Source organism: Varroa destructor, unplaced genomic scaffold (genome assembly GCF_002443255.2).
Source record: "Varroa destructor unplaced genomic scaffold, Vdes_3.0 BEIS01000002.1, whole genome shotgun sequence".
NCBI classification, from domain to species: Eukaryota; Metazoa; Arthropoda; class Arachnida; order Mesostigmata; family Varroidae; genus Varroa; species Varroa destructor.
Window position 1 is genome coordinate 33,505,496 of NW_019211455.1, and position 72,089 is coordinate 33,577,584.

At 39.5% G+C, this 72,089-nt stretch overlaps 3 protein-coding genes and 2 long non-coding RNA genes across 22 annotated transcripts in view; 2 read left to right on the forward strand and 3 right to left on the reverse strand.

The window, feature by feature from the left end:
- The first annotated feature begins 3,781 nt into the window (after positions 1 to 3,781).
- LOC111245612 (uncharacterized) lies at positions 3,782 to 43,683 on the forward strand. Its single transcript, XM_022794204.2, has 16 exons — positions 3,782 to 4,308; positions 17,864 to 17,934; positions 22,183 to 22,321; positions 22,480 to 22,566; positions 22,759 to 22,820; positions 27,133 to 27,274; positions 27,945 to 28,066; positions 28,449 to 28,706; positions 29,389 to 29,573; positions 30,028 to 30,167; positions 30,271 to 30,425; positions 32,994 to 33,131; positions 37,325 to 37,538; positions 37,711 to 37,940; positions 38,073 to 38,278; positions 41,951 to 43,683. The coding sequence occupies exons 1-16, from the start codon at positions 4,295 to 4,297 to the stop codon at positions 42,038 to 42,040; spliced, it is 2,253 nt and encodes a 750-aa protein (XP_022649939.1). The 5' UTR covers positions 3,782 to 4,294; the 3' UTR covers positions 42,041 to 43,683.
- LOC147757695 (uncharacterized) lies at positions 6,037 to 19,306 on the reverse strand. 2 transcript variants are annotated; one of them, XR_015320951.1, is made up of 3 exons: positions 18,934 to 19,306; positions 14,936 to 17,710; positions 6,037 to 14,161 (listed from the first exon to the last, which is right to left on the reverse strand). It is a non-coding gene; the product is annotated as an uncharacterized LOC147757695 (long non-coding RNA). The 2 variants fall into 2 exon arrangements; XR_015320950.1 differs by having other exon boundaries at positions 14,936 to 18,557.
- LOC147757696 (uncharacterized) lies at positions 37,567 to 54,209 on the reverse strand. Of its 6 annotated transcripts, XR_015320947.1 has the most exons (4): positions 54,099 to 54,158; positions 53,790 to 53,968; positions 41,413 to 41,539; positions 37,567 to 40,898 (listed from the first exon to the last, which is right to left on the reverse strand). It is a non-coding gene; the product is annotated as an uncharacterized LOC147757696 (long non-coding RNA). The 6 variants fall into 6 exon arrangements; XR_015320948.1 differs by having other exon boundaries at positions 37,567 to 41,539; positions 53,790 to 53,841; positions 54,099 to 54,209; XR_015320946.1 differs by lacking the exon at positions 53,790 to 53,968 and having other exon boundaries at positions 54,099 to 54,162.
- Positions 54,210 to 63,760: 9,551 nt separating this feature from the next.
- The window catches only part of Ercc1 (DNA excision repair protein Ercc1), a 13,096-nt gene continuing 4,767 nt past the window's right edge, over positions 63,761 to 72,089 (reverse strand). Inside the window, exons 2-6 of one of the 9 annotated variants that reach the window (XM_022791972.2) lie at positions 71,325 to 71,544; positions 67,019 to 67,148; positions 66,138 to 66,314; positions 65,058 to 65,214; positions 63,761 to 64,236 (exon numbers count right to left, since the gene is read on the reverse strand). In XM_022791972.2, the coding sequence (XP_022647707.1) occupies positions 64,025 to 64,236; positions 65,058 to 65,214; positions 66,138 to 66,314; positions 67,019 to 67,141 (669 nt within the window). In that variant the 5' untranslated portion in view covers positions 67,142 to 67,148; positions 71,325 to 71,544 and the 3' untranslated portion in view covers positions 63,761 to 64,024. The other 8 variants (XM_022791969.2, XM_022791975.2, XM_086978627.1 and 5 more) reach the window with 8 other exon arrangements.
- LOC111244661 (uncharacterized) overlaps positions 68,659 to 72,089 on the forward strand; it is a 4,864-nt gene continuing 1,433 nt past the window's right edge. The window contains exons 1-4 of one of the 4 annotated variants that reach the window (XM_086978625.1): positions 68,659 to 69,092; positions 70,934 to 71,177; positions 71,795 to 71,836; positions 72,059 to 72,089. The exon at positions 72,059 to 72,089 is cut by the window's right edge and continues 215 nt beyond it. In XM_086978625.1, the coding sequence (XP_086834751.1) occupies positions 69,000 to 69,092; positions 70,934 to 71,177; positions 71,795 to 71,836; positions 72,059 to 72,089 (410 nt within the window). In that variant the 5' untranslated portion in view covers positions 68,659 to 68,999. Of the gene's footprint in view, positions 69,093 to 69,667; positions 69,824 to 70,933; positions 71,178 to 71,794; positions 71,837 to 72,058 lie in introns of those variants that run through there. The other 3 variants (XM_022791965.2, XM_022791967.2, XM_022791966.2) reach the window with 3 other exon arrangements.

A 72,089-nucleotide genomic window follows, 5' to 3' on the forward strand; every position in this document is an offset into this window, starting at 1 on the left:
AGCACTCCATAGACATAGTAATACACAGCATAGTGCAATAGCCTTTTTGTTCGAGGACCGCGACTGATAGTCGTTTATTATTATATATAGGTATTGTATTCCCAGTACACGTTCACAGACTAAAGTAATCATTTTGGTAGCCGATATAATAATGATAGCGTCGAAGTTGCCATAGATGATTGTTCAGAGATGCGGAGAATAACTCGTTTTATGTTTTTCTATTTATTTTAGATGTATATACACGGGTGACGATGCTTGAGGTCGAGTTGCTATTTAACGCAAAGTTGTCCTTATTGACGCAGGACGTGAGTATGAATTTCGAACTGTTTTCACAGCATGGCACGTTTCCATAGGTGAAAAGACGTATGATTGGAATCGATGTTGCTCGTAGATGTCCAGCTGCAAAATAGGCTATAGTTGCTAAGGGAATTACCCGCACGGCGTGGTAGACTTTATTATAACAGCACAGGGGCGAGCCAAATAAAACCATGAAACGCAGAGGCCCTCGATTGCTTAAAAGACGAGAAGGCGCTATCCAATCAGAACAAAAAACTTTGAAAATCCAAGAATGTGTTTTCTATTTGGAGCAATCAACCGTACGGCCGACTTCGGCACCTACATAATACATTTTCAAAAAGTCCTATAGGGGAGCGATTCCGACCGCTTGCTTTCTACCGCCAGCAGTTCAAACGAAATTTTGCAAGAACTGCGAATTAGCTTTATGATTTAGTCGACGCAAACAATTACTCCTGACGCCACGCTCATGGCCCTATCATCATGGCTTTGGCTTACCAATTGCTGAAGCCTAAAACAATAGAGGAACTAGCTGGGCCATTACGGGGTTACACATAGACGGCAGCAGAGCCGGGTTAGACTAGATCAGATCGAGCGTATATTAGACTGGTACGTAAGTGATGTCAACTTTTCCTGCTTAACAAAAACAAAGCGTTTCAATGATAGCAACAAAGTAATTTACGAAGTATTAGCCGTCATTTTCCACGACCTTTTTTCAAACCTCGTCAATATAGTTATTCGTTTTCGCCAGAGATTTTGGTGATCATGGAAAACTTATCCAGCCAGTTGTTGGACTCCTCCCTGTGCGTTCTTCGCTATCAAGCGTGCCTTTACGGAATTTATTTGCCAGTGATCAGAAGTTCGTTGGCGTGCAGGACACGTTAAATGCAAAACCTGGCGTAGCACAACGTGTCCTGGTACTGTTTTGCATCTCTTTGCTCGCTTTATTTGGCCTTTTCGTTTGAATAGGTTCCTCCAGTTGACATAATCGTAGTTGAGCTTTGCACAGATCCTTGTTGCTCGCCTTGCACTTGTCAAGCATTTTTTAGTGTTTAGGACTCTTTTCCGTCCCATTAAACGCAAATTATGTTTTTTGAGATGGAAATCTAGCTTAAATCGAAGCTTTTACTAAACTTCCAAAACTATCCATTGCTTTTCCTCCTTCATATTGACCTGGAGATGCTTCTTGTCAGCCATAACGATTGTGCGTAAGAACCTACCTATTTTTGTAGTTATGCGTTGCCTAGTGCGAGGCCAGACCTTAGCTGTTAATGAGAAACTGTACCTCCTTGCACGACTCACAAACTCTATGCTGTACCTAGGCTTCTAATAAAATTCCGTAGAGGAACTGTTGGCTTCCGTGTGGCATGTTTGGCGACAGTCTTACGTTTGCAGCTTGTCTGCTAGGCCAGTTACCGAGTTGCTTGCTACCGAAGCTCCCCATCGACTTTGAATGGCCGACCGGAAAGGGTACACTACACCCTTCAGATCCGACGTTCCAGCTTTAAACTTAGCAGACCTTTTCGAGCAATGTCCTTAGGGGGGTCAGCACCCGTTATAGATGTCAGCTAATCGTGAGCGCGAGGTCTACGGCCGTATATCCTCTAATAAATACAATATGTACTCTCCTTTCTGCTGCGGCACCTGTGTGACGTTGAAGTGCCTTGACCTGCTGCCTTCCCTTCTAGTCGAGCCTATGTCTTCATATATAACTAACAATACTAATGCCACCCACTATGTACTGCTACAGGTTTACGCTGTAAATATGACGTACTACACATAAAAAGCCTAATATGAAAACATTTCTACTTCATCTATTGTAGATTAACGCACGCTGCCAATGTTATACATCTAATTTTATGGTGATTAGCAAATTTGCGCCAAGCAAACTTCGGTTATCTTGGACTAACCTAAGGGAATCTGTTGGTTGGCAACTGACGACAAGGCAGGAACGTTATAGCCGTTCAGCGAATCATGCACCCGCCCGTGAACATATTGCGCAGGTAAATAGGTGAGAGATTAGTTGGATAGAGTACTCCTGCTGTGCCGGTAGTTGTCGACGACCGACCGACCGACCGATCGACCGACCGACCGATCGACCCTTTTAGGGTTACCCAAAATAACCGAACCTCTATAAAACGCTAATTTCCATAGGTGTCACAAAACGGATTGTATTACTAATTGAGTGGAATCAAATAGAAGAGACAGGGGAAAAAAACGTCCGACAAAAACCCTATCCAGCCGCTACACAGATAGTCGTGGCACGAGAGTAGAGGTTACATACACAGTTGTATATTAACTTCCGTGAAAATAACCAACTGACAGCTGAGCGCTGGAACTCAGAACGTAATGTTCGACTGTCACCCCCGTGGCAACGCTTAATAGAGATAACGGCACAAGCGATCAAAATAGACATTTGTAGTCGGTGTCAGGATATTCTAAAATTTTACCTAGCCCACCATGATAATAGAAGTAGATGTTCTAGAGTAGAAGTAGGGTGCACTGCCCTCCCGCTCAGACTTCTTCAAGGCCTGAGGTTAAGAGAGGTGAGACGCACAGATGAATCCTACGGGCAGATCATTATTTTCAGGTGCGTAAAAACAGTATGCGGAGTGAGCTTATAATATCAGTGGCGAAATGGTTTTCGGCAACCGGATCGCAAAAAGGCAACCGGATCGAGTGCTGCAAGCCTACTTGATTTGAACATGACTCATAATAACAATGATAATTGAACACTTATGTGTATAGAACTTTGTTCAGAAATGCATGATTTATCTTGACAGCGAGGCCGGGCGTCACACACAAGTGAAATTTCAGAGCAGTCTAGTGGAATTTCAAATAGATTAACTCCGTGTATGAAGCCTTCTGACTTTTTCAAATAGAACAAGGAGCATTCATTAGGCTTTTTATGTAAGAAATAAAATCAACTGTATGGACATCTGCGGATGTTACTCGACAGCTGCGGAAATCAGGTACTGAGTGAAATCTTGGCAAATATGTGATTCAAACCTCCCGAAGAGGTACAAAAGTCTGTCAAAAACGATCGTCAAGGCTTTCTTCGAGCGTCGGATAACGAGCTTTTGCTATCTGGCTCCATCTTCTGCCCAGACATGGAATCAGACTATTACACACAAATCACTTTGCTACATAAGTAAAAAGTGCCGATGCAATTGACCTCTCATTTAGAGCATCGGCAGTTTGTTTTAGATGAGCGTGTATGAATGTTAGCAGTATCGAGTGTTTTTCCTGAAAACCATAAGGATCATAGGTCTATTTGCCTTCCGGTAAATATTGCCATCGTCTTCATTCGTATAGCCAACTACCTTCATTGTCACTTTTTGAATGTGTCAATAGGTGGCGCTACAGTAAATAGTGGTAACAACAAGGTTCCGCCAACGCTACTAGTTCGTGGATAGCAATGACAGGGTTCCGTTGAGGGCTGGATAAATGGGGAGCTGTCATGGTCAGTCGGCCAGCGCGCGCTAGCCTGCCTTCTTGCTCCTGTATCGTAGCAAGTAGAGAGGGAACTAACGGATTAAACGGCAGCGGCGACAGCAGCAGCAGCAGCTTTTACGGAGAGATGTGGTGGGATCGCTGTCAAGAGATCGGTGCCAGGGCCGCCGCAGAAACTTCGTAGCTGGCGAGGGGGCAGCACGCTACTACGCGAAGCAAAAACAGTTGCACGTGTTTTACAAAACGAATGATATTGTTATAAATTAAATATGTGATATGTGTTGAACATTAGATTATAAAAAATAGAAATAATCTGTGCTTTTTGGTGTGATCTAGTGAGAGTGGATTGTATCTGCAAACGTGTTGGAATGAGCGTGTGAGAACCTAACAGTGTTTTGGAGTTAGTGCTTGACTTGTGTAAATAGTTTATATTAGTGGGACATCGTCGTATGTGAAATCTCAAGTATACAAACACACGAGGATATAATCAAATAAGTTCATAGTGATATATCGATGAACTGGATGGAGTATTAACGTGAGCGCAACGATGGGACTATTAAGGTGAGTAAACATAAAAATTTTCCTGCAAAAATACGTATACTATAATTACATACAATTGTATGTATCACTTACGCTAGATATGTTATGTGCTATTTAGAGGGCGAGCAAGATCGTGCGATTTTCATACACAGGTAGGGGGAGTGCAATAATTTCTTCCCTTTCCATAACAGACGAATCTGATCTTCAATTATCTGACCACTGATTTCCAATTTTTATGGGAGGTCCCATTGCGCCGGGAAGAAAGGCACGACGAACGAGTCGGGATACCGATATACATTAGTTAGAAAAAAAATAACATTATCTGAGACAAGACGAGTCCCTAATTCCGCTTCGGAAATTGACTGACTTAAGAAGCGACTGCCCATTTGAATGGCGCTAAAATCGTTTTCGAAGAAAAAATATAGAAATAGCGAATATCCCTAACGGCGATACCGGATGGTATCGGTGGTTATTATCGGAGTCCCCACAATAAAGTTTTGTAAAAATGAAGGCGATTGCAATGTCTTCGACTAGGCAAACCGGAGGCAGGGTATATGGGTGGTCGAATCTGGATATAAATACACGTTGGTACTTCAGAAAATATTCAAACAACAAAATGATTCTCGGCTGCTCCCGATTTTTCCTAGTGAGTCTGACAGTGTCCCTAGAACGAAGCTAAAGAGCGGTACCCAGGCCTGTCACAGAAGGGACAGCTAAGGATCAGCTAGGAAAGAAACCACCGATACGGGTAATTATGTCAATCAATAATACCGTAAACATCTGACCTGAGTACATTTTACTTTATCCTCTAATGGAAGAGGCGCTACCCAGTACATGACGTCCGGTATTAAGTGACACATATGTAGACAATGGCAAAGTTTGCTTAACATTCCACTAGCCCTTGAATATTTTAGTTAAGGCAAGGAATAGCTTATCTTTTTCTATTTTTATTTTATTTTATATGTATTTTTCACATATATATTTGGAGAAAAAATGTTACTTTGAAAAATTCGGTTAGTTTCGTATCGCCTACCTCTGTGATACTGTCTGTAATGGTAACCCGTTGGTCTAACAATCTAAGGCGGTCTAGGTTCGAAGTTAGGCGTAAACACATGCTTAGCAACGGCAGTACCACACGAGAAACCTTCAACAATGAATGTCGTACAGCACCAATTTAGATTTCCACAACGAAGTAACTCGAAAAAAAAATGGCCGCTGAGCAATGTTCTTGAGACGCATTAGAAAAACTGGTGGCACAGTTCTGCAAAGCCAATCTATATATATGCGCTTATTATCTTGGACTTACTACAAATGCCGCGCCCCGAATTATAATTGAATCTAGCATGAACGCAATAAATCAGCGCTGCTATACTTGGTCTCCTAACCATTTACGCCTCGAGGATTGAACGCTGTCATACAATTTTAACAGTAAAATCAACCTATGCTGATTTAAGCATCTATATTGTCGCGTTATATAGGGTAGTCGGTGAATACGAAACACCTTTTTTCTGTTCGAACAAAAACGCAAACAATAGGTACATGTCATCATTCACACAAACGAGTCTAAATAAGACACCCAGTGTTTATCTATATGCTGAAACTGAATGCAATCACCGCCGAAAGCTCTAAACATTCAAAGAAAACAAAAAAAAAGACATGACAACGAAAAACACTGTTTTAGTGCTTTTTTAGTCCAGTTTAAAAAGGCTATGACATGAAAATATTTATTCTTTGTTAGTATATATTGGTTCTATGCATAGAAACCGCATGGTCCCTATGCTAAGCCGGCACTATTGTTAGTGCAATAAAACAACATGTCATGTCTTCAGCTGTGTAGGCTGATGAGCGATAGACCTGTGCCAGCAGGCCAAGGTATTCGTCAAGCGCGCTTATCGCTACCATTTTCCAAAGGTTTCGTGGCAACTCATTCACAAATCAATTAACAATAACGCAATTGACATGATGGCTCTCTATTATTGATTATTAATTAACTTCTCATCATCATAATCATAGCATTTCTTCCTTGATTGACGACTCGTTTACCATATAAATCGTTCATACGTTTAGGGCATCCATCAAGCGTGAACAGCTCCGCGTTGAGATTTACTGGACCGTGTGATAGAGTTCGTTTTCAAGGGGAAAGAACCACTTGTGTATTTCTTCATTAACTAGTCCCCTTTTTTCTGCCGGCTGTAGTTTTAATATCGTGCGGGGAGCAAGCGAACAAAATGCATCGTGTACGAAGATTTGTTGTAGAAGCGTGGCGATAAGCCGCTCTAAATACTTATCAGACAGCAGCTATATACAGCTTCATATACCATTGCAAGGCACATTGGGATTTCAAGTTTTCCTCGGCCTATTTCGAACATTCCGGTGGTAACCTTTGTATATAGAATCTCAGGACCCTAGAGCTACTGCTGCAATATACCTATGCCTGCGGCTATTAGAAAGCCTACAAATCTTTTCACGAAATCACTTTTGAGGGCAGCTTCGATTTAAAGGCGCCGACGGTGATAGTAGTTGACTGGATGTAGATTTGTTCAATTGAAGCGTCAAACAGAATGAAAATTCATATTGCAAGAAAGTTTGTTTGAGAAAAAAACAACTAGACGTCTGGAATTTTATTTAATTCTGATTATATTCTTTAGGGAGCTGCAATTTACAGCACAAATGGTTTGTTTTAGCCGCACAGATAATGTAGCATGTGTCGTGGGCCAGGCTGGAGCCAGCATCCTTTGGTCTCTCTCAGTTCGAAAATTGGCCGTCTAAATGTAAATTTTAGATGTACTAAAAGTGTTTTATTATATTATTGAAATTTTATGATATTATACTGTAACATAAACAAATGGTATCGGAATTCCTCTCAAATCTAACATAGTAAATTTTGATAGATAGATAGATAGATAGAAGAACACACTCAGGATTCCATACCATACAAGTCGATTTGGTATTAGTGATGGTCAGCTACGTTACTGTTGTCAGGTGTTTGAAGTTTGAGCTGCCCGAATTACATGGTCCGATAGGTATACTTCACATCTATCGGATTCTAAAGGGACTTATAATTTTGATTAATAGACGCAATATATATCAAAATGAAAGCCAAATTTTCCTTACGTATGTATATGCATCTTCCAACCTTGTTGGCCCTGTGTGTTGTGTTTCCTTTTGTTACAGCTGTTCAATAATGATTGAAGGTAAGAGAAAGAGGTGTCGTATAAGTTGTACGTTGATCTTACGCTGTACGAAGGGGTACTCCTAAGCTATATGATGTTCTCACTTGAAATAACTTCGACTAACGAGGTATTAGCCATTTCATGTCAGTGTTAGATAAATCCTAAATGAACATGGATTCCTTTGATGATTCCTGGAAATGATAGCGAAGCCGCATTTTATGCTACTGCACACTGCGTTTCTCTCGTAAGCAAGGAGAAAGTACGAAAAAGAAGCAGGTCCATACTGTATCAATGTTGTTTAGCGTAGCATGTGTGTCTTGCTTATATCTAGCAATCTGATAAGCCGATAATTCGCTAGGGATCCATTAGCAATTAACAACACTTCGGCTCTATTTAACATCAACCCTGCACGCGCTAGAGGAAGCTTGTAGATTATATGAATTTGTTGGCACACAACAACGATCTCGCCATTTTCTGAAAAAAAAAACCATGGATTAGTACCTTGTATATATAAACAGTTATCGCGATAAGCTGCTATTCAACGGCCCTTTCAACGGGCAGGTACTGCACTCCCCATTCGGTTTGCCTGCTCAAGCAGGCCATCAAGCGGACGACCGGCCGCACCTTGATACCAGTATCGCCAGCCGTAACGCTGCATTCGACGTCCGTTTTATCGCGATCATCGCTGAAGGATCTGAGATGTCATAGAATAATTGTGACCCAAGTGAAAGATGACAAACGCGGAAGAATGAGCACAAAAGTTCTTAAAGCAAAAAAATAGTTTTCGCTACGATCTAGATAGCTTGAAGTGAAATTGTAAGCAGTTTTAAAAGTGACTTTAATTTTTTTCATACTTTTCTAAGAGAGTAAAGTATTTTAGAAAATACATCATTCAACTGGCCATTGTTTCTGCTTCACCGCATAAACACGAGTGTCACCCATGCGCCTACTACTCGTCATAACAACCCTGATCGTCGTAACGGTCGACTTGAGCGTATGTATACTGACGATCTATCCAACTTTCTGCGTAAGTTCAAACTTAATGATCAATACGTTTAGATTTTTACGGTGTTCACGTAAGCAAATGCATGCCAAAAGTTATGGTGCGAGTCTGAACTATCATACAGGTACAATATCGTTGCCATATCTCTAAGGGACTATTACTAAAGTATGCAGTGCTAAAAGCAGTGCAAAAGACTTTGATAACGTTGCGCCTCTAATACATCATGGACTAAATCTATCTCTACCGATTTTTAGATTACTAATTTAAAACCTATTTGAAAAGCTACTAGACCAAATATGTGTCAATCATGTTCGTTCTAACATCTGGCTATGCCATACAAAGGAAGCCTATCTGATCTAGTAACAAAGGATGACTTGTAGCCTTAGATCTCGTAATAGTATGTTTTTAACACACTTTTTCCAATCTACATTTACAAGCATCGCTGAGTAATTGAAGATCAAACGCTTATTAGCTCTCTGATATAAATGTTCGTATTTATTTATACTTTGAGGGCCGTGAACGCGCGTGTGATGACTGCTCCTAGCTTCTATCTTCCCCAAAGCCGCCACGATCACTCAAATCGTTACCGCGTTCAAACGAACAGGAACTGCGTTAAATTACTAGCGAGCACGTGTACTGCTCATTCATATGTTAAGGTTTGCGTCGTCCGTTGTGTTACGGTTAATCGTACGTTTACATATACTAAATCCTAAAATAAACAATAGATGACGTAATAGATGCTGGTGGTTGTCAGCGCGGATCGATACTTGTTTGCCTACGATGTAGAAGAGCGTCAGCTTCAAAAGAAGCCTAGTTCAGCGGTTAGAATTCAAGGAACGAAAAAAAGACTACGGCTCTACATTTGCTTTTCGTAAACTTCTAAACCTATGCCGGGAAAAACAAACCCGCTGAACGTATAGTAAAGTTCAGCTAAATAACAACGATAATAACAAATGTACATATGGACAATGACATATTCGTACGACTGCGCTGATTCTAATTACAGATCGATGATGAGTTGACTGCAAAGCGTAGTGACCGCTGCGAGACAGTAAACGCGTAGCAATAGACATATATGGCTCATGGCTTTTAGCAATAATGACAAGACCGTGTCATGTACCGTATGTCGCTAACGGTCTTAATAACCACTAGGTTCAAGCCAATGGTGGCCACTTTTCAGCCATGTTGCAACTATAGCTAATCACTATAATAACCTTATTATAATTGATCGATATTTAGTCTTTCATTGAATTAGCTCTTTACCAGCTTCGTTGATAGTGTTATTACTGCCTTGCACAATTGGCCGTTCGTTGAAATAAGGAACGCTGCCGTTTGCTCTATCACCGTCATTATTACTGATTTTCACCCCTCACCGTTAGGAACCTAATCATCGTGGGGGTGAACCAATCCGATAGCTGTATAGCTCGTAGGGTATCCTACGGTACCCGGCAATAATGACAACAAGAACAAATGACATATACATATATATGTGTGCGTGGATATGCATTGACGTCGTTTGTCGTTAAGCTACAATCAGATAAAATCATACGTTAAAACAAAATCGTCTACATGTGCCTACACCGCGAACGTACCGTACCCATTTCGTCTAAGGACATCACGTACTGATAAATGAACGACCGTCTATAGCCGTGTCCAATTCACCACGTGTGATATACATACACATTTTGGCTTTGCAGACGCCAAAATTCAGCATTTTGAAAATCAAATATCTAAGTGTCAGATGTATGTGTGTGTGGGTGGGTAAGCTGTCGTTAGTTTTGAATGAGATATAAGAAAAATGAGCTTACTTTTGCTCTGTGTTATATAATGTTGAGTAAAAGCTACTCATGTCTGTTGGTTATCGAAGGTCGACGTCGTGGAAAAAAGCCACCGGTGAAGATTCGCTTTAAAAACTGCTAACATTACTTTGTCCGTCGAACAAACGGTTTTGAGGAACTTACTGCTATTCCCGATCACATCCATCTTATAAGAGATCGCTCGTCGTTTAAAAACCAACCTAAATTTATAGATGCTTGATAAATTAGACTGATTTGAGAAAAAAAAAACGATCTCGTAAGGAAATACGGCTTCTACAAATGGGCACTTTATTAATTTCATCAATTCAATTGAAGTTCTCATTAAACAAGTAAACAGGAAAATGATCAGAATAAAACTGTTGGAGGCATTAAATAGTATTATAATGTTACGGGTAAAAAACAGTCGAACCTCGCTTTACCAGACTATTACATTGCGTGTTGTGTTATTATGGGTTACTGGCATACGTTAGTTAAAATTGAAAAGGATAAAGTAAATAAAAATCAGTTACAATAACATTTTGTCTTCTTTCATAATATATATATATAGAATTATTTACATAATGGGTTATCCGATAGTGCGGACCGGATTTTGCCACCGTGGCCGTTTCTACCTATATGACGTTCGCTATGGCTCATGGAAAAGACTATATTTGTCTTTGTTATTTGTGTCCCTGTCAGCCTGATCGTAATAGTGACAATGGTAATGAATAAGGAAAACTAATTTGAAAGGTTCATTAAAGGCTTGCTGTCGCCGTTTGGAAAAATAGAAATATTAATAGTATGATTATAAATTGACGAAACTGCGACAGCTGCAGGTGATGCAACTTGCAGTTATTGCATCGAAGTTCGTGGTACAGTGGCAACAGTGATAACTCAGAGCGCTCAACAGGGGGTAGAAAATCCCGTTGACTTAATCGCAGTAATAGCAGAAGAAGTAGCGTTGATAGTGACAGTGAAAAAAGGATAAATAAGGGCAGACGATTGCGTGAGGGTAATGGTAATGTCCTTTTTCGCTGATACTCATACTGACATAACGTAAGGAACGATAGGTGATGGACGTATGCAGGCCACTTCTAACAGCAGTAGTAGCTTCATCAAAAGAAGAATCATTGCGGTCACTCTAACAGAGAAGAGTCAGACGTTCTTATTACAATAATAAGCTTAAGCATAAATAATGATAATGAATATTGCTTATAGTTGTAACACAGGTTGGGTTGGGTATCGCAGAGTGCAGAGGGCAACCGAGGTTTAGCTGAAGAGACAGGTAGCTGAGTCTCCATATCAATAAGTCGTTAGGGACATCCAATATAACGTATAAAGTAGCTGAACCATAAAAATGATACAACAGAATGTTGTCTGCTTAATACTGATAATAAAGGATATAGCGCGTGAAAAATTCCCATAAGGTAAATATGGGTCACGTCTTCTTTTTCAATTTCGCTAGTGGACACGAAAATCGGATATTTCTCAGATACCAGCCTCGCAGGAGGAAGGAGCTCACGACTTCTAAATGACGACATGGGCCTGACCAGGATCAGAATGGCCACGATCGATTTCTTACAGGAGAAATAAACGAAGGTAGGACCCGGAAGACTAACCATAGGAGATGGTTTAAGTAGGTCTAAGAGCGTAATGATTGATCGTCGACTTTGGCTAGGATCAACTTGGAAGCTGACGTAAAGGCCGACCCAGATGCTGTCTAGTCATCGGCAGTTTCGATTGTATATAGTGGGGGGTCGATGAGACAGGTGAATGCTTGCGTTAGTTGCAACTTCGTTGAGGAACACAGCGTAGAGCGGACCCTTGCTATTGTCCCTCCAAGCTGTGAGGCACTAAGCGAGGTTAGGGGAGGAATTCAGCCAACGTAGACTAGAGGAGAAATAGTAAGGTAGGCAATAAAGGATACAGACATTTGGAATAGGACGACCACACAGTGGAACAAGGTGACGAGAATTAGGAACGGAAAGAAAAAGTTAGAAGGATAGATATGAGACAAATGGCTTAAGACAAACGGTTTGTGGTGATGAACATCTAGGCAAGGTGTCAAAAACAAAAAAGGGGATAGTAGGTAAGGAAGCAGACACAAAGAGGGGCTAGGCTAGCTGTGTTTCGACGCGCCCCTCTAAATAGAATAGAACAAGTCCGATTGCGCGCTTATGAGAAGATGGAAAAATAAGAAGCGCGCAGAAAGGAGAAAGTGTAAAAGTAAATCATTAGGTAGGTCAACAGGCGACTCGTTTCTTAGTACGCTGAAATGAAGCCCTGACCCTCAGGGGTTATCACGGCCTAATGAGTGTCCGAGTTTTACACAAGGCATTATGAGCCGCTCGCGATGTGTACACAGCACCCGTTTCTGAGACCCTATAAAATACTAGGCACTTTCATCACTTGCGTAGCAGTTATTTCGGTAATATTGAAAATGTTTGACTGATGTATAATTTGATTCGATACAAAGAAACAGAAAGTTAGAGTTTACAACTTAGATATGGTTCATACATTTAAACATTGTCGTTTATTTTCGCTGATGCTAGTTGATTATGGCGAAGACTGATGAGGACTTTTACAAGTTGTTTTCTCTCTCTCTACTGGCGGTGGCACCGACCGTTTGGCTTTTTCGAAAACGGTAGATAGTCGCCGATGAGCTGTATATCGGTTGAGCAGGGCAAGACTAGCCTCCAGGACATGACACTTGTCCGATGTTCAATTCATGGCTATACGGAAAGCTGAAGCCTATAAGGTGTCCTGAAAGCTTTTCATTGGCTACATGCTAAAGAATACCGCGACAATTTAGGTATTTTGTTCTTGGCAAAAGCGAGATGACCTATAACGAAGAAAGCAAACAATAGTCACAACAAGAGCGTCAATAGGCGAGTTGACAGCTTATAAATAATGCTGGGAACTCTATAACTGACCATAGAAGAGACTAATCAGTGCAGAGTAATTTGGATAACTATCGATTTCTGGCCGTTGTACTGACTTTTTTGCATTACATTCCCCAAAGAATCGATACATCACACATTAATCCGTTCTCTGATGATCCGTTAAAGTCTGTTTTAACCGGATTTTTATTGAGCAGAGTGAGGGTAGTAATATTGTGTAGGCCGAATGGAACTCTTGTCGCTCATCCGTTTCGATATCCTCGCTGATTTCAGAAAGCAAACTCATATTTCTAATATATATATATATATATATATATATATATATTTGACAAGTAGTTTCATCGTCATAACCACACGTATCCCGGCAATAAAACGCTTTTCTATGGTAAACATTGATATTATATGCTTCAGTTTCTTCTGATTATTTCTCATAAGGAAGTATACTGTTACACATGTTTCATACATTAAGAGCTATTAGGTTCTTCTCAACATTACATAACAATTAATCACTTAATAATCGTGACTGTGGACATTGGAAACTGTAAACATAGAGAAAACTATTCTGAAAGAGCAGGAAACAGATTCATCTATTTAGACAACTATTCAGAAAGAGCTGAAAAGGCTAACGGTCGCTACTGAAACAAGACAGAGGTGTAAATGATCTTCGTATAAGTATCCCGTGTCTTTTTCATACGTTCAATTTTTCAGTAACTCGTTTAAGATCGAATCCGCACCTACTTTCAACGTGGCAGACCAGCACGGCTACGCTTGTCTCAATCAAAACCGATAATCAATAACATTATTATTAACCAGACAGTAAAGTATAATGATAGGGGTTTTTGGTACCCCACACGTTCGTCTTCCTTTGTTACACGTCCAGTACGTCTTTTGTTCACCTCGTTGATCGAGCAACTTCCCGTTAGTCCATGCTTCATATTCTATTCCTCTGTCGAGACGTCTGTCACACACAAAAGGTTCTTCTTGCTTATGCGCATCTCAAATCTGCGACACGCAAGCGGTCGTAGAGTTTGCATGAATCAGAATGAAAAAATGAAAAGGTCCACTGTTAGGATTATGTAATCCTAGGAAGTATTTTTATTATTTTGTTCACGTCGAACGAAATCCGAAGGCGAAAGATTCGCTCGTAGGAAGTTACAAAGAAAACAGAAAATCGTCATCACATTATAAACAGAAACAGAGTCGTTTGTGTGACGCAGGCCATCCATTTTCAAAATTATTAAATATTCTATACTGTTTAACAACAGCACTTCGCAAGTGATCTGAATTTGAAAAGTTTGAGGTATTGTATCATTTATACTCGAAACTTGTTGATAAAGGCTCATTTGAGGGCAGTTTACTTTTTGTTGACACAGATCACGTGTCTGATAGACGAATTCAGGTTCAGTGTCAAAGCAATTACTTGCTAAATGTTTGAAAGCAAGTTACCACATCTGTCTGTCACAACCGTTGCATATGAGAACACGCTCATATATCTCGCTAAATAATAAATGGCAATCGAAGAACGGGATGTTCCGCAGCGTGCCTTTAAACCTGAACTCATTTACTACTTGAAAGATATAGTTGGCGCTTCACATGTGCTGAGCAGGGCGCCCACGCGTGCAACCCGTGAACATTACGACGCCGAACCGTCTATACGGCACGCAAAGGGCTTTAACCACTAAAGGCCTTTTGACGTCCAAATCTTATGACTTGATTTGGCTGAATTTACGAGCCGACACGGAAGTATCGAAATATCCAAGACGCTACTGTCCTTACCGTTTTTCTAAATATGCGAGAATAACATCGCACTTTGCAGTTAGCCAAGGTCGATCGAGCCTAGAACCTGTGCGGCATTACAACCCCAAATCGGCAATATCGCACCCAGTTGTACGGGCAGTATTTTGTGGCTTCCATATGCGAAGGACAACGATGTCTTCATCTGTCGCATGGCTCATCGTACTTGAAAGTTGCTAGCATTTTCTGCGCACGCATAGAACATCGACACCTTAAACGTTTCGTGACATGAATGTTAATAATCGACACTTTGTTCTGCGGGAGCGTTAACCTTGCGGTTGTCAAGAACAATGGCTATTAATTGACTTTTTCTGACTGAATCCTCAAAGAAGGGCGTTCTCTTCACTTACAGTTACAGTTTCCACTTCTGAAGTGTTTTTTTGAACATCAGAATTTTGGATGAAATAGCTGACGTCATCTCTCTAAATGCATAAAATGCACCAAAGTTGTGTAGTACGAATACAAATCAATTTGGCATGCATGAATAACTTAAGCGTATCTGTGAAACCATCTTTTCGACAGAAGAAACGTAGAAGCTCAGCTGGGTGAGGGATCAAGCCTTCACTGACGGGTCGTTGCGGACTCGCTCCTAGAAAAACGCTGCAAAGTCAAAATAGTTTTTTTATGTAATGACAGCCGTTTTGCGAGACACGTGTGCGGCTGAGCTTGCGCACTAATTTTTGCGTTTTTTGCTTAATAATTTGTTACTTAAAGGCTTTATAAAAAAAATTTGCTTAATCAAATAACGTCTACACTGTCCCCTTTTCAGACAGCGAGGTGCAAATACGTTTTTCTTTTAATAAATCGATAGTTTGAGTGCGCCAAAATCACCGACATACGCGGACCTGGAAACCAGTATAGTTACACATTCTAACTAAATGGAAGACGTCATTTCCACTGACCGGAATAACGGATACCGACGACATATCCTGTTTGGACCAAAATCGACACTTTTTGGCTTATGCAGATACGTTTCATACGGAAAATAAACGAAGACGGCAATCCCCTTCTATAACTAAAGCAAGCGGTAAAATTGCGATAATTAAGGAGGTTCATTAGATGGCCAGGATGCATCTTTCAGGACTCTTCCTAGAGAAGTAGTCTGTTGAAGATGAGCTCTGCTGGGCCAGTGAAGAATTTAGTTATCATATACAGTTCATTAAGATAAAAATATAGAAAGTACATAACCATATACATGCTGTTCAATCCAATTCTTACGGCGTCAAGTCGAACGTTGTCACTCTGTTCATTAAGTTTGGCTTCTCTTCAATCGTTGACAATTGTATACTGTAACCGTAATCACCCATCAAGCTGTATGAGGACAATGTCTACCTTAGTCCACCAAACTGGACAACAGATTCTTGCAGCTGTACATTTGTTTAAGGGTGACCTTTCATCGGTTCAGTTACCTAGTAATAGTGATTTTCCCCTGGTTACTATTAAGGATCAATTGCTGTACCCGACTAATTTGAGCGGGGCAAACAGGTATGGTATTACGGCTAGCCTGCTAAAAGCCCTAACGATGATATCTCAGTCAACGGGCTCAGCTTTCAGCAAGAGTACAAATGCATCTCGAGTCTTGCGAAATGTCGCATCGTTATAAAAATTGCGTTTCTTTCAAATACAAGATTCATATCGTGCTTTATACTAAACTCTCTAATAAATCCGGCTCCTCCAATTCAGTTGGAGGAAGTTCTATTGTTGTTCCTACCTCATCTAAATGGCATTCAGACGTCAAATATCACAAAAACATATGTGCAACGTAACAACACAAAAAAAAAACAAAATCAACGATTATGTCTCTACTACTTTTGCAGCCCATTACTACCATAACAAAGTATAAATAAAAACAATAACAGCTTTGTCTCTTACGTATATATATAGATATGTATACGTAAAAATATAACTCGTGATATTATATATGGTATACATATATATATATATATATATATATGTATGGTAAGTACGTAGGAACTGCAAGGTTAAGTTTAGGTTAATGAGACAGAGGCAAAGCGTAAGTTCATTAGCATTACATTGCGTGTGTTTATATACACCATATAACTTGTTCTGTAGTTTTTTATCGATAAGAAAGGTAAAGCAAAGTATCTATTGAGCTTTCGACAATAAGCTCAGGAAACCGAAACAAGGTCGCGTGGTGATAGTCCACAACACACGTATTGTTCAATGCTACGTACGGCGTCGCATATTTACGCCACATATGGTCGTGCTTGTTGTGGATACATTTATCAGGTTATTAAATACGAGAATCATTGGTTCCCTTATCCGTAAAATGTTTGCCTTTGGTTAAAACATAAAATTAGTCTAAGTGTATTCCCTATTGTTAGTAATAGAGCGAACGGTCACACTTCAATCTCAAGGCTTACATATAAACGTAGAAAAACCTAGACACAAAGTAGACCTAGGCACGCTTCCCGTTGATTTGAGTAAATACGTTTTCCGTTAGTTCTTAGAATACCATAGAATTTAGTTTCACACGTTTGTTACGCAAATGTAGATATGACGACACGCTCTGCTCTTCGTTGTACCCACTTTACCGTCTGTGAACTGTTAGAGCTCAATGTTGGTTGCGATACGCGACCCACGCGCGTTTTCTTTTTGCTTAGTCCAAAAGGCCCAATCGGCCGGACCACCTGATCATTGACACCCGCTGATAGTGGAACTGGCTGTTGGTATAATGACGACGGCCTGAAGAAGCGGGCGGTAGCATTTACGCACACGGTCCGCCTGTGCGTTTACCTATTTCAGAGTTTGCAATCGGGATACATTAGGTGCCTATCTGTCACGTATAGATATTTTCTGTGTTATACGGACATTAGTAGTGTGTAGTGCAATAGCCGCATATACGATGTTTAAGCTAAATTTATAAGTAGACGTGATCTTGTGTTTCAGGAAACTAAAACTACGGGGGTTTTCTTCTTTAGGAGCATCTCTTCTTTGTCGGCTGGTTGCCTTCGCCGTAGGTGAGTCTTTTGCCATTGCCATTTAAATGCATGAAGCCGATTATCGATTGTCTCGAACAACAGCTGCACATTTGAACACGATTATCATTATCTAATGAAAACATTGCTAAAGGTCTTTTTCTTTTTAGCTATTGTTCCCTCTTCCACCCGCTTGTACGTCAGTGTTAGAGTGAACATGCTGACGAGCGATGGATGAGTTTGTACAGAGAACACTTCCAAGATGTCGAAACGAAGAAGAAACGCCTTTGAGACAATGTGCTTGTCTGACTTTTGTTGAGATTTGCCTCAAATAGTCCTGCACGACAGAGTCATTGATTTTCTCCGATTACTTTGGCTACGCAAGGGATTGTTTTGAAAAAACGTCCTGGTAATTAGATAACTTGCGTTGCGCGCTTAAAGATGTGCGGCCTTTAACCAAGAATTTGAGCTGCTGCCAAGCTGTCACCCTTCGCGGCTGTCTTGAGCATAGATATACTTTTGAATATGTGTTATTTAATTTGCTGTTCACTAAAAAATCCACTTGCTGGAATCGTGTGATTTTCGGAGGGTGCATCGCGGGAATTCGTCGTTACAGGCAGCGGACAATAGTAACTTGTGCCGGTAACTTCTATAGATAAAGTTCACTACAACAGAAACGAATGATGTATAATTAGTCACTGAGGAGCCGGCCATCCGCCTCTGATCATAAGTTGCTGTTTGGCTTTTTGGCCAATTATAACTCACCTTCTAACTGAACCTTAGACATTGCCACAATGGCGTGCCTATGTTCGGCTGCGTTCACTTTGTCAAGAAACAAGCTAGTTACCTCTACTACAACAACGGAATAAAGATGAGATAAAGAAGAGAAACACGATGATAATAAACGAAAAAAAAAAAAAAACGTATAACGAAAAAACAGCGGAAACGCTAATCAGCGCTGTAGTATCTACTCGTTATCTTTGCGCGCGCAACGATGCAGATATTTCTTTCATCATATGGGTGTACTTCGCGTTCCCTTACCAGTTGCAGTGCTCCCTCCTGTCTAATGTTACTTCTTCCAGTTTTCGGTAGTGTACCAGCATAATTAGTATGGAGTCCCATTGGCTCTTTCTTCTATTTCTCGTTATAGCTATCGTTGTTACCTTGGCCACAAACCATTAATCCGCCTGTAGTGGCCACAAAATGGTTCCGCCCACCATCGAAGTTCACTATTTGTACCTTGCGGTTAGCCGACAGAGCACAACAAGCAGATCTCACTCATCTAGTCGTTCATCTACCGTCCATCTTGCGCTGTTCAGCCAGCGCCAGGGGCTATGTGGTGTTTCTATAACAGTTTAGCTGGCTGACTGTTTATAAAGCCAATGTCCAGCTTCAGTCGTACCGCCGTTGCCAACAACGGCGTCGGCTACAGTGGTTCTCTGAGACGTTGTCATGTTGAATACGGCGGCAGCGCTCGCTCCGACAAAGGCAAGCGCTGAATTAGCAATCTAGACACGCAGTAACAAGACCTCGCTAGGAGGTCACAAGTAACGCGGCAATAGAAACGCTTGACAATTGGAGCCAACGCAATTAGTATCAGTAGTAGTAGTAGTAGTAGAAAAAGTAAAAGAAGACTGACCAGAAATGGAGTGTTTTTTCTCAGTAGTAGCTACGTTTCGAAGAGATGGCCTGTTCGCGCCTACAAAACGCGTCACTTGAACGGGTTTGGCTAAAGCGCATTGACAGGTTGGAGGCACTATATTTTATTGGTTCGTTCATAACTAATACGGCGAATTTCTAATCGAAAAAAAAACATATTTACTTCCGGTGAATATCTCGTACAACCTACATCTCTACAAGAGGTAACAGCTACATGTTGTTTAGAATTAGTATGGACGACACGCCGTAGTAGTAAACGTAATCTAAACGATTTATTAGAGTTTTTACTCGCCAAAACTACGAGACGCATACAGCTCGTTTAGAAGCCGGCTAACTATTCTTTCGGAATGTTCAGCTGATACAGAGCTTCCTATGTTATCAGGCCTAATAGATTCAATTAACGGTTACATGCCAAAACAAAGAAGCTCTACACTAACTTCGGATGACTTCGGTGGGGCTCGTTTTTCCGTTTGAAATTTCAACGGGCTTTTCAGCCCTCTTCAACGGCTTTTTTTTTTTAACAAGAAACGAATCTCTGCTAATGGCCAACAGTAAACATGGGGCTATTTGACCTTAGGAAACTGTTTCTTCTCATGTAAAGGTATCTTTTTATCTAACTAGATAGGTTTAGGCCTGACTAGGACCCTCATCTAATATATCTATATATATGCAACCAGTATAATTGTACGACTAAGACAAAGTTATCTACAAGTTGTCTACGATCACGGCGTATTTTACTGCATTACTTCAGCGCCTGAGATATTCACTTTAGATAGGCAAACCTTTAGATATGTTATCAGTCGCGTTGATATTTGTCCACTATTGCAAAGACTTAAGGAACTAAGACGAAAAGTAATTTTCCTAACCCTAATAACAGAATAATAACGTGATTTTTTTTGGCTGCATCCATTGCTTCCGTTTATTTCTACTGTCTTGGGAAGATAAATACTCATTATTTCAGCATGCGGTCACGTGCGTCCTACAACACCAATAGCTAGATAGCAACTTTCGCAATACAGTATGGTTCCCTTTGAACTTTGTATACAAAACACCCGAACATTTGGTGCTAACAACAAAGAATAGTTTCATCGCATTATAGCTTTTATGATTTTTATACAATCGATTAAGTAGCAATTACCAACAAATTATAACTACCTTATCAATCACTTGTTCTTTATCTATTATCTTTTTTATAGTAAAGCATTTTTAATCTATATATATATATATATATAATGCTTTCCTATAAATAATGATTGATAATGTTCACTAGGAAGCGGATCTCAGTACTATTATTTCGCTCATCATGGAAAGCATCTCGATGCAGGACAATGTATGGACTGTATGTCCCTATATTAAATCCTCGGTATAACACAACGGCTGTTTCCGATCGTTGTTGCTCCTGCGTCCGAGGAAATTAGTTTGCATTTTTATAATAATAATAATAAGTACCACTATATGGTACATTGAAATGGTACTTGATGAAGATATCTGCATAGCGAGACACTCATTAACAGACATCATACTAGGAACCGTAAAGATGCTGCTGATAATCAAATAAGTTTACTTTGTAATGCACCAGACTTGCCCTAGAGAAAATTGATAATTCTCCTTTTGATGATGCACAGTCACTGCTTTATTCCTTTGGTAGCGGACAGTGAGGTCAAAGTAAATACTTTTTAAATTCCCAGAAACCGCTGAACGTCGCTTCTGTAAGGACTGCCGAAACCAATCGAATTTCTGATGAGTGGCGTACCTTAATTCATTTAGCTAGGATTATGGAAGACCTGGATTACCCGTCTAGCTTATCCTTACGCGAAAACGGCCTCCAGAGGGAGTCAGAGGACGCACGTCCTGAAGTAGCACACTCATTTATGATAATCTTTTGCACTGCCATGATTTAGACGTATTTATTACTCCATTGTTTAAGCTAACCAATAGATTTACTCGGAAAAATCGTACTATAGATCGAGGTTTAAACATGATTGAAGAATTTTTCCACCTTGTCCAGAGTCTTGCTACTTTGCTCGTTATTTTTTATCCACATAAATGTGAAAGCAATTGCTGTATAGGTTAGGGTACACAGTATCGCAATGACAAAAGTTCTCGTCTATACAATTCTAAGACTTCTCCTCTAAAGAAATTAGGTAAATGAATTTGAATGGACGTTCGAGTTTTACCTTGCGTCTGTCGAAAAGCTCCGGATGAAGTGTCGCATATACATAGATAAACATGAAGCGCAATGTTCCCTTTGTCCCCCACCCGCTTTGACTTCACTTTCCCCTATGCTGTGAATTGCAAATTTTTACAACTATTATTACTCTGGTATCAAAGTAGTGCTGTTATGTAATATTCGTTTGGGTCCTAGATAAGAGAAAAAAATATTTATATTAAAAAGATGATTGTAGAGTTTATTTGGTAGTCTGTTCCTGATGATCTTGAATGGGCTTGAAAAGTACGGGTTTAGCTATAACAGAACGGTACGAAATCTTAGCAAACAAGAAGAGAATATGATGAGTATCAAAGTAAAAGGAAAACTTCACATATATATATATATATATGTATATGTATATATATATATATATATATATATATATATATAAAATCCCAAATTCTATTGGTTGATTGTTACAGCTCAAACGAATTGTCCGGAGGACTCAACAACGACCTTCGAAAAAATCGTCGGCTATAAGCCATCGCACTCCAGATTGGCGCCAATGTACGGTCTTTCAGAGGACAACAACTCTGGAACAACCGCCGATTGCATCAAAAGGTTGCTTAGTGGCATATCGTGCCTGTGCTCAATTCCACCTAGATTTTAAAGAGCTAGTGAATAGGCCCTCCAATACCTCTATGGTAAATAATTAGTTAGCTATTAAATTTAGTTAATAATACTGATCGATACACCTATCATGATCATATCTTTTTCAGGTGTCAGCAATCAAACGAATGTATGGGAGTTATGGTAAACTACGATCGAAACATCTGTTTTGCGGCCAGCTTTGTATCCGCTAACAGGTAAACGCATCGGCAATCACCCTACAACGTAATGCTATTTGAAATAGTTCTGAGGGTAGATCGGAGGTGAGGCCGTGCATACCTACTGCAGCGGACCTTTCGTGAGTTACCGGATAACGATGCCTCTGCTCGCAAGACATAAATGAACAAAGATCAGCAACAGGCAATTATCTTTACTCAAATCTCTTTCAGGCGTGAGAAGCTGCTCCCTGCTTCAGATCGAGCAAACTACTTTGAGAAAATGTGTGTACGAGGTACGTGCTTGCATAAATGTTGTTACAGACTCTGAGAACACGAAAGGATATTTATGTTTTCCATTCTAAACTACTTTATTTAAAATAACAATATGCATTGTAGTTAATCATGAGGTAGTCTAAGCTTGATGCCGGCAGCGAAGATAATTCCAGCCAGCCAGCCAGCCAGCCAGCCACCCACCCATTAGATAGGGTATATGATGACAAGCTCCTTATTTCTCACTAGAGATGCATATGCAACGAATCTTCATACATAAATATGTGGAAATATCTGTATGTACTTGTTCTAGTGATTAAAGACTTTGACAACGATGTCATTTACTATAGTTCACGGGTGTTCAAAGCTAATCACTTATCAGGTTTAGTTTCTCATATACCAGAAAGGGTTCGGGCTTTTATTATCGCATGAAGACAGTGTACGTAGTGAGCAGCCTATATGTAAATATTAAGCTCACAGAAACTCTATGGAGATAGTGAGCGGCACGAGTACACGAATGTGTGGAGACGAATCAGCATGAATTCAATCAGAAAACTTGTTCATTATTGTTAGGCATCATTTTAAATACTTAACTTGAAACCACTTACTAAAAAAAGAAACTTATAAGACAACTTAAAACCAAAAGGAATAAAGTATTCTAGTCGTATATCCCGGTAACGGACGCGATCTTCAGTTCTGTTTGACTCTACATATCTCTAAGCGTTGTGTGTAAGCGTCTGAAAGCTGATCTGCTAAATCAAGATAGCTAGCTCCATTTGGCATCGTACCATCCTTTCACATAGTAATGTAACAACTAATAACTAACCAATGAGGTTCCGGGGTGATTTGTAATAAAGAATAGAAAAGTTATGAATGGTAATCTCGGCGAAAAAGTCGGGTCGCTGGGATCGAATCCCACACTCAACCCATACAAGAATATTTGTCCGCTGGTGGCTTCCAATGCTCAACAGTTTTCTACTCTGTTACAGTATAGTTTGGCTGTACGCCTGTTTCAGAAACGCACACCGAGGTGACACTATACGTATCAAATCTCTAATTTTCAGCTGATTGATTACGTTCATATGCCACAAAGCATAAAACTCGGTGAAGTTCAAAGTCGGTATGGCAACTTCAGCGGGACGCATGTTAGTCTTTAAGACAAGATTACATTGAAGAAACTCACTTCTGCATTATGCACAATGAAACGCTTTAAAGAAAAATTGTTTACAGGCCAAAGTCCATACGAAGCTTATTCTTTTAGAGTGCTGTGCATAAAATAATAGCTTTTCGAATTGGGTAGGTCGTTATGTATCGTTAGCGGGCCTGAAACTAACGGGTCCCTAGTGTGGTTCAACGAGAGGTTTAATCGTTCAAAGCGCCTACTGCTATATGCCAGCTTAGATTACTGGAGCACAGTTCTTCAATTTTGTTCACTGAAAAGTTTTCCGGCTGGCTATTTTGAAAACAAAATGTCATCAAATTAAGAAACAATTTAATTCGAAGAACAACAGTGAATGCGAACAGGGTCGCGCATGTGCGCAAGAAATAAATTCCATCGGTGCACAGCTAGGGCACGAGGTACTCTACTATGTACGATGATCCGTGTGATATCAGGGAACGTTCAGAACGACCTTCGAAGGAGCACTGATATGAGTTATAGCGAAATGTTCGAAAGTCGGAGTGACACTTCTAATAGCATAAAGGATTTCCATAGACTAATATTATACATTTATGTGTCATACAAATTTACCCATCTTTAGCCTTCACAACTCTTTTGAGCCGTCTCGAAATTGCGTACACTTCAGACATCTCAAGGAATCTTTCCTGCGCAACTTGAAGCTATCCATATAGCCATCTAGAAGCCGGCGTCACAGCCCAAATCGGACAGAACGCAAATGTTGTCCAATATTGTGAAACGTAACGGAGGTCCATCAACATTGGTTTGCCTGCTTGCTAATGTCATCTAACGCTGTAAAAGCTATAGCGGAAGATGCGCTTTTATATACACGCTCCCCACCCCTTTCCAGTCGGTCTGTCTCATCCAGTAAAATTTGCCGAGAAGCTTAACAATTAGCGTATAGAGACACGTATTAGAAAAACTTGCGTTTTCCCAAAATATATATGCATATATATGTATATACATTCTAATAGAGCAACTATACTAGCATATGTTCCTCTAATAGATCGAGTACAACTTAAATCTGTATCCCACGTCGGTTGCTGACAATGACAGGAAGTCAAATTAAGCTGTTTTATTCCTTCTGGTTATTAAGACAGCGTTGCCTTCAAGTCGATACGCGCCACAACTACCGACCAATTGGCAAATTTAAGTTGACAAAATAGAAAATACTTTATAAAATATATATATATATATATATATATATATATATATATATATATATATACTAGTTTTTGTGAGAGATGAAGTCATTCGGAACATTGAGAAGTCGGCTTTTGTTAACTTCCATGGTAGAAATACGCCATATATTGGCTTCAGCGCAATTTTGATTGATCTTAAGTTATTTGGATTACTTTATGAATTTTCGTGATGCCCTTGACACTCTGAGAGGTTCGCAGTAAGCACTCCAAAAAAGGGGAGGATAGGGTTTTTCGTGTTAGGCATAGGTTTTTTTTCAACGTTTTGTTTTCTGAAATCTCTAGATCCTCGACACGGTGACAACATATCAAAGAGAATTTGCAACATAAGAACGGCCTAAACTGACTCGGAACATAACAAATATTGGCCAGTTGAAGGCTCTCCGTGCAAAAAAACCTCACTATACTTTAGCACGCGATGATGCCGCAGGAAGTACAAAAGCGAGATTTGCCGACCAGCCTAAGATGCAGTTGATGTTCAAGTAGCTTTAGCACAAATATAGCTAATTATCTTAATTACTTTTTCCTCACATATAAAAAGGCTGGCTTTCTCAAATTCAATCGCTATGAACTTAGGCCTATTTGGCCTGAACTCCTTCGTACGTTGCTACTAATTGGTTCCTAGTAGGCGTGATTATCGGGCAGCTACCAGCACTTTTATTGGATGTATATATAAACATACATATTATAGTTATGTGATTAGTATATATGTACGTGTGTATGTTACGTCGGTCAGTGCGCATATTGAAAATGGTGCTACTTTTTAACGGAACGACAATTCCCGATACTTTTCTTTACTTTTGAGATGCATTTACTCAGGTATTGCCAGCCATTCAGAGTTTCTGCAGGCAAATTTCAGTGAGCTATAAAAGGTCAGAGATATCAAGTAATTTGCGAATCGGGGGACTGCCCTGAACTATGGTGCCGAAATAGCTTGCCGCATAAACCTTCTATGAATAATGATTCTATGAGTAGAAACACCGTCAATCGTTAATTCAAACATTTTAGATTGGGAACTGAGTCTCGCAAAAGATCCCTTGCGAACGTAAATTACGAAAGAGTTGAAATCTGCTATTAAAGCTGATCCATTTTACAAGTTTACTGTATTTAAAAGCGCCATGCCGGTTTACGTCAGTCAAACTAATATACTAAACAAAATGGAAAAATAGGTGCCGCCTGAGTTAAGCGAGTAGTAAAATAACAAAAAAGTGAAAATCTTCTTTCTTCTGTTTACAATAAACATATTGCAGCAATAATCCAGCCTTATATCGGGCTGTGATTTGTGCTAAAAATTAATTTTTCACGGTAATCACAGTGTGTCGCATTTTTGAACGGATGCAGAGCATCACCATCTGTTTGGTTTCGTAATACATGTTATCCACCGTAGCTTCAGAAGTTCTGGTTATGGCTAGACTGGCGGCGAAAGTTATGAACAAACTATAGAGTTCTACCTAGAGACAACGTTAGATTTCACACCGCAACGGTTGCCGTGGTAAAAAGTACAGGAGTGATTATTTGGAGCTTTCTGTTATCCACTAGACAATATTCTCGTTTCGACAACAGTTTGATAGAGAAATTGCTGAAATCTCGACAAGTTAACCTAGGAGATTTTCGAGACTTTTTACCTGCGACTCCTGCAGCAGCCGGGTAAATAAATTACCGTCCACATGGCACGAACACATTGACAGTGGGAATGGTGCACAATTCGATTGAAAATAAGATAGTAATATTTGCGAAAAGAGTTCTTAAATTAAACTGATTATGAAATAACTTAAGCTAGCTTTGTATATAAATGTATCCACGAACTGTGTGGATATTAAACAGTACATGTGATCAACAACGTTGTAGGTCACCATTGAGCAGCAATCTCTAGGCCAAGGTTGGTACAAAGGTACGATATTTTACATAACGACTCATTGCAAGGGCCGTTGTTATCACGGTCCACCATTTTAACCACAGGTCCAGTGTGTGAGCGGGCTTTCGTCATGGAACGGGTAGTGGGCAAGGAGCTATCTGGCTTTGACAACCGCGTCCTCGGGGGTGTTCAGTATCGAAAGCACTGTGAAGAACTGTGCCTTCACGAACAGGCTTTTCCGTGCAGGTGAGAACTGTTTCAGTACCTTTATATCTGCTAGTTTAAATAGCTGACTCTTGCGATCCACGACAATTTTCGAACTAACGAACAGCGAATGTCTTCTCCTAATTTACTTACGGTCAGAAAAGCTATTGTCAAGGTCAAGTTACGTTAAAACATTTTTGGATGGCTGCTGTAGTTGGCATTACGGTAAACAAAAGAAAAACAGCTCTTTAGATATATTTACGTCAAAGTCTGCCCTCGCAATCGACCTGCTTTGTGCCACCTCAAACACAAACGAAGCTCGTATAGCGTACGAAGGCTACTGAACTTATGATTTAAGGCTAAACTTTTTCAGTGGTAATTTACCGATGGGTGTCTACCGTAACTTAGAAGTTTTCAAAGTAACGTTACATAACAGAACATATATGCTAACGAGGTCGTTGTCAGTAGGCTTTAATGGGTATAAAAAATTTGATGACAAATCCCTAACGCCTAGGTTGCTCGAGAATCCCAAAAAGGATATTTATGTAATAGGAAAGATACCGCAAGCTCTGCCTCAACATGCCTGAAACTCTATTCGTTATCTGTGTGTATCGTGCTTGTCTGGGCAATATGTTACATTTAAGCCAAAGATGAGCGCTGCGAAAAGATAAAACGAATTTCGCGTACAATTGAACCCTTCTACTTCTTAAAGGTCGGGTGAATACGACGCGTCAATTCAAGAATGTCGTTTGTCAACCGAAGACCGAAGATCACAGCCGAGTTCCTTCAGGCCAGCCGGAAATGTTGAATATTTTGAAAATCAATGTGTTTCTCGTGAGTATGAAAGATTCAAACTGCAGCATAAACCTGAACATACAGACGAAGTGTTTCCTTTGTCTATTTATTATATGCTTAGATCCACCGAAGAGGAAAATCAAATAGAACAAAATATACTGCTCCACAGAGGTTGGGCTCGACTATATCACTACTATTAAAATTTTACGTACCATACTTGTTAGTGCAATATATCGTCTACTGATGAATGATCTTATAAACCTCATCCAATCGGGCTCTGGACTGTTCGACAACCGCATGCTACAGATGACTAGGACTACATAGAAGAGTTAAGAGAAATCTTACATAGTTGATTCATAGAATGATCCGTCGCTGCCCTGTCATGGGCATTGAGCACTTAACACCTTCTTTTCCTATACAGACGGCCCTAATGGATGTGACTACGAACAACGTAAGGATGTAGATATCTTTAGGGCAGACCAAGTTCGGGCTGCCTTCTCGAGTGAGCAGTGCCGATCGCTCTGTGACGATTGTAAAGAGTTTTTGTGTCGAAGTTTTTCGTTCTTCCCGCCAGCAGCGCTATGTGCCCTGTCTTCGGACGATACCTTATCCGTGGGCGGTAGCGCTCTGCGAGCACGTCAGGGTGTGACCTTTCACCAAAAGGCCAATTGTCTAGATCGTAAGTCTAACTACTAGGCCAATGTGGTTCTTATGTGTCAATCCGCATATATAATATCACACCGATCTGCTAAGATAAACACATGTTTGTTAAATAACAAGCTAGTGTGTGTATATTGATTTACTACATACATGAATCGCATCTATTATATTATACTATAGAGCAAGCTTGCACAGACAAACCGCTAACTAATTATAGGTTTCAGGTAAATAGCTTTAGCTAGATTGAAATAACGTGATTATTTTGCTCTATTTTACACAAAGAGGTACATCATTAGGCCTTTTGTTACAATCTAAATCATTGTCCTTTCAGTCTTGTATTATAGAATTCATTATAACCGATACAATTATTAGCCTCATATTTTATCACGTAAATCGCCTATCGTGCGAAATAGCTCTGAGCCTGAGGCTAGAATGGGCTAGATGCCATAGGTGTTACGACATGGAATAGCACTTAGTAATAGAGATAATGTAGCAAAGGGTTTGAACATCTATTTCCGATAGGCTATAGGGCCGGATTCAACTTTTTGCTAAAAAAACGTCATAGTTCAAAAAGCGGTCTCATTTACTGGCAGAGTGTGGGCCCCATTCGTGTAAATAAAAAAGATTTCACCAATTGCTAATCAACAACACAGATCTATAACGAATTTACGGGTGACACTTTCGCTCTAACTCGTTTCTAGTGCGACTGCACTGTGACGAAGAGGCCATGGTGCTAACGCTTAATACTCTGGAACCCTTCGAGGGACGGATCTACTCAAAGGTGGACAATCCCCCCCCAGGAGATTGCGAGGTCGCTGGCAGAGGGGATCGATCTACCACTCTCGCTATGAGCTTGCGAAGCAGACGGTGTGGAGTCGACACGGAGGTATGGCCGCGTTCACAGTTATCAAAATTGTTAAGGATAAAGGAGTCGCACTATCTTACAGTGTTTATTTAATGTGCGACAAGAGACAGTTTAAGCGTTCTATTATATTCAGTTTTATATGAAAGCACCAACAGGTAAAAAAGGAACCCAAACTCCATCTCCCGTTAGTTACGTCACCAGTTTTACTCTACTCGTCAAGTACGTTCCTAGATACAAATTCTGCAACCTAGGGCTTGCAACTATTACGCTTCTGCTAACTAGGATTCCTACGATTCAGCTCGAAACGTTTTAGTTAGATGCAAACTAATCGGAATACCTCAGACAGATGTGTTTCTTCCTAGTCCTGCTGATTAGGGCATGGCTGTACGTGTCTATTTTATATAATAAGTAATTATTAGCTTTATTAATCTTCGGTCTTCGAATCGTTTTCCTCGTGGCCTCATCGTCGTGGTAGGAGGACGGCGTATTTACTTCGACCATAGTGATTCAGCATCATCCACTTATCCAGCAAAAAGGCGATCGCGTCATTAAGCTATTCTGTAGTTTCGATGCAGTGAACAAAACGGTCACCAACACCTATAAAGTCTTGATGGGGTAAGAGTCGCATCATAACATACACCGATAACTTTTATAGATTTTACCATTTTGAACAAGTGTTAATGTTAGACACGTCGTTCTGTGCTGTGTACACGCATAGGGCACAGAGTGTACAGGCCGGCACAGTAAATGCCACTGCTCCATCGCCGAACATACGTTTGCGTATCACGGACCGCAACGGGGCAGATATTATTGGAGCGAAACTGGGCGATGAACTTTACCTACGCATCGAGATTGATGACGATTCCGTTTTCGGTACGTACATTCTCAGTTACGTCTATTTGACTGTGGGTACTTTTAGTAATCTGTTATTACCCTATAAGACGACAGTTGCGTCTTGCGGAAGAGCTTCGATAAGAAATCTTACGACAAACTATCATTTTATATTATTAAACTAAATATGCGCCGGTATGACGTTTTGCTTTTTTCTAATGGTGATTCCATAATCCCGTTGCTTCTGCGGTTTTTAGGCAAGAAATTGTCATAAGTGATTTTTGCATTTCTCCATTGCAACCAAGTGAATACCATTAGGGGAGCTCTGCGAAGGCTAAAACGAGACAATACAAAAGCTGGGCTATACGGCTGATGTACTGAAATCTCCTATTAAAGCTCTCCCGTCTAATTGACGCCCGGTAGCTACACGTGTATGTGGTTTGGCATTGTAGTAGCGAACGACGACGCCCTTTTCGCCACAAATCCGACCGATTTTTTCGGTATCTCGCCGTAATTTTGTGAACGATTGACAGTAGAGGCTTTAATCAATCGTTTTGCCAGGCGACAGTAACTTACATTGCTTCGATAAAACATATAGCTCTCATCATTAGCCTTAGAGTGTAGAACACATTTTTTTTATTTGCGTCACCTGTGATCTCGCACTTTTCATCGCTCACCAACTTTCTACGGATCGATATGCCAAACATCGACCTTTTTCTTTTGTAACCATTTTGCCCACAATAACTGCATGGCGGACGCTAGGTTTCTTGGCGATGTCATAGCTACTTTTCGTAACTGCTCGTTCACTACCGCTTGAAGCCATGCATCTGGCTCTTTTTATGGGCCCGGCCAGCATTTGCTTCTTTATAATGAAAAAAATTATACAATTTTGCAGAACCTACATACAATTTTAAATCTGAATGTTGACATGCTAGCAAGTTTAACGCACCTAAGTGACCGTTCACTCGATGCGACTCATATTATTTGAGATATGCGATAATCTGATTCTTCAACATTTTCTTCTCAATGGACAAATATGGTACTACAGATGTATGCATATTAACAAAACGAAGAAAATAGCTTCAGTGTATGCCTAAAGCGATATATCGAGTCGAGTAGATAAAGCTGCTTCTTCCACATATACTGAATAATGCGTCCTCAAAAACATAAGGGCTGTAACAAATTTCATGTACAATGCTTGTGGGGGTAGACGGTAGTAATTGCTTCTCTCACAGGGGGTCGTATAGTATCGTATGACATATGCATATGCTTGTACTAGGAACGAACGCTTACAGATCTACAATAATAAGGAACCGTTTTTTGCGCTACCTAACTAGTTGCACTTCATTCAATGCAGTATTTGCCAATTGTTGGGAAAGGTCATGTACGTAGATGGATTAACAGAAGATATATTTCGGACACACGCAGGTTCACGTTCCCGTTCAGGACAGCACTGGACGTATTACCACAGTCTGCTTATCCTGCACACGACGCCTGTATATATATACATATATATATATATATTTACTACTTTCTCCCCGGCTGCATCGCCCATCACGCTGTTGATTTTGTTTTTGGTTCTGTTATAGCACCTTTTTCTAGGTGTTTCCTGTGACAAGTATTACTTAGCATCTCATGAGTTTCTCACAGGTTAACTAGCGATTTCTGGCTCAGGGCCAATCACATTTAGTATGTAGACGGTTTATTTCTATATCTCTGCTTGGGAAAAAGTTTTACCGGTCTGCCTTCAACGTAACGTATTCTGGCACATCCATGTTTGTTCATCTATTTGTAGCTGTTTTATTCTAAGTTGTCTAAAGTCTGAACGTAGCACAGTTTAGAAGCTTCACGCTGAAAGTACGGGCTAATAGTTCACTTTTAACGCAAAGTGGTGCCTTTTAACCAATGTGTGAAGTCCAAATGAATGTACGAAAACGATAACTTCGCTAATCTATAGGTAGATACTATGCCCTTTCATCTTAGATCGATCCCTCCCAGTACCAGTTTTGTATATATTTAAGTAAACCATAGAGTCCTGAAGTGGGTATATGAAGCGCTATTGTAATCTATAAGACTAAACAACAATGATCTAACATTTTCTGAGATACATAATTGGATTGACTAGGTTGACAATAAATCACTGCTTCATTCTTCTTCTTTGATGCCAATCATCACACGATCGGTGTTCGCAGACGCTCCAATCATTAGTCTAAGAACACTAGTTTTTTTTACAACGCTCACCTTGTTTGAATCGCAATAATTACTTGTATTATAGCTAAATAAGTTGCAACACTGCCATTCTAAATGTGTTAATACTGCCATTAAGTAAATCATAATTTAAACACTAATGCTTAGCAACGACCTATTTGCTATTGCATCACTGCCTAATAGATGGGAAGTTCCAAACGATGGCGCAATGTTAAAGCCGACCGCTTGTATTTAGTGCGAGGGTCCTCAATCTTTTGTTCAATTCGGATCAGTGGTCTCACAGTATCGCCAACGAACAGTCTACTCTTAAGCCTGTCTAAGTAGCTGGATACATATACGTTTATCAACTAGCTATACGTTAAAGTGACATATACGAAAGTCAGTTTTGTTTCAATTCCACAGGTATCTACGCTCGTGACCTGGTTGCGACGTCTGGTAGAAATGACGACTCGATCACGCTGCTCGACAACTCCGGATGCCCAATCGATCATTCAATATTTCCGTCACTTAAAAGGATCGCTCGTGGCAAGGCGCTTATAGGTAAGTTGGCATTATTTCACGGATTGTGCTGGTGCCACTTGTGCTGCAGTTACCCTTCGGTTCTTGGTCAACGCGCAGAGTGCACTTGATCAGCAAGGCGTTTAACAACGGCCGTAGCAGTGGCTATTCGTTGGCGCCTTTCGATCCCAAAACGACAATCGCGTGCATCACATTAGAGCTCCCCCCGTCACTCTACTTGCTTCCAAAAGCCGAACTGCTGTACAAAAAGCGTCGGATTTATTTAAACTATAACAGATATCGTGTCGGTAATATTGTAGTATTGTCTAAGCCGTAGCTAACAAGTATCAGGCTCAGGAATAAGTTGCAGAGAAAGGTGTACCTGATCAGAATGATAGTACTGCGTGAAACCAGTGCTGCATAAGAGCCGACGAACGCGTACAAGACGAGCTTGTGCACATTCTAGTTCTATAACGGCAAACAATTTTTTTGTTCGTACATCAGCTTACGATGGAATATTGGTGGTGACAAATCACTTTGCAATACCCAACTGCTGATACCACCACTGGAATAGTTTGACCCATGGGAAGAGATGACGCCCGCAAAATTTCCATTTTCTAAACGCTGGCTTCCGAATGCAGCGCTGCCTGTCTAAGCCTTCATGAAGCTGAACTGCTGGGACGGCGTTGTCAAGCTTCAATCGCCGGCCTACCGGCTATAACTGACAATTTTTGGATGGTATATATATATATATATATATATAGTCGTTATTTACATGGGCCTATTATACTTTGAGCCTTCAACGAATCAGTACGCAACGTTTTCTTCGAAATAAGCAAGTACGTCTTTGCCATCCCACTTTATGGAATATCAAAAGTCTGTGTCACTATAGTTAGTCACTTGCGCAGACCACAAATTCGATTACAAGCCTAAAAACTAAAAAGAACGTTAGTACTACTTGGCTGACCTGATCCACCTTTCAATGGTAGCCAAAATATATAAACAATGAACAGATTAGAACAACTTCTAATTTTCCTGGATTTACTTCGGATGCTTGTTACTAAATTACTTTTCTATTTTATTTTTGCTTTTCTTCTGCAAGTCAGACCTTTGTCAGACTGCTTGCATAGCTGACTCAAGCCGTACCTATAATCCCTTCCAGATTTTGGTATTGGATAGCGTAATCGGACAACATCAGGTTAGATCAATTAACGACTTCGCACACTATTTATTAAGGTTAAACGGATCGTTCATCTTCCGTACAACATTCCCAGCGGAATTTATCTCGTCGTTTTTTTGCGCTTCTACTCAGACCAACGGCTCCCGACAGCATATGGGGGGCATTGTGAGATCGCTTTCTCTATAGGACGTTTATCCCATCCGTTTTGTGCTGCCTTCAGGGATCCGAGAGAAATATCCGGACAAAAATGTAAATCATGATATTATATAGATCGCTCCGGATCGGAACGCATTGGCTAATAGGCTTATCTTACAAATTGTGCGAAAAGCCGTTCTGTTGACGTAAAGTTGTTTGGTCTGAGTGAACCACGCAGACGGTACTACAGTCAAAAACAACGGTACTTATCTGTTTGCATTTTTGTGCTGCGACAACGCCAAGTGTCGAAGCGAATCACGGAAGTAGCAACAGGACCATCAAAAGTATATATAAATAAATGATAGTGTCTCTACCGTATTACTCCTAGCTGCAGCATCCTTAACATTGGAAAGTAGCGGTCTGGCCATTCCCGTTGCAGATCACCCAGCACGAACCCAATGTCGAGTCCAATTAAGTTTCATAAAGAAGTTGACACTCGTAAAGACACAATGGTAATTCATATGTAGAAAATAGTACAGAGAAACGGATTCTTCGTTGCTGGAATATTTGAAGCCCGATGCAAAAAAGGGTAAACTGGACACGCTGAGCAAAGCACCACACTTTAATAAGAAACAAAAAGTACATTAACTATCATGTTTTCAATCAATGAAGGCTCCTCGTCTGCACTCTGTCGAAAGAGGCTATGATAATGAAAAGAGGAGAAGGTTGATAAATAACGATGAGATACGACACAATTTCGTGTAATAATGTTACGTTACGTTACGTTATCGATAGCAAAATGCTTAATCTTGAAACTAAAGTATACTAACAATTTGTTCAGGGATCAGCACTCTTCTCCTGATAACGTACTCGGTAAGCCATATTTACAGTGACCAGATCTGAAGAATAAAAAACTTTTCTGTTCACATTTCCACTTTTCAAAAGTAATCTTTCACTATCAGAGTAAAAATAAACACGTTACGGAGGATTACTAGGGTCGAGCAAAAACAGTGGGCGACCCCTTAAGTGCTTACTTGCACTACAGGCCATGAGCTCTAACACATTTAGCAGAATCACCCACCTGCGCCATGTTTGCCTTTTTTTTTTCCCTCATTTGAACATGTGTTTACGGAATAGCTAACGCCTAACACACACCTAGAACAAAAACTCAGAAGCATCAGAAGGTTTGAAAGATAGCGTTTTTAGAGAGAATGATACGAGAGTATTTTTAATTCTAACTAAATTTATAAGAAAATATCAAAAGCGATAACGATTAGGACTAATCAGAGCACCAACGAATCAATATGAGCGTGCAGGAAATCTAATTAACCATATACTTTTTCTGCACCTCTTCGTCTTTGAGCTGAATTGAGAGAGCAATTATATAATCATTCACTGTATATAAACACTGATCTGTATCTGATGTGAACATATCGAACGTTATTTGTTCTTTCGATTTCACTAGCTTTCCAGTTTCTGCTGCGTGGAGCTATTTTTCTGAAATCAGCTCTCGTCTATTGTTGAGGTACAATTCGAGCGGACTTGTACCTATTTTTCTATACCTGCTTAGCTAAATCAGCCTTATTTGTGATGTGAGGCTGTATCACAACGGTAGAAATTTTTCATGTGAGAACACTTGCTAACGTACCTCATGAGTTCATTGACAGAATCAGGACAATTTTCTCTGGTTGAGCCATTCCTCTATTCGTGTTCTGTCTACGAGCTAATTGCTTGAGCTTTTTGCAGTAGCTGAACGACAAAAATCGCTCATATAAAATTGTGTTCAACTAAATCTGCTATGATCCTATCATCATAAAATTCGCATGAAAAGTCATACATTGAGCATGCTTATGCTCTATACGTGGATAGAATTTATAAACATAGGTATAATGCCCTGCTTTTTTTTTACAAATGTATCGCAGGCGCTGTGTCTTGAGTCGATACTAAAGGGAAAATGCCATTATTGCATCATCCTAATAACCACGATGGACCATTAAACAACAGTGTCGTGTTAACGTGCTCATAATGAAACAAAGTAATTAAGTGTATTTTTTTTTTAGATTCCATTGTGAAACACGGAAAAACAACAAAGTATCCGTAGGAGATGTGAGAGAAGGGGTTATAGGAAAATTGTCACGTTTAACTAGTGAACTTGCAGACAATCCTGTACTGTGTTATGATATGGATTCGCTTTCATTTAGCTTTTTTTTTTTTGAAAAAAATTGTCACGGTTCTAATACCGATAACTTATTTAAAGACATATAGGTTCACTTGTTACCTGTCTGTCAGCACTAAATGACGTCTCTATACGTATATTTCATCATAACGCAAAATTTTACTTAGAAATACGTCCATCGTCCAATTGCCCTAATGCCTTATTGCTAAAACGTGTTAAACATCATCGTTTGATTATCTTCTCAAATACGTATAATGTAAGCCAAAAAAACAACCAGTGGCATAACAATACAATGTACATATAAGTGCAACTGATGCATTGCAACAATGATGGGATAGCTATTAATTCTGCGATCGATTACGAAAAATCTTTACAGCATTGTTATTTAGACAAGAGCGCGAAGGATAGAGAATGCAAGGATAACTTGAGCTTTGTCATCAATCGAATTCGATTTTTTTTTTCTATTATATGCAAAGCTGTCAATATGATGCAAAAAGTGCACTCACAAGCTTTGTCATTTATACCTTGACAGCGTCCAAAAATATCGATTCCCGGTTTGTTTGTTAGCTAAAATAGATGTTCCTATTACATGTACGTAAGTTGATACACAACATTAGCCGCATACTCGTGAGAACTCTGTTTATGGGAAAATTAGTGAAGGGTAGTTCACAGTTGACACTAGATAACCACTACCCTTTTACATATATAACTTATAAAAATTATGCTACTTACTCTGGTTCACAGGAAAGTTTGAGGCATTTAAGTTTGCTGGTGATACCGTTGTTCGATTTCAAGTTACGGTTCAGTTTTGTCTGCATGAATGTCCTCTTACAACCTGTTCTCAGAGGTCACCTGGAAAAGGGCCATTACACGATATCCATAGCCTCTCCGATAGAGGAGTAAGAGACAGAGATCATCCCAGAGAACATAACTTCAGAGATCTTCCAGGCTTCCCTAGGTAATATCATTCAAAAAACGTCTACATAAACCGTTTTTACAGAAAAATTTATTAAACTCTAATTAATAGCAATTCGTGTGAGCGACGAGACATAGAGGTACACCATTAAAGCATATATACGTGGCCTTTTTTTTTCTACTAAGAGTCTAATATAACATTTTCCTTTGTCAAGATTGTCCGAACGTTCTGCAGTGACTCGCACGAAGCGTGCGCATTCGGCTCCATCAATCATGAGAATGTTGCCAACACCGTCTCCTACTGGGGCCCCTTCACCCTCACCGACCCCATCGATGATGGCCGACCTACCTCTTCAGCGTGAGATTATCGTTGAGGGCATCGTACCACCTGGACGCTCCCCGGACGACGTGGCGATTGTGCCCACTACGGGAAACAAAGTTAAATGTGAGCACTCCTTTCGAACATGCAGCTCTTTAAGTAACCTGTGAAAACATACTGTTTCAATTTTAATTGCACTGAACGTTAAGAACCGCTTGCGTTATTATAAATAAAATAAAAAATCAATTTGGATCCTAGCGGCCGTATTCGACGCTCATATGCTCTGTGCACCCCACACGATGGTTACGGCGTGTCTGGCTGTCGCGCTGGTGGCCCAACTATTGATTATCGCAACATGCGTGTCCTGCGTAACATTGGCGCGTCGTCCGCACGTTCAGCCGCCGGCCGCTTCGAGCCGTTCAGATCATTCGGAATCACCCGTCATGAGACATCAACATTCTCAAGTGAGTACAGCCATTTCAAGTGTCATATTCTACATTCAATGCTCCTGTACGTGGCTAGATGCTCGATTCTGGCGATAAACAACAGATGACTATGAGGCTACTTATATGAACGAACTCGCGAAAGCGGTGAAGGGGCGCTTAGTTAAACAAGAGTCACTCTCGTTAGTGTTTGGTGGGAGCAACTCGAAGCAATAAGTCGGTGATATCAAGTAGTTAACAAAGGAGCGCAAGAGCGCCCGCAACCAGCGAGTCGTAAAAACTTCAGAGACAACTTTGCTATTATGGGGGCCGAGAAGAGATACCTAAAGATGGCCCCCACGCTATGTGCGGATCATGACAGTTATTTGCCAATGGCATTGAGCAATTGCTAAAAGATAAGTTCTTTGCCTTATCAATCCCTTAGCCCGATGTGGCTAAGATATACGTAAGAAAAAATGGAAATTGTTTTTTATTAACAGGTGTACAGTTAGTTGTGATTTACTGTAGAAAAGAAATAATCGGCAAACTTTTCAATGCCACTTGCATGAAAATTCAATGAAATATTAATGACCAACCCTAATTCTAGTGGATGTTTCAGATCCGTAGAAGTTCCATATCGAAGATGGCGAAATTAAGTGAATATTGGGGAAACTTGACAATCCGTTGCGTAAAAACTGTGATTGTACAGCTTAGGTCCTTTTTAAGGGATCCATGGAGGCCAGTTACCTGCGTCAATTGCCAACAACCTAAAAATGGTCGGTTTTGTTGCGATTGTGAAAACCTATACTCGGTCGTAACCAATAGCTACGGCGCCATGCCTATTGTGCTATGACTTACAAAATTTTCTATCAATTTGTTTCTATTTCTTGCTTCTCCCACTTCTTTAAATCACCGTTCTCTAAGAGTGTGGTTACCATTTCTTCTTAGTCCATCGTCACTACCTCCATGATGTACGACTGTTATCATTCATTTATGTTATCATAGCCGGATATTCGGTAATCTATCATAGACAACGAAACACTTTTAATTCAAAAATTTTTATTTGTCATGCTATCACTTACAAGGCTATCGAAAAGGGTCCGAAAGGTCTCCTCTCTACCTATAGATAGATACAAAAATATGACAGATTATGAACCGGTATAGTCACTCGTACATACATCTAAGTTCTACTATGATAATCTAATGCTAACATTTTTTTCTACGAATTTAGATACGCACTTATTAGGAGTCTAGGTTTGATGCCTGGCGCAGTTGCCGGTCGTTCTTATCGAGGCTAACGGTCTGAAGCAATGATTAGCTGCAGTACTGGCCGTAAAATTAAAAGAAATCAATCTTTAGATATGTTTTATGTATAGAATTTGTGCACTGAACATATAAACCTCACACTGTTATAGTGAGTGTATCATGGGCTGGGGTTTGCAGATGCAGGTCGTTACCATTTGCGGTTACTGCCGTTGTGACAGACTTATTTATTGCGCCTATTATATAGAGCAGCAGAAGCTCTATGAGCTAGAATTGACAAAAGCGTAGTGATAACGACAACGGCTATATGAGCCAGCGCTACGATTTATTGGTAGGTGGGTGGACTTCAGATACTGTGTATAACTGTCGCCGCCAATACCCCCTCTTGGTTGTGGGATGTCAGCGATGCAGGTCAAATCAGAAGCCGATCAACTGCACAACTGATACCGTCAACAGCCAGCTAGCCACAACACCACACCGCGCCAATAGTGGCAACGAAAATTCGGGGATCAGCAGCCGCTTCCACAGGGCTTTCTTTTCTTTGGTTCCTTAATTCAGGCTATATCGTCTGCTAAAACTAACAGGTCTTTATGCGTTCACTGCCACCGCTGTTGGCCGGAACAAATGCTGCAATTCATGCAGTAACTGCTGCAATTTATATATATATATTTATATATATATATATATATATATACAATAAGAATAAGTTATTAAGTTCTTTTTTTAGATCGAACGTTTGAAGCCATTGCACTTTACTGAAAGAGACCTTTTTAAATAATTATAAACTTACCCTCAGCAAAGTGACCCTATATTATGTTCAGACTATGAAGTTTTTAGATATCACGAAGTTACATTAATCAAGTAGATGATTTATAAACAGGTTAGCTAGACACCACCAGAATCTATTCGGTTCTTAGTTTTGAACCAGAAGACCTACCTTTTTAGTCGTCTACTAGAATTCTGATTATAACGAATTAAGTTAGCATGTACCGTAATAATCCAATTTTTCTTCTTCTGAAAACAGATATCGTGCATGCGTTCAGCTTTTGTTACGCAAATTAGTTATCTTACATTACCTTTTCGAGGTATCTTCCGGTACTACTCGTACACCATTGTTTCCGGCTTCGAAATTTTCCCATTCGTCTCAGTATAGTTATGTTTAACTTGAACTAAGTAGATCGGATTGCTATGTAATACTGATTCAAGCAAACGTCCGTCTACAGTGCCCTGTTCTAAATCCGGATCGAGACCACCGTTTCATTCTATTAGCAGACTGACAAACGCATTAGTCGAATTCACTTGAAAAATGCTACTTTTTTAGCTTGTTCCTAAAATTATTCCGTGTTGTATTTAGCCGATGTGAAAAGCTTCGATACAAGCAGGCAAGCGTGCACTTTGACTGAAATCGATAAAGTTAACTGTTTGAAAATGAAAAACAACTAATAGGACTAACGATTTCTCTTTGCGACAGAACGACTTGAATGGCACCTCTAGCCTGAGCTCGGCCAATACTGCCTTTAGCGAATAGATTCATTCTTTTTGCACAGAAAGCTCTAAACTACCTAACCTACGTACGCTTTGTCTTTACCCACTGCTTTTTTGCGAAATGCAAGATTCTCGGGAAGATCAAACAGAGCTAGAGAGCATGTCTCGCTAAGCCATTTCGAATGGCTTTAGCCTTAGATTTATTTTCTCTGGAATATAAGGCATCACCTCGGACGCGTTAAGTGCTGCTGAACCCCGCTTATAATCCGACGATCAATAGAGAATATGGTACCTTTATCCAATATGGATATGTAAAAAATGCCAGAAAAGTGTTTCTTTGCCACTGACTGTGAAAACATGCCTGCAAGACTGGAATTTTGATTGTACAGAATAGCAGGATTGATCAGATACGTGTAATGGTAACTGACCTGAACATTGGAGTTCTGATGATGTCGTCTGATGAGGATGACTATATTGAGAAGATGATCCCGGTTGTTTGTTCGTTCTTACCGTAAGAGTAGTCGAAGGCATCAAAGGTTAGGTACCGTACGCATTCTACATAAATGAGACAAGGACCCATTAATGTAAAAATTCATAACATATATAATTATAAAAGGATTGTACATACACGGTGTATTTGTACCGGGATTTTCAATGGTGAATTTGTTCTCTGGCTATGTTCTCCGAACACCACCCCTTTCTTCTCTTGCCATTTCCTGCTATTAAAATCGGATACAGGTCTCTTCTCCTGCTTTTGGGTTCAAAAAGACACAATATTTTTTTGGCGATATTAACATACTTGTGCTATATACATTTATGTGTCGTTTCAAGCAGTTTTTATGATAGATGTAACACGACGATAACGAGCATTAATTCACTATTAAATTTCTTGATTTTCCTCCTTTTGTTTGGTTAAATGATCCTTTGTCTTTGGTTTGACCGTTGTTAACGGTATGATTTGACCAGGCGTACGAAGCATATGAGCCCAGCCGACGAAGTCGTATGCGCGACTACGAGACTTCATGGGGAATGGCCCGAATGCACGCCCACAGGTAGATAGAGAATGGGCCATTTAGTGGAAACAATTCAAGCCGAAGTGAATGATCAAATACTTCAACTTCAGGACGCTTTGAGATTGAGACGATGACTCCGAGGAACCAGACGGCTCAATTAAACATCGCTCATGGTAGCTTTTGGCTTGAGGACTTCATCGAAAAAAGTCGCAATAATCCGTTTTTTGCAAATACGTTTGCAGCGTGTATGAAATTCATTTGCTATAGGTCTCCTTACTGGATTAATAACTAGTACGAAAAAAAAAAACGTATTTCTCTTTGTGTCACTAAAGCCTACCCGTACTTAACAAAAGCGATCGTATAACAGTAGAAAGATAGGATCATGTGCTAGGATTCCTTCACATTAGATAGATGTCCTTTTAATGATTCAACAATGATTAATAAGAGAAATTGTTACAAATCAAAAATAAGGATTGCACAGGCATGTGAGAGCATCATTGGGCAAAGCGAAAGAAAACTTTGGGCCAACTTGCTCTTGTAACCTGCAATTGAAGCAGTGTAGCTTTTTTTGTTTCGGGTGTTCTCAGGGACCTATACGACCGCACGAGTGAAGTGCCACAGCACTAGCTAAAGCAGTGAAGCGTAATACATTTTTCTCTTTTTTTTTAAGCTTATCGAATATTGGCAATAAACTTAATCAATACAAAGCGAGTTTAATTAAAGTAGAATCATCTATTTAATAGCTGATTTTTATTTTACCTTTAGAAATATTTGCTTGGCCTCCACGCATTCAAAACGATAATAACAGCAAAATTGTACAATCGATCACCCATAAATTGCGTTATCTTCAAAGATGTCTCCTTTTATCTTGCAAGCTCAGGTTATTCCGCAATAATCACTGTTGCATTATTATAAAACGGAAAATCTGTACAACGGTAAACTGCGTGAAACGTGTACATAGTGTAAATATTGTGTGAACCAATTTATGTTGAAGGTGAGTTTATATAATCGCGCGACCATAGTTATGACAGGAATACTATTTTCACGAGAGATTAATAAAAAAAAAATTGTTATTCTATGAGTGTCCGTATAGATTCATGCATGCACGTGCACAAGCACCTTTCCTTCACCTCTTGCCTTTCCTTTCCGTGGGCCGAACTTTCGCTTCTTTTTAATTTCCTTATATATATATAGGTACAAAGCACTTGTTGAGGCCAGATTGAGCCTTATGTTAATAAAGATTTGATTGAGTCACCAACCAAATCTGCAAAATGCACCTTAAAATTGTTCATGCGAAACAAGACCCGTTTCTACAATATGACAATCACAATAATTGTGTCATAATAAATGCTGACTGGGACCGAAGTGGTAGGCAATGAGGCTTGAGCCGTACCACCCAGCTAATGTGGTTATTGTAAACAACTGAATACGCATAAAGACTATATTGAAGGTAACGTCATTTCAACGATGTTTCTCTAGGCCAACTCATTTGTGGTCGATCCATAGATAGATAGATAATACGTCCGAATACAATAATAGCACAAAGAATTTTCTGTTTCATTATAAAAAAAAAAAAAAAAAAAAAAAGATTCCGGAATGTCATCATTGAAATAAACACTGTGCGTTTGGAAAAATGGAGGAAAACTCTTAATAAAACAACAAATGATAAAAAAAAAAAAAGCTGGCTTTATTTTTATTACAATGGTCTTATAATATCATAGCGAAAGCCGTAAATCTATGTTTGCAATTAAATTATAGGTGTTATCATATATTACATTGTTGTAGTTGATAACCGGCAGCACCGTAATATTCGGCGAAATTTCGCCATCGATATAGCAGCCTTGCAGAAATCTGGATAAACTAACAAACAGTCGCAGTTTACCGCGTGCTAAGTATCCTAATTTCCCTGAGAAACAAAACGCGACTGTGACGGAGCAAAAGCACTTAACTAGCCTTAAACACTTAGGCCTACACTACCTAGGTCAGCATTTAGGTTTAGCAGACAGAAACGCTGTTCGCTACGCTATCACGAGCACTTGGCTTACATTCCCTGAAGGCAGCGCGTCACAGCTGCTATGCTATAAGCGTACAGCAGATCTATTGTCACCACAATGTCGAAGAATAATTGCATAAAACAGATAACGGTATCGATGTATATTATAAGTAGCAAAACTTAAACGGACCACATCAAATTTTGCTATAGCTAGCTTTAAAAAAAATGGGAATTTCAAATAGTATTCATATTGCAGATGTGTTGATTTTTACTCCATTGCCGATAGGACAGAGATTTTACTAAGAAAAGTTGCGGTTATTCATGTAAAACTAAGTATATAATACTGTATGCCCGGTCAAAACAATGCCAATAGTTCTCTTGCATTTTTGATGCAATAGCGTCGAAACCTACAGATAATATGAGCGTTGAACTTCATTACTCTACATACGGTTTTCATCCTCCGATTTGAGTAATTGTTATACGCATTTCGATATATTGAGCAGGTTTAGGTTTACTGTATGGGGACGAACCTTCTAAAACTTACCGGAGGTCCATGCGGGTTTCTATTTAATTTGCCAAACTGTCCCAATTCTCATGCATTGATAGCTAAAGGTGCCTCTACATTTGACATGAAGGCGATTGTGGTAAAGCGATCTTACAACAAGGAGCTACCATTAAATGGCGCTTCGAAGTACCGTACCAGCAGAATTAGCTTCAAGTCCATCATCATTTGGTTCGCTCCCCTAGCATGAGTAAGTAAAAAAATTAGAAGAGTTTCTACCTAGTTGTTCTTCAGCTCCATTTATAGTGAGGAAAAAGCTATAAGTCTTATTCTTCAGCAAACAGCTTTCAACAACGTCTTGTTAAAAAAGGGGGGGGGAGGGGGGGAGGGCAAAATAGGTACTAGGGAAATCTGCCTACATTAGCAACCACAATAGAATTTAGCATCACTACAGTTCAGTGGCCATGACCGAACAGGACAGGACAGGAGTTAAGTACATGGTGATTCTATTTTTTTTTAAAGGTAAGCACAACCTTTATTGACAATTAATTGCTGCAGTGATTTTTTTGGTACGGAAGTGGTGGCGGCGGCATATTTCACGTAGACTAGGCGCGCGCCCCCTTCACTCGCCGCTCAGTCATGGACGCTTGATTTATGGGCAGTAAAAGTATACCTGAATAGTCACCGTCGCTCCCTGACCACTCTGTATGATCGCCAACCGCCAGATATATTCTAAGATTCGCTTCCGCGATGCCTATTACGCGTTTTCCCCCCTGCATCGTAGCATTAATATGCTGAAACGAGCAGTGACCAGAACCGAATCGCAGTGTGAGAAACAAAACACTACTTGACAAATCAATTTTGTCAGTTTCCAATTGCCCTTCTGCCTTTCATGTGCCCCTGGTTAGACCGAACTGAAGAGAGGCGAAGCTTTACGTTACAGTTATATGAGCGGACAACGTCATATGGGTATCGTGTAGCAATTAGCCTAATTGTGCGTATCGAGCTGAATATATTTTAGAGTTACCCACAAAAGTTGAATTGTCCATATTCGCTTTATACATATGAAATACTTTCTAACATAAGTTCGATTATCTAGAAATAGACACTTTTTTTAGAATATGACAGGAGGGTAAGCGATCAAAAGTCTAAGGCTCAACGGTGTGCTACTATCACTAAAACTGCTCCGGTAGGGGTTGTCCGTTGGCGATTAGCTAGGTCCAAGCAACCTGTCGCTTGAACGCCTCGAAAATTTTCTTTCTCTGCCTTTATCGTGTCTATGAACATTGTGTCGTAAAATGATATTCAACAGTTGATCGTTTCAGCAGGGTAAAGAAACAAGGTATTTAATTATATTGATTAAGTGAAGTAGACACAAATGCAGCAAACGTTGGAGGTATCATCACTCCCCAATCGTCAGGGCAACAATGAATCATTGTAGTAGCGACAGTCACCCAAATTCGGAGCATTTTATTGCCGACTGGTTGATTCTGTCGTTTTTTTCTAAAGACTTCATTTTAGAATTTCTTTTATTTTACATTTAGTTTCTAAAGAACTGTAACCGTAGTGCCGTCTCGTATATAAAAAGTTGTCACATTTTTACACTAACGAAGTGGACGTGGACGTGGAAGTTGTTTACTGATAAAGTTTGTATTTACTATAGCTGCACTAAATATTACAATGGATGCTTGTTCTTTTAAATCTGCTATTGTCAGTGGCTGTATGTGATGCTGTCATTTTCAAGCAAAAATTACAGAGTTCATTTTCATCGTACGTACAATCGATAAAAATACATCATTTGCTGAGACGTTTGTGCATGATAGTAGCCATGTGCTAAGGTGGAGAAAGGGGTTGATGAAAAGCGGAGCTTTGCAATACGAACCCCTGTAGGATCGCAAGGATTAACAGCTACGATGGCTTTACACATGTTCAGATGGTTGATGGTATTGATTTTATAACAACAAGATAAACGGGATCGCAATTGTCATAGCTAGAAATCTCAAATTGTAATTATACAGATAGTTACACAGGAACACTTGTAGAATACGTACAGATATTTTGACTGACTTCTATAATTTGTGCAGCTGTAGACATTGATCGAACAACACGGACGAGAGCAGCAACGGCAATAATAGCCATATATAGTCCTCCTCTCCTGCTGATACCATGTATCGAAAACAGGGGTAATTGGCTTTAAGGCCAATCAATGAGCGTCGCCTATTAAATATCTGTATGGCAGCGACAGGTTGCTGCTCCTCGCTGCACTGCCCTGAACGGCCGGTAACGACGATGTAACGATCTCCCTGTTCTCCCCTGTCGTTGTTTTGCTGTTCTATGCCGCCGCAATTGGCTTCAACTAATCAAAAAAATTAAAAAAGAAGAAAACAATGCAACCGTTTCCTCTGGTTGATCCGTTCTCGTCGATAGCGATGTTGCTCCGGTAATCGAGTGGGCAGCGTCGCTAGTTTATGTCCCAAAAGCGAGATAAAAACCATTTTGATAGCACCATAATTAGGGTCTGTCATATTTACTGTTTCAGGCAAATTGTTGTTAAAGCAGCGTCAACACTGATGTTGGTGCAGTGCAGCCTAATAGTTCTATAGATATTGCTTAAGTGGTAGTCGATTACCACACATGATCGGGGCAGAAATGAACGAATCTCTATTTTGAACTAAATCCACCAGTTTACGGTTTTCCTTTTAATTTTGCTTGAATATATTATTCTGCATATGTAAAACAGTACCGAAGAACACTGAGGTAACCAGTCATTCGCTTAATTTTATCTATGCGCTTACGGTTATTTTAAACGCTTGCCCATTTGTCCAGTGTATCACTGTATATAATGCTAAAACTCCGTGTCTTTTTATTTATTTGTCCGACGCCATAGCGGTCAGATCGTTAAGCTATGATCTAGGTGGGCCCGATTTGACGCAGACTTTTTCGGGGCATTTAATTTTTCATCATACAGAACGTAGTGTTAGTCCCGTTTTTGAAAAGGTTTCAGGGGACGAAGTGAGCTGTCTTTTAAAAATTGCTTTTATATTCGCGAAATGGCAGCCTGACCTTTGTCAAAGGGTCTCGATGAGTTGAATTGAACTACAGTCTGTGTTTATATACCTAAATTTCAGCCTTCGGGTCGAAGGTACTGTTTGAAAGATGGGTGACAACCTGGCAACCCGGTGTTTCATGTAAACGAGTCTTTCTTGTCGATAATCCATAGATCTCGGCAAGCTAAATAAGAATGCGATATATATATACCTATATTTTAAACTAATATCTTTGTGTGAAAATTACTAAGATCTTATTGGTGGTATCAGTCAATTGTAAAATAGTCGTTAAACATTACACGAACATGAAATATGTGAATAAAATCTGTTTTTATGCCCCTCCGTAAATGAATGTGTCAAACAAATAGCTAAAAACAAAAGACGTAAATATTAACAGGCCTTGAATTATTTACAAACTATCCGCGTGTCAGTATCTTGAATGCTGAGAAAAACTATCCAATAGACCATCAAGGGCTTTATTCTGGAAGCACTGGATAAGCTTTGACGAAGGCTGCTGTGAAATATCCGGCTACATAACGAATGGTGGGAATATAGTGCAGGAAAAGTTTGGCCTTTCTAGGCTATTAAAGTTTATAACTTGTCCAACTGTTTAGCGCATTCTTACTTCTTCTCATCTGTTTTATGCCGTATGCAGATCGTTACAAACAGTTATTCAGGTCCACCTATAAGGGCCGTAAAGCCATTCGTTTTGTCCATAAAGCGGTCAATACATGTTCTACAGATCATTTTGACAACACAATTACGAAACTATAATTGACAGTCTGCCTTCGACATTGTATGGGTTACTTCTGTTAGACAGAAAATCAATAATAGACAGACCCCATGTCAAATTTTAACATTGTCAGGTCGGCGTTACTAAACCGAACAATCTGTTTTTTTTATATAGTTCCCAAAGTGCATAGCAGCCGTCGTATCTGATGCCCATTGATAGACTTCACTGCCGCAGCGTGACATACAACAGCGCGGAAAATATCTCATCTTAAAATGAAGCATTTAAACTTTTTTTCAGTATGCAGACACTCGTATCGCTCTCGATTGGGCCTTGTTATCAATACTCGCGCTCCCCAATTGCAACATGCATTCCCAAGATTGACGTAGCGATAAAGCCTTGAAGCAATTCGTACGCTGGAGGATCACGAACAATCGAATGGCATCAAGTGGAAACCAACGCAATCGATGGTAGCATGAGAGTACGGAACATCTAGCTTCATCGACATATTACAAAGGCTGGCGTCAGAGGTTGAGGCTCATCAATAGTCCGATCAAAGTCCGTCCGCGGAGTGGCTAGCAAACAATGGTGCAATGCGGAACCCTTCGAGATTCACGAAGTTATGATTGAGAGTTTCTGTGGGTAGCATCAAACAGCCGTACGTTGCCAACGTCGATAACTGAGCATACACGTGAAGATGTGTACCAAATTAGAAGACTTCATTAAGACTTAACATACACAAACAGCCTTTGTTCAGACCAAACAAGAGAGTAAAGTGCGCGCAGACCAATGCGTACAATGCGAAATATCGACGCCATACCATCGATTGGCCACACATGCTCCGACGGGAGCAGTGATTAAGATTTAAGACTGTGAAACAGGGCTCAAACCACTCGATGAGCTCAAATGAAAAGCGATAACGGAGGAGCATCGACCGCCACGATTCTGATTGATGTGATGGTGTTGTTATACGGAAAAGTCTTCTAGTGAAGACCTTTCTGGCACAACTATATGCTTCATTTCATTCAAATGAAACGCGAACTTCTCGTGAGCCGTTCTTACCAGCTCGAGTTCATGGATGTGAGTGCTATTAACGTGGCCGTTCACACGCCTTGATAGTAGCTTTATCATAGGCGGAAAAGTGTTTGTGCGTCTACTGGGTGATATGAAATTCGGAATTTTGACCTAATCCATGATCGGTTGGAAGTGGCTTACGGCGGTAACAGGTGATGAAGCTCAGTATGTGGGCGATGATGTAAACAGCACTTCCCCAATTACTGAAGTCATCGAAAACGATGATGGCGGCATTCGAGACAATATAAGTAAAGGGCGATCAGCTACATATGACGACTTCCAAACCCGATTCAGGCAACAATGGCTATGCAGCGCGGCATATAGCGTGCGCGCACAGAATTTCGGCTCCGCTAGCGATATTCGGAAGGGTTGCGTCGCATACCCGACCTAACTTCAACCCATTGGCAACCCGATTGTCAGCTATAGACCGACGAGCGCGCTTGTTCTTAATGTTGTAAAAGTAATCGATTACTCACTTCGCACCATTCAGAGTTTGGATTGACGTTTTAGGTTGTCGGGGAACATTTCATTTGTAGGCAGATGGAACTTACCAAATCCTTTCATAACGCTATGCGTATTGTGTTAGTCCAATGCGTGATACGGACGTCAAGAGTGCACATCTTACAAACGTAGCGAATCAATAACAAACAACCGCTGGAAAGAAACATCGCATAGAGTACTTCACATTAGGACCGTCACTGTGGGTCTTGGCCGGAGACTGAAATGCACCCAGCTATGCTGTGAGTCTCCTTCTAAATGACCTTCGTAACCCCATGCTTTGAGCTAGCAGCCATACATTGCGACGTCGATCTGAGTTTCCAACGTCATGGCAACTAGTAAGGCGATTATGATATTTCTGAACTACGACGACGTTTCGACTTTGGTTTCATTGAACCGTCAGACCCAATTTACGCAGCGGTCGCATACTGTTAGAGTTCTCGGCGAGCGACGGCTCAATAAAGCTCAATTTGTACCTGGTTGAAAAAAAAGACCCGAAGGGGTTTGGGCAGCAATATGCAGAAAATAAGCTGGTCAGGCATCACCAGTAATAACAGCACAACCATTAGCGCCAACGTCATCGTAGTTGCCATAGCCGATGTTGGGTGCGAGCCTTGTTGTTCATCCAACTAATGGTTAAAGGCGCAATAAACATGGCTTCCGTTCACCTGCTACTCTCTTTATGTTATCCAGAGCAGGCGACTGGCATAACAAGATGACGTATGAGATTCGTTGCCACAAAAGCAACACATCTTGGTATCCATCTGTCGTTACTGACTCAACCAGAGGAACGCTCAGTTCAGTAATTGATGTCATTAAGCGCAAGATGTTTATACCTAACATCTAATGTCGCTGTACGATTTAACTACTTACACTTCTGAAAAACGTACCACCGTGAGGTTTCTCTACATCAACAGGTGGTGCCGCCTTTGTTCCATCGTAAAAAAAAAAGGCGGTAGAAGCCAACTTAACAGCGCTGTCTGTCCAACACCCTGTGCCTGACAGGCGCGACACATTGCCTCATTTGACTTCTCTGCGCAATCTAAACTTTATTATCGAAATGGGAATCGGAAATCGCTTAAATCAGCACACTTTAGCACTTTTTTAGCACGAGAACGTCAATTGACTGCTGCAAAATTAAGATTAAGTACCTCGGAGAGCTCTGAGCGATTTTTTGCGATGGCACTATGTAAACAAGCGGCAGCGATACCACTAGCAGTCGTTCTACGGAACTTCATACGTTTATACCGAAGAATTGCCCGTAGCGGATCGCTCCAGCCGGCTGTTCTGAGTCAAACAGTGACTGATGTATCGTCCATTGCTGTTGCTTGAGTTTGGCTTTTTGACGGCTGGGTGCAGACGACCGAAATGCCACGTATTCTAAGAGGCTGCTCCAGAGGAATTGTAGGATTTTCAGTTAATTTGTTTAACTCTCCAAGAAAGCGCAAGTTACGTGGGGCAAGCAGTGAACGCGCTTTTAGCGGAACTATTAGGAATCCTGGTTTTAGACACGGCACCAATTCTGCGAAAGATCTGGATGTTTGACGGATGGCAGGTGTACAGCACATCTCATGGAGATTGTAGCCGAAATGATTTTTTCCCACGCCCAGTGAAAACGCAGACGGGTAGATCTGAAAAGGTTGTGAGGTTGAAAGACGAACAAGGAAATGGATTGCTGAGGAGGAAGAAATGAGGAAGGAGTGACGAGAACGAAGTAAAATCTGGAGCCAAATTCTGCTCTAAAGACTAGAAAGGAACTAATCAAAGGTCAGTGTACATGTCAACGTAATGACACCAGCGAGTATAGCGTGCAATGGACATTCTTGAGACATATCATAAATGGGTTTCTTAGTGGGTGTTCAGCTCCCTATAGCACTTAATGTAGATATCTTAGTGTAAAGCATAAAAAAAAAAAAAAGCAAAATCATTTTATACCAGTAGTGTGTATTCAAGAAAAAAAGAGGACAAAAAAAAACTTTGATTTCCTAAAACTATTAGAGAGTCTGATCGAAAGGACATATTGGCATGTTTGTCTTATCGTACAGCTGAGCGCTTTGTCGTCTGCTTTATTTTCTATGTATATTATCACCATGAGTTAATCATGATTGTTTATGATGGGACGACGAGTTGTCAACGTCGTTCAAAATTCATTTATTCATTTTTCTATTCACACAGGTGCCAACATGTATTCTACTGAAAATTATTCTAAAATATTTATTCAGTTGGAAAGAGACGTTTAAAGGAGATACACTCTAATGTATTCCTTTAATATTATACACTTGCTCAGACAAATTCCTTGTTATCCTGCATTTTTACTATAAAAGCTTCCGTTAAAAAGAGTGCGAGCCCATAGCTTGATATATAGGCGTAAAAATCAGCCAAAAGCAGAGGCAATTATCAAGCATAAAATGCAAGTATAGTGAATATTGATTAGGGGTTTTCGGTTGTGTCGTAGGGGCCTACGTCGAATGCAGCTGACGGGGCAAATGTAGAATTCTCCAGGTATCTATCTCAAGTATGTTTGCAATATTATTATACGAATGCAAAGATTATTGGAATTTCTAATTTTTACATAAGCGCCTTCCTGTCTTGTATATGACCGGGAGGGATATAATGACATCAAGCGCGAACACCAGATAAATCAACTGCGTCAATTACAATAATATTACCCGAAGTAAATAAATTAAGTGCTTACTATAAGCAGGTGCAGTCCTACTATGTAGTTCGCCTTGAATCAGGCATCTACATCCGATTATGCTGTTTTGTTTTACCACCATTGTTACTGCACTATATAAAGCTATATTTTTGTGCTTCTTTCAGACAGGTTTATTTAGTAGCCGTTTGAGAACGGGTGATCCGTAATCTGGTGTGTGGTCATTGATATATATATATATATATATGTAACATTTCGAAGGATAGCACTCAATTGCGAAGTAATCAGCCTCATGATCATCATTATTTTCAGTTACGGCCATATGGCGCCATATGACAGCGAACGCAAGCAATTCTATTCAGTCGCACCATACACGGGGGCAAACTGTCGCCGGATATCCGGCGTAATCTCATCTGTGTGGCAAACTTTGCCGTTTTTCATAATTGAAGTGGAAGGCTGGCTACACCTCGCGGCCTACATTCGCTATTGTTTCAGGATAGAACATTTATAAAGAAACGAATTACATGTAACAAATGAAAACGAAAACGCCTCTGAATAACGTGTTGCCTGTGGTTGGCATTATTATGACATACCTATTGCACTCATTGGATCAAGGCTATCTTTGAATCAGTCTGTCATCGACACAGACACTTAAGGGTATGCCCATGCTTCTCCGTCGCAGGGAAAAGTTTGCCCAACCCTCTTATGAAACTGTCCGTGTCCTTCAACATATTAACGATCTGTTATCTTATGTATCATCGAAACGCTCTATAATGTATTCATAAGCTTGTCTTTAAAAAAGCCATCCGTCACGATTCGATGCTAAGTATTGTGTGAGAGACTAGTACAGGCAATTTTCAACTTTAAAAAAGTCGACATGGAATGAGCTTTGAGAACTCTCAGAACAAAAAACCTTCAGTCGAACAAATAAGATAGAGTAAATAATTTCGAAGATGCAGAGTGCAGGTTAGGGGGTTCATATAGGGGGCATGCCTGGCTACCGTGACGGCAAGAAGCCAAACTGTATTCATATTTTCTTCACTCTATCATTATCATATCATTAATTTAATAATGCGATCATTCATTGTTGCATAGCATACCGTATGCTGTTGTTTTTCATTCTATGTAACGCGTTTGTATATAGCTCTCATTATAATCCACCTTTCATAGTCTTAATAACAACAACATTTACTGTAAAAGACTGATATTAATTACATTTATAAACGTAATAATTACAGAATTTTATATAGAAATGAATGAGCTATTTTGATCGAGGCTTCGTATATGATCGTTACCTCAAAAATATTCCGGTCTAGCATTGTTGCTTCAAGGAGTACGCTTTGCACGCTGGGGAAGATTAGGAAGGTTGAATTAAAATGTCGAAACGGCAGCAATGGTACCTAGCTTCCCGGTCTACACGTACTGAATATTGTTGTGTTCGTAGCTGGACCTGAGGGCTGGTTCTGCAGTACCGCTACAAAGATAAGATTGTGCTCTCTAGCTTTTCGGAAGTTTGAAACAAATAAGTGGATCAGGATAAAGGTATTGAGTTAACTCCTATTGAATTCAATGTTTCCTTATGCAATGTTCAAGATCAATTTTACCTGGAGCTGCAAAGTGGTTCGAAGCAGTAGCAAACGAGTTGTCTTATGACTCACACAAGGTATTCATGTTTATTATTAACTAGATCTTGTTCTATGTAGCTAGAGAGGAGGATCACGACGTAACTCCTTCAATGCAAATGTGCTACATGTAATGTAAGTGATCGATGTTTAGTATACTCACAGCAAGTGCCGCTCATGTGCGAATACTAATACTTGGACAGTACAAAACAATGTAAACATTCAAGTAAATTCTGCATCTTTAAAGCACCGTTTGAAGTGGGTTTACGTTAACGGTTATTTGATTATGGGCAGATATTGCGGAGACAATAGCGCTTGTTTTACAACAGACGCAACGGTAGGCACTTCTCTGGGATATACTATTCGTATATCGTTCCGCTTCCATTACGAAACATTTTCAGAATTCACAGTAGATAACCATGAGCCAAAACATTAGAGCTTCAAAATTTCTGCTTTTCAACATATGGGAAAATATAACTTAGCGTAAATAATAGACATTTTTTGGATTACTTTCAACATGGTTTATTTTTATCCCAGGTCGAGTCATCTCTACTGAATTTTCAATGGAATAATAGTCACATCATATTTTGTTGCGGATTTTACTGACGTATGATAATCCATTACTATTTTTCTATGTTAAAACCAGTGAGTGGTATCCGTTTCTCCATTGGCCATAAGCTCAATGTTAGGTGATGACTTAGCTGAGCTGATATGGATAATAGTTTGGCTTTTTTTTCTTATTATTTCGATTTTTACACTGATGCATTCAACTTGTATGTATTTGTTAACGATTATATAGAAACGTTTGTAACGGACCTATTCTCCGGCTTGACCGAAGCCCGTCTCTTCCTCACGCGACCGTCACAAGATACGTATACGCTGAACATTCCAATAACATTCCATTTTAACCTCTAACTTGCCGTTTGACTCCAACCTTAGTCCAGTTATGTTTCACTAGTTCGATTAGCCCGATTTGATTCCCTCGCTATCCTATTGATTCGCTATTTTCCGCTACAGAGACGCCGATCTCGGAAGGCTACAGCCCTCACGAAAAAGTTACATTATCTCCGTGTGTGCTGGTTATCCTGCAGGTCATTCCTTTTTATAATTCATTTTCATTGAATAGAGCCCGAAAATCTGGACACGGCTCACATTGATGTTTTGCAGGTTCGCGTTCGCCACGCTGTCGCTTCAGCGTACTACGGCATCGTATATGGCATAGCGTTCTAATGGAAGTCCTCAGATGATAGCACAATCGTCAATAATTTTTTCTGTTATCAAGTATGATTGCTTAGACGTACCAGGAAAAACAGCGGTTGCAACGAGGCTTCTAGGAAAGAATGGGGTCGTTCAAAGACAGGCTTATATTCCTTATATATATATATATAAAAAATTCCGGTCTTCACCAATTTGCGCCTCTCACGGACAACAGAACGGAACAGCTAAGTATATTGCAAACTGTCGTTGTTGAGTAGATCAACAACATTTCCTGCTGAGAAGGGCAAGATATTAGTACATGATGATATGGTACCTTCGACTATGCAAAAATGCAGAGTATAAGTTCGCTGTATCATTTAGTCCGTGTGCTTATATATAGAGAGCTTCTATAATTTCTTTTTCTGTTCGCTGCTGGTGGCTGAAGCCTTTTGAAAATACGCATGCTTTCCCTTCTGTCGAAATGACATTAATTGTATTCGTACACTGTTTTATATTGTACGCTGTATCTACCGTCTTCAGTATGTTGTTTATTTAGACCTTGATTTGATGAGACCGGCTTTATTTTGACGATAAAAATACTAATTGAAATAAGACAACGAACTTTTGGTTCTGTTAAGGGGTTATTTACAGAAGCAGCTACTACTATTGTACAATAAAGATTTTGAGAACGAAATAAAGGTATTCAGCTTATAGACTAGGAACACTTAGCTTTAACTAAGTCAGCTCAAATATGTGGTGGATATTTCAAAAACAGTGCGCCATTATCAGTCTTGCTGCAAAATGGAGACGTTTGTTAGCTAGCTTGTGAAGTTGACCGGATCCGTTCCACTACTGCCTATAGACAGTTTCTAGACCTGAACAGACAATTTCCTGATTGAAATTTATAAATGATCTCCATAGATAGAACGTATTGAGCCCAGTATCCTCATAAAAATGATTTTACCTTCGAAGCTGTTGGCGAAGCTGGCGGAAGCGAAGAATTGGTGGCCAGGAATTCTACCCAGAAGCATTTAGTTCTCAGAAAAAGATAATACCTCAGTTGGTAGTCTCAAAAAAGCGCTAATGAACAAGGAGAGCGTCAAAAATGAAGGGTTTAAAAATCTGTCAAATAATTCAATGGCTTTCCTTAGTCAAACGCTTCTACTCCGCGAGGTCTCTAATGATGTAGATCGATGGCACAAAGTCCCTACATGAACAAAAGCAGCGATCACCTATTCAAGCAATTAACAAAATAGTTACAGTATCTTCGAATTCAAGGTTAATGGCCATTTGATGATAATTCATTTTTTCGTACCGCAGAAGTTCACCGATTCATCCATGTGGAGGCTTCAGCTGATTGATACAAGCTATTTGTTTCTTCGTCCCTTTAGATGTTCCCCTTTTATCATAGGACAGTTAGTTACAATCCGCGCTTGGTAATTTTTACCAGTGCCATTTATGTCGACGCTTTCACCTGCCACGATTTACGTCCGCTATACCTTTACGGTGTGTTTATCATTCTTATTTTTCGTAAACAGAATTGTGTTCTTATTTTTAGATGTGATTCAACCATCGCCGAACGCTGCTTTCATTTTGGACGCAAATAGAAGCGGCAGAGTGTTTACATCTCTTTGTTACGGTTGAAGCCACACCAATAAAATTTCCAACGTAAATCAGAAGAATAAAGTTCACTTTCATTTCACAATACTAACCGGGTGAAAAGGTCGTCTACGATTAAAAGCGATCCTGCGTTCGAAGCACATTGACGCAGAAATAGGCAAACGCACCACTGAAGTCAATCGAAAAGGAATGGTTTCCATGGCATGATGCAAACTCAATGAACTCGATTGACTGACTGATTGATTGATTTTTCATGAAACTGAATTTTCACGTAAAATCAATCGTCTTCGTCAGATAGCAGAGAGTTCGGCTGTGACTAACGAACGGCTTAAAGACTTTCATATGGATCTGTGGACTAATGAAGTTCGAAAAAAGAACCTATAAGGCAAGCAAGGTTAAAAGGCAGGCTTGCTCTCATTGCCTTACACACTCATACACGCAATAGCCGTATACATCTTTGCAAACTAATCGTATAGCTATTGTGGCTTGCAACTTTGTCGTACACAAAGGAAATGCTACACCGAACAAGAAAGGAGTAACATGAATAAAAAAGCCTCAACATCATGCGGTAGCTAACGTTACCAACTTAGCTATCAAACATATGGTTGTAACAAACAAATTACATCAGAAAGGTTTGTGACTGATCTATTGACAGGAAACACACATGTCCGCGCAATTTTCTATTCGTCTGGAGTCTAGCGCCGCAGCAAGCAACATCATTAACTAGAACAACCTGAACAGTAATGTAATAAATAAAAATGCAACAGTATCCATACAGAATCAAGTATATTATAAAATTGTGTTAAGACAAGATACCCGACTGTATCCGATGTAATTATATTGATAAGGATATATGAGATAAACTAAAATAGCCACCATTAACCATCTATTTATTACCAGCGTGCCGCATTGGTTCTTGCATAAACGCCACTCTCGAATACATATTCGATTCGGTAAAACACTAGTTTAATGGGAAATGTTACATTGTTACCCTATTCCACGAAAACTGCTGGACACAAAGCGTAGGCTACAACACTGCTAACGTTAGGAGATCCGAACCAAAAATGAAAATTCACAGTATATAGATCAACAGTTTAACTTCATAATGAATATAAGCTTACAAGTTATTAACACGATACGAGTAGGCCTTCTGAGCAGAATCAGAAAGATGTATAAAAATGAGAGCACATTTCATAGTTAAGGTTACACGAGGCCAATTTTATTCCACGTTCAGCTAAAACCGTAAGAAGAACTAGAATGGTCGCCTACAGTACACTTGTAGACAAGCATTTACCTCTCCGATAGCAATAATTTAAAAGAAAACGCTTATATTACATAGCTTCCCCTTTTTCCAACCGGTTTTAATGACATTCTAAGTTTCCCTCGCTAAGGCTAAGGAAAATCTTCGCTAGCCTAAGTGAAGCCCAGTACTCGTCAACCATAGATTCTGTAGAGCCATGCTTAGAACTAAGCTTAACCACACAGCCAAATGTCCACACAGTCAGTTTTTTAATAGTTGTTTTTCGTCTTACTTTCCCGAAAAATACACATAGCCTGATTAACATACTGCGGCTAACTGACTGTTTGAGCCAATCTGATATCTACTTTTCCAGGACCTTAGAGTTAGTTTTAGCGATGTGTACCTATCTGAATCAGACGCTATCAAGTTCTAGGCGTGTTCTATGGCAGACGTACCGAAATCGCTAAGATGCACGACGGTAAAATGTTACCAACCAGAAATAGATGAAAAAAGTGAATTTGCAAATTTTGGTACAGGTCGTGATTGGCACATTGTAATATGTTCTATCGTAGTTTGTATTTACTCCAGAATGTTGAAAAGGTGGTAGCTGGACGACAGACTTGAAGGCGTTCGGATTTTTAGAAAGCACACGATAGACGAGTCGCGAAGCTGTCACAGGGCACTAACGAAGAACGGTATGGTGTATGGATATGAAGAAATATTAGTAGAAACAAGGAGGGTTCTGAAGGTAACGAACGAAATCGAAACCGCTTTTGGTGGAACAGTTTGGGATAAAACGGACGAAGGTTCTAAACTTGGAAGTATATCTCCGGACAAGTGTCCGCTTTAGCCAAATATGCTAAAAGATATATCAAAGGAAGAACAAAGGCTGTATCTTCTTTGGTCACTGGCTACCATGTAAGGGAGCATATAAGCATGCAGAGAAACAAAAACTTCGAGTGCTGGAGATCAAGGGGGCTTAATGCAACAGAATTAGATATGTTCGTTGCTCAATTTTGTAGCCGTGGCGCATGAGGCAAAAACTATTTAGATTATGAAATTTGTACGATTAACAGAAAATTAAAGAAAGAAACTAACTCTTGCAATGTAACAAGCATTTAATGAGAAAGAAACTATTTCGTTACATGGATTAGGGCTGAGATCTTAAGTGAGTTGTATTTGGACCCACTGTCCTGAGTCCTGTCAAAAAGCACATCATCATATAGGTACTTATTAGCTATCTACTAGAATCAAGACAAGCAATTGTTCACCGCACTCTTCAACTTCTTGAATGTGGCTACTTTTTATGACGACCTTTCATGTTTTATGGTTTCTTTGTAAACAATATTTCGACGATAGGTTAATTATAGTAGAACTAATATAAGCTGATTAATGTTGCATATTCTGAATTGGAACCACTCTTTCCAATCGCAATCAGACGCCGGCCGCGGAAAAGAAAAAAACTAGAGTATATATATATATATATATATATATATATATATATATATATATATCAAACTATAATTCTTTTACAGTATAGCAATAGCAAGCCGAATAAAAAATGTTTCTACCAAGTTCTGTGTAACTTGATTATGATAGAAAACTAAAAGCTACAAGCCCGTATTGTAAACGATTAGAATTTATAGCATGAAATTTGTTGTAGATATGACGGACTAGTAATAAAAACATACAGTGTTAAATCAAAATTTTGCAGGCAGACGTTTTTCAATATCTCAGACCCAGCTGGGTTTGAGATAAATGTTGGGCTCTTGTATAGAAAATCAGCAAGGGAATTTTTATTTCAATCGGCTAGAGGACATGGTGTTATGTATCCAGAATTGCGAACGAAAGGAAACGTATTAAACCCGTAAGTTCAACTTCAAATGCAATATAATTTCTAAATACTTAGAAATAATGTATATGTACATGCATATAAGCTATACCTAGATGGGGAAAAACTATATAATATTACTGCTCATTTTTTATCCTCTTTTTGTACTTATACATTAATCTGTTAAATTATAAGTTGGGTTTAACAGGTTAGTAAGCAATAATTATTTTTCCTTGTTAGATTCTTTTATTTACCTGAAATGATTTTTGAACAGCGCTTATAATAAAATTATAATTTGTCATTTTGTAGCAGCTCTTAATTGATACAAAATGAATTAAAATCCACGCTTAATGATAAAGAACAATATCCTTTTTTAGGATTGGTCACTTCGGTATTCTAGGAATAAGTCTAGACGAAGTGCCCGTATATTGTGTTACGCAAACACGAACATAATTACGCGCAAATTAAAAACAGCCTTTGGGGCCCGCAGGTACCGTCGACACTTGCGTTTACAAAGGCTTATTTTGCTTACAGACTACAAACTACTTAATCATTTTGGCAACAAGGAGAAAATTTCTGTCGAAGTTACAAACATAGCCAATTCATTTGCTAGCAGATCAGTTTGAAATAAAACGAGAAAATAGCGAATAAACCTGATGTTCTCTTGATAGAAATTAAAAGATTTGCAAAAAAAAAACTGCAATAGAACTCGGTTATTGCTTACGTTGGTTTATTCTTAGAGAAAGGTAAGAACTAGATTTTCAGTATAAAAATGTATTATTATATTAGACTGGGAAATAAGCAACTTCTTTGTTTTCATCTACCAAGGACACGTTCTACTCAGATTCAAACAACGAAGCCTAGAGAATAAAGTAGGCACGGGGCAGTTCTAGCAGGGCGATTTTCATTTGCCTTTGTCATATGCGGCCTGGCATATTTTAGAGAAGAATGACTTTGTCTCGACCTATCTCGGGTCTTTCTTGTTAAATAGTCTTGTGCGCTTGATACACCTAATCGACAGATTCTCGTTGATCCTCTTGTCCTTCTCAAGCATTCCCCGCTATATAAATGGTGCGCCTCACAAAATAACAATGTCGTTCTACAGCTACTAGGAAATTATAACATTATTATGTCTTTTCTCAAAGTTGTCATCTTTACTTTTGAATTTCGTATACATGCATATTACCTTCATGACACCTACACTTTAAAAAAATATCTAAAAATTAATTTTTGTGATTTTCGTTACCTCCCATAGGCATTAATTTCCTAGATTTGGTTGGATTATTTGGAGGTGTTCATTTGTCATTCAGTGCCCATTTAGGTTTGGTTCAACCGTTAGTTGTATACTCGACCTAGCACTCTGTAGAGAAATGGCAAATATTTTTTCCGTAATCGATCTTTTAATGACGAAGAAATAACAGTAAATTTAACTTTGACGCAACACTTAAAAAGATGGCAATTTTAACTTTGTACAGTCCAGTACTAAGGTATTTCAGAATCTTTCCGATGGACTACTTGAGGTTCCCTTTCCGCGGAAGCCTCGCACCCATATAAACTGTCTCTAACAAATATTCATAGACATTGCATGGGTTACCTATCTTACATATATTTAGTTAATTTGTTCGTCATAAGGCGTTATATACCATTTCTATTCTTAAATTCCACCCAAAAAACGACTTCGCAAAGGATAATGCTGTCGAATTTGGTGTGTTTGAATGCACCTAGCTACTCAGGCCAAATGAGGATCTTCGTTGTCGTAACTTGTTTTAGCTCTCTTTTGATACACAAACAAATTGTCGTCTTGGTCCGAGTGTGAAGGAGTTAGGATTCATGCACCTTTGGTGTGTCTGGGTCCGATGATCCATTGTGATCGGTTGTGTCTGGGTTTTTAAAATGGACTACCGTATCTCGGCTGTCGTTAGTCTATATTTTTCCAACGATCCAAAACAAGTGCCTATAGAAATCAACAGTAGCTAATCATTTAAAATGCCTGCAAAGCCTAAACGTATTCGCTTGAATAGCCGAGTAGCCGTAGCCTATTTTTGAGGTGCTATTTTAACTGCGTTTTTTTTTATTCATTTATACGATTTAAACACTGCCGAACCATATTTCCTATAACATTGTTAACCAAAAGCCAGGACATGCACGATCCTGCTAGTTGTTGGGACCGGTGGCTAGCGTCCGAAGGAATGCCTACCGGCACCACTGCACGTAAAATTTAAAACATAGGGGGACCGATGGCTAAGGCATATGTTGACGTAGAAATCTTAGTAGTAGGGTTCTATTATCGAATAGAAAACATTCGTTTTGAATCGACAGTAGATATCGCCGCTTATATATCAAAATTATTAGGTAACTAGTTACGAAAATGGATGCCATTTACTCTTTTTCTATATAACTGATAACAATCTAGAGTGTTATATCGTTTTCGATTTTACGAAAAATACGTTCTAGACTTATAGGTATGCAAAAACCTGCTTCTAGGAACGCATAATTGAGGTATTTCTGAACTTCAGCTCTAACCTATATCTTCTGCTTTTCTGAGCATCTGCTCAATATTTAATAGACGTACCAAACATATGACCATCAGACCCATCGGTCCTTTAGATTCAGTTTCTGTCTGACGGTTAATAAAAACGTTACATTGCATCCTATTTGCCGTACGTTGTTATTTATTTTCACCATTGAATATCGGCAAATGTAACCCATAGTTTGTAAGCAATATGAACTTTCGCCCATGGATATAGATGCGGAATTTTTGACAAGCACAAACAAGATCTAAGGCTGCTTTTCATACTCTCTCGTTTGCATTTGTGCAATGACTTAGTAGCATGTTGAACGTTTTCTGACCTGTCTAAGCATAGGTATAAGATACCCGCGTCATCATTGTGTTGAGTAGTATAAGTGACGACTAATCGGTAGTTTAGAATCATAACGAGTGAACAGCATATCAGACTATCAATTTCAGCGAGCGCGGCTCGACCAATAAAACTGTTTATAATAAATTATCAAAAAGTGATGAATCCGTCGTTCGTCAATTCGTTTATGTTATTAACAAATCAGTATAGCTGGTGTTTTTTTTGGGTCGGGCTCACAGTCTTTTGCAGTTGCAATAAAGCTTGAGTAGTTAATAAAACTGTGTTGAAAGTTCAAATTCTAATCCGAAGCTGAGGATTCGATATAGTCGATCAGTATGCTGTTTCGTTTTGCGAGTACATGGTAAGAAGCCTTAGCTTTTGTATTTTTTGCTGGCCGCACTAGAAAGATTTTTGCTATTGTGTGATATTTCTTTTCTAAATTACTCGCGACTGAGTCCATGCTCCGATGTGCCAATTGCGCGTTTTTTCCTCTGTGGAATCCTCTGCTCATCTTTACCGGACTTTGTTCCAAACGAAAGACACCGTGTTCCATGATAGTACAACTTCGTTTAGACACGTTAACAAAGATAGTCTGCAATAATTTGTATCTTTCAGTAGCCTGTAAACTACAGCTATCGGCTTAGCTATTATTATTACAAATCTACGATTGATCGGCACTTGTCACCACTCTAAATCACAATACGAAAGTCTTGGTTCGAGACCAGTACGTTTGTCGAATGACGCGAATTTTTAAAGCTATATGATAAATATCTGAAACATCATCTAGTTCGACTATTTGCAGCCGGTACCACAGGTGTCAAAAGTTCCATATTGCTGTAAAGAAAAAAAATAATACAAGATATCATCAGGTTCTAAGTTACTCATAGCAGTCATAAAATTACATACTTGCATCAAATTAATTTATTTATTCAAACGAATTTCCGTTTATTGAGAGCGACAAGACATACACACGAATACAACCGTGGTGGCGGTAGTAAAATTCCAGTAACACAAAACACGTGGACTGCAAAGGATCGTCTTCTTTTTATTACCGTCCACTAATGTGTTTGATAGAAGACTTTGATATCACATTATATCAACACCATCTACACTATTACATACAGTTAAGCATATCTATGATAACAAATCATCACAGCAAAATTTACTTAGCAGCAAACATGAATGGTTCTCTGAAGGTATCAAAAATCATTTTCGCTTTCCGTTCCCCAATTCCCGGAATTACGGCGAGCTCTTCGACAGTAGCCTCTGCAATTTTTTTCAAAGAGCCAAAGTTTTCAAGAAGTTCAATAGCGTCCGGCTTATTAATCGATTTTATCGATGAAAGCGCAGTTACTGCGCGTGTGTAAGGATCCGCTGAAATATTAATGATGCATTATAGAGTGAAATACTTGTTCAAGGTAGCCAAAGTGACTTGTTTGCGCAACGCGGTACAAATTAAAATGCTTACGAAAACAACGACAATATCGTTTATAATGTCTATAGCAATACAGATTTAAGTATAGCTAGCCCTAACTGGACGCCAATTTTTTCAGATTTCAAGGCTCTAAAAATAAAAAAAGGGACGAAGTTTATTGATCAGTTTTCAGTGTCGTACCCAAAATCCAAAGTGAGTGCTATCATTACTAACACGTTACGCAGTAGGATATATGCAAGAAGATAAGATAGTGCAAAAAAGGCACAAGCAAGATTGGGCATAGCTTTGCACTAGCGTAGAAAAGCATCGGCCTTTTCTAGGTGGACCCGTAGGATTTGTTTCGCTCCTTTTTGCCGCTGGCCTATTTGCTTAATTTAATTCGTCGATGCTCATCATCACTACAAGTACCGCTGAATAGTCGAAGTGTGAAAGATCATAATTTTTTCTCGAAATCCAATTTTCGGACCCAATTCGATTTGTTGCATTTTGCGCAGCTCATTCCAGGGTCACACCCCAACGATCCAGAAAAAAATCAGCCAAATCCGGCCACTCTACGGGGTCGATTTGGACTGATTGAATACAAAGGTCTAGTTAGGCTAGATCGGTATATTAAAGAATATGCCGTAATATGCTTAGAGAATATGCTTAATACCTTAATACACCTCAAAACGAGTACGAAAGATAGAGAAAGTATAGTAGCTATTAGCTCATTAAGGCTTGTATTTTGTCATGACGAGTACAAAGTGAAAATTTAACCTACCGGCAATCTTTTCTTTAATTAAGTCAGCAGGCTTGTGTTCAAGTAGTTTGTAATACTCGAGGTACTGCGCGATATCCTGAGGGGACCATCCGATCATCAGAGTTGAACGCGCCTGAAGCGCCATTCGGTTAATTTCACGTAAAACAGGTGGCGGATCCTGGTTATTAGTAATCAAATGCCCGAAAAAACACAATTAATTATGGTGATTGAGTATAACGTGGTAAGTATAATGAATAGATACCTGCTTGCGTATAAGTTAATATCCTACAAGAGACAATATTGGCAAAACAAAAAAGATTTCCCTCCAAGCATTGTGGTTATAGATCCAAAATTAAAAAAAGAATACATATGTAGAGAAAATCATTGCTTTACATTACTTACTCTGAAAAATCGGACAAAATAAAGGCACACTTGAGAAACCCAATCGTGGTTAACGTAGCTTTACCAGGTGTATTAGCTTTTTTTTTTCAGTTTGATGCATAAGTATTCTCTGTTTATTGGTTACATTTTTTCATTTTTCTTCTGCTAAGAGTTTTACATGACATTAAAAGTCCCCACCTTTGTCCTCAAAGTCCATTAATACAGGTCACAAGATGTTGTTTTTACATAAGGCGCTAAGGATGGCTATGCCGTATTACAAAAAACAACTCTTTTCTACACTTTTTCTCATTCACGTCTTATCGAGGTCAAAGGGCTACCGATAAAAATAGGAATAGGTGTACCATGTACAGCGAGGATTTTATGGGGGGAAGCATTTCATTAAGTAACGCATTCGTGGCATCCGAAGGTCGGGGTCAGAGGCAAAAACCAGGTAAGAGCAGTACTTCACAGTAGGTAACCAAACCCAAAAATGGGTCCGACTAGAAGAACTCGCTTTATTTGAGTTTTAAAATTAATCGAAAATCACCTCAGACTGTTACTAAATAAGCCTATCCCTTAGGTATGGAGCCTTTACTATATGCGAAAAAATATCCTGGGTAGCGTCAGCACCTCTTTGAAAAGTGTCACGACTATTCATTGATCCAATGTTACAAATTTCAAACCGAAAAGTTAAGATGGTTACAGTATGTACGCGCTAACCTTGATATCAACTTGGACTAAAAGAATCCGTATTGTAAAGTAGTTTTGAAGCTCATCTAGGCGCTTAACTATGTACTGAGGTTGCGTCTGATGATAGCGAAGAGAGAGAAATAAACAACAGGAACTCTGGCCAACAACGAAATCTGCCAGGAGATCGTTTCGGAACTCATAAGCCACCTGGTAACAAACAAAAATTAATAAATAGTTTATTCAGAACAGAGCATAACAATAGAAAAATGTCAGACGATGTCTGTAGGTGAAAGAAAGGTAGACACCATTCAATGTCAGATATAGGCGTATTTGTCGCAAGAAAGTTGAATATATTTGATTTTGCTAGAAAGAGACATACAGTGCATGGCATATATATATATATATATATATATGAATAATGTCTGCAGTTTTATCTAATAGAGAATAGCACCTATTATTCCCGTGGTAAGAAATCATTATTTCGCGTCAATATTCCTAACTTTGTCCTGTCTCTTCACTACATGATGTAAGCTGTCTCGCCAGAAAATAGGGAAGTTCGTTTCAAAGCTTTTCAATCATATTTACAGTTGTTGATTCATGTCGAAGGTAAGGCCACTAATCAAAACAATCTCATTGTCTCTTCAATAATATATAGAGAAATTAGGAAAATCTTTTTAGATTATAAAAAGATACAAAATCCCGCTTTGGTCTAAGGAAGTTCGTCATAGACAGACATACGTTCGAAGACTACTGGGAAGAAATTAATTCTAATTCTGGGCCTTTTCCAGAAAACTCGCTGGTAAGCCTTAGCAAATAGCTCAGCCGTAAGTGTATTATATTTTAACAATTATTTAGTATCCACATTATTGAGTAGATTCATCTTTAAAAGAAAGATTTCTAAATCACTAAACCTTTTTAATGAAAGTGAGTACTGGGTTGTTTCTCTGTCGAACGTGCACGAGAATATTCGAAGACTGGGTACCAGCTGTTGCAGTTGATGAAATGGAAGCTGGTTGGGCCTGCTCGCGGGACATTCTGCGTCTTGAATTGAATCAATATTCAGAATTAATTGATCAAGGGATTTATCGTTTTCAGTACGGACGCTTTTACGGTCAAGGTTAAATTAAATATTCAAAGAGGTTTCGTCTGGTGACTATTAAATGCTGTCTAGTTAAGTACGAACGAAACAAAGAAAAATATAATAATGTACCGCAAAGCACAGTAAAATGCCATAAGAACAATTTACTTATTAAAATATTCAACTTGATTTGGTGCGGACTAGTCGAATCAATTTACATCCGGTTGCATCCTGTGCGTCAGCCGGGTTAGATCGCTTTATAACGAATTACAATTACCGGAAACATTATTGTAAAACAAACAAACTTCGGATGGAACCCGGATTCAATCGTGTCAAACAAGATCGCCAAAATAAGATAGGTACTTTACATGAGGTAGGTACTTTGTCAGGAAGTGCCGCGTCTAATGTGTTGCTTTCTAATTCAGTGATCAAGGTAAATAGTCTGTTCTTGTTTTCAATTGGTTTATTCGTTTTTAAGAATTGAATTCGATACTCTGAGATGAGGCCCTATAGCCGCCTTTTTAACTCTAGAGATCTAAATTCAGAAGAACATTTAAAATGTTCTTGTGTACACATGGAAAAATACAAGATTACGCATAACGCAGTTGGAATTTAAAAAAAGCCTTGGTGAAGTAGAGAAAAAAAACTTAAGCTGCACCGTGCCTGTTAGAAACAATATTGCCTTTATAGATAAAAGGTCTCATAATAGAAAGACCCTATGTTGTATTAAACTGCTGATAATCGCTTTGGAAATTCAGCCGGTATACTGAAATAAATTGATCTTCTTGGCTCGTAAGTATGCAACACAGACATTGTTTACACCCACTGCTTTACACAGACAAACGTATAGCACAGATGAGTTGGCTGCCAACAAAGGCGTCGCTTTTATTCAATCTTGGCTGAAGCTATGTATGCACAGTACTTCGAGTTATTCTGTGGGTTCTTTATCGACAAAACTTTAGGGTATCGCACACCAGCCCCTCGTCGTGTATATAAATGAACTGAATCGCGATCAGATTTTATTACTTGTTTTAAATGCTATGTTTTTTGAAACTTCCACTCGAATTAAGTTAAGCTTAGTGAAACTACGCGCACACACTCCTAAATGATACTTTCTACAAGTGTTAAAAATATATGGATAAAACCAAAATTTTCAGGTGTAAAGTCGTGCTCAACTCTGCTCGAAACTTTCTCCTCGGAACTTACCCTCATTCTCTAAATAGTAAGTGGAGAATATAAATTGCTATACACGCTGTAAACTAGTAATTAAAGGAGGCAATATGCCCCCTATAGTTTTCAACAAATTTTCACCACTGTCACAGTGTAACTTGTAACTGTATGACTCGCGTCGCAGCTCTACGATAAGAGTAATCGGGATCTCGACCACTCTCAACGCATTTTCGCAACCGCACTGTCCCTCTTCCGCGGAATAAGACCTCTGGTGTATAAAACAACAAGACAAAGCTCAATATTTGTTTGCAAAGGTTCCGGTGCATTGAAGTCTTATTAAAATGATTACCACAAGAACATTTACGCTCTCAGAATTTTCAGTAACTGTGAGAAATTAAACTAGTGGGCTTTAGTATTGTACAATTCTGACTTGTTGGGTCTACTTACGTGATTACTTGTCGAATGGACCCATTCAGTGATTGTTTGGACGGCGCACGGTTTCTGTGTTGTGTCACGGTGGATGCTAGGCTAACTGTCTCGGGTAGAGCACTAAATACCGTGTTATTTCGTTAATTCGAGAATTTCTTCTACAAAGTTCTGTTCTTCATTTACATTTCGTGTCACGAAATTTGCCAGCATCGATTATGGCTGATCAAGGCGACCTTCCTCGCGCACTTAGGCTAGCCGTTTCACAGATTCAACCTGGGTCTGGACCCACAGAACCTATGACCGAACAGGTCAGTAATTTCAGGTGGCACCGTTAATGACTGCCGATCACTCGCGTTTCGACATTTTTTTTTTATTATGGTACAATGTTTAGAGAAATAAAGCGTTTAGAGCAGGGCAGGCGCATTTTACTAAGTCCTTACAGTTGGTTCACCATGTTGACCGAAGCAAAGGGGATCAAACCGAATTATCAGGTTTAAACATGAAAGCTCTTGTTTATAAACAAAAACAGGCAACATCAAAGTGTAATATGGTGGTATTGCATCTTGATTATCCAGACTAAACTAGATTAAACTGGTCATGCTGTTTATTCCAGAGACTCTGTGAAGTCTTTATCATCAGTTTCTCTTGAAAAGAAATAATCAAGCTTCAAGCTACTTAATGATGGCGGACTTCGTTTTATTGAGAGGTTAATCCTAAACTGATAGGAATATTTGATACAATAATTACCTCCTCTTTTAATTTCCCCATTTTTTATTTAGCTTTACAGTAATGTCTGCCCCCTCTTTAGGCTCGAGTACCCATTCGAGCTCTATTCGAATGTGTTAAAATAATTTACTCATTATTGGGTATTTATGGTCTCTCCGTTTCTGGGTTGAGACACTGTTACACTTGTTAGCATTTTTCTGCAAACAATAGAAGGTTTCAATGATCGATTTCATATCTACAAATAACAAAGTGAAAATTGTATCACCTAAGTGTGAAGCAGCAAAATGGATACCAATTTGGTGTAAACGTAAGAGTAAGTCAATGTATATGAATGTTTGGGTAGCGAGGCAGCAGTATAAACTGGCATCGTTAATTTAATTTTGTTAAGTGTTGTTTCTTAAATGTTGTTTAATGTTGTTAAATGTTTGTTAAATGTTGTTTGAACTTTCTTTACGAGCCGCCAGTTCTGGATTCGTTTACGTCGCGGATAGTGGGATTATGTTCTCTGTTTGTTGGTTTCAAGGAGTCCGCGTTAAAGAGCTACCAGGGTCACATCTAAAACACCCGTGTTTATTGTTTACGATAACGCTGTAGATCCTAGGAGACAGTTTTTATACAATAACCATAGAGAGAATATTGAAGATTACTGGGCGTAAATGAAATAAAGATATCTGACTGGAAGACTAGATATAAATGCATAGAATTTGCGCTACTGATTTCGATTCATTTGTGGATCTATTTTGAAGGCACGTTTTTCGGTATGCCTTAATAAGCCCAGACAATAAAGATCGCAGCGGGCAGTACTAGCTAACAAAAAAATCTTTAGAGTGAACAATTTTGAGCGACCCATTGGAAAACTTACACTTTGAATTTTACCTGGATGTGTGGCCTTTCTCATACATTTCCTTATCTGGTCATATGAGCGCCTTACCGCAATCAGTGTGAGCGCACTACTGACGCTGACCCACGTATCAGACATCACAACTTAGCACGATAGCGAGGTTTTAATAGGACCATCCACTGGGAAGTATATTATGCCTTTCATATAATACTCGACACATACACTCCTGGGTTGTAACATTGAGAAGCTGAGGTAAATAAGATGCTCGGAGGGGAGGACTAGGAGGTATTTAATAGTAATCTCTATTAGTAAAGTTAGTTTATAGACGTTGGGCAAAGTACGACCTCTAAATGTTGCGCGCCTCATATTCTTAAAACAATAAAAATAGCAACTACTGCCACAAGAGGTAAAAATTAGCATAAGATCCTTAACGTTTCACTCAGTTTACTCAGAGCACGAATCAGCTGATGGATGGGCGTCGAAACAATCGATTATGTCATTATTTATCCTATCTTTTCAAATGATTTACGTTGCATGTGACAAAAATGACTGACTGAGCGTATAATTAATCCGTTTGTGCAGGACCGCGCCTGGTTGAACGAAGTACTGGGTGAGATGGCAGTACCACATTCTAATAATAACGACCTAGAGAGCGTAAATTCGGCTGAAGTGAAGGCTAAGACTGCTGCGGTCAAGGGAATAACGTCGGTGCTCAGCGGTCTCGTTGATTTAATCAAAGATGAGCAGAAACCACATATCTTAGACGCTATCAAGAACGAACTGCAGCACATAGCAGACGACGGCGAGTTACTGGACAGGGCCGATGGTATAGCTAATTTAATTAATAATTTCTCATTCAGAGTTGGGTCATTGTGACATCAGGCAACCTTGAGCGCAGAGGACAGTACTCTAGTTCCCATTAGATATTATCTACGAAATTATATATAATGGGTAATACGCAAGGTTTACGTACCATATATATAGAGCGCGGAAGTATAGTTAGAAACGACATGACTATATCGATTTATCGATGTACTGTATTCCTGTTTAACTGGACTTCCAGCTTAGAATTATTCCAATGGTTTCTCGGTTACGGTCATCACTCCCGAGCTTGATTTCGATATTCTCATTATAGGCACACAGTCGATTGGTACCGTGCTGTGCTGCTTCATAGTTGAAAGTTCAGAATTTTCCTTAATACAGTTATTTTAAGGAATGTGTTTATTAGTAAAGTGTTGACACTGTATCTATAAGAATATTTCAATAGTATTTATTAAGTAGATGTTTAGGCAGCATCGCACTACACGGTACTATAAACCATAATGCGGTAAGGCTTCCGTCGGGGTTAGAATTACAAACAAAAGGCTTAGCCTTAGGGTGTATAAAGAGATAAAAATTAACAATTTACTCGATGTGAAAATAAAAATAAATGTGGATCCGCAGCAGTGGATCCGACTACTTGTAGCAAATTTGTTCGCGTGGAAGGTAATTATACAATTGATTCTTTCTACCTATTCAGCTGATCTTAGTCTCTGACCGTAATACAATAACACGGTTATAATAATCCAATAGGCTTGATGTGTTAATAATCATATGACAGATATTCATCATATTCTTTTAGCGAAGCAAAAGGTTGTACCTAACGACACTTTATTACAGTTATTATTATTATTATTATTACGACAGTTAATTTTCTCTGACATCCAGATAAAGACCGTCGGAATGCTGTGGCTCCAAT

Excerpts from the sequence above, each read along its gene's own strand:
- LOC111245612 (XM_022794204.2), top strand. Across the intron at positions 27,275-27,944 it reads GAACAGGCTTTTCCGTGCAG|GTCGGGTGAATACGACGCGT; the intron begins GTGAGAACTGTT and ends TACTTCTTAAAG. Across the intron at positions 33,132-37,324 it reads TCGTGGCAAGGCGCTTATAG|GAAAGTTTGAGGCATTTAAG; the intron begins GTAAGTTGGCAT and ends TCTGGTTCACAG.